General features: G+C 42.7%; 1 protein-coding gene across 1 annotated transcript; it reads left to right on the top strand.

Moving 5' to 3' along the window:
* Positions 1 to 30990: 30990 nt before the first annotated feature.
* On the top strand, positions 30991 to 40780 carry LOC147615527 (uncharacterized). The gene is made up of 7 exons (XM_086779627.1): positions 30991 to 31297; positions 31787 to 31879; positions 31986 to 32090; positions 32401 to 32442; positions 32557 to 32686; positions 32778 to 32879; positions 40486 to 40780. Exons 1-7 carry the CDS (start codon positions 31088 to 31090, stop codon positions 40599 to 40601), a joined length of 798 nt encoding a protein of 265 aa, XP_086635753.1. The 5' UTR covers positions 30991 to 31087; the 3' UTR covers positions 40602 to 40780.
* The last annotated feature ends 31309 nt before the right edge of the window (positions 40781 to 72089 follow it).

The following is a 72089-nucleotide window of genomic DNA, read 5'->3' as shown; positions in this document are numbered from 1 at the left end:
TGGTGGTAATGGTCGTGGATGGCAGGATAGACCTCTACAACAAAATTTTCAGCCTTCTTATGGTGCTCGAGGTGGTCGTGGTTATGCACCTCAGCGAGGCAGAGGTACCCCCCGTGGTCGAGGACGTTGGCAAGGCCAACAAAATTCTATGCAAGATGTGGAATGCCATTATTGTGGCAAATATGGTCATATGGCGAGAGATTGCTTTCGCAAACAGAATGATTTGAGAGGGGGAAGAGCACAGCGTGGTGGTCATTATGGTGGAAACTATGCACAACATGGTGGCAACTATGCATCAAGTAGCAATGATGGAGCTGCAAATCATTTGTTTGCCATGAAGCATGTTGTGGGTTCTATGACAACAAATGCTGAGAATGATGATACATGGTATATGGACTCAGGAGCATCAAATCATATGACATGCCATGGTGAATGGTTTGAGCACATGAAGCCAATGGATGTCAAAGGTTATGTGGAAACAGGTGATGATACCCAGCATGTCATTACACATGTTGGAAGTGTACCATTGGTCATGCATAATGGTCAGACAAAGTCTATGTCAGATGTGCTGTATGTGCCTTCAATCACTAAAAGCTTGGCCTCAGTTGGTCAAATGGTGGAACAGGGATTACAGGTTAGATTCAACGAGCATGGATGCTTTGTTGAAGACTTTAAACATGGATGTAGAGTGATTGCTAAAGGCAAGAAAGAAGGAAGACTGTTTAAGCTGGATGCTGGAATTCCTGAGCTAAAATCAGCCATGTTCTCAAAGAGCAGGAATGTGGTACAGGATATTGATATGTGGCACAAGAGGATTGGCCATGTAAATATACAGAGATTAAAGAACATGCAAACAAGAGGCATTGTGAATGGATTGCCTAGGTTCAAATATGATGGACATATGCATGTTTGTGAAGCCTGTCAGTTTGGGAAGCAGGCAAGATTGAGATTTCCTAGAGAAGGAAATATAAGTAACAGGCCACTTGAGATCGTGCACAGTGATGTATGGGGTCCTGCACAAAACCCGTCTATCAAAGGCAGCTTATACTATGTTACATTCATTGATGACTTTAGCAGGATGACATGGATATATTTTCTCAGGGAGAAGAGTGAAGTATTGGAAAAATTCATGGATTTCAAAGCTTTTGCAGAAAAGCAGTATGGCTGTTGGATTAAATGTCTAAGGACAGATGGAGGTGGTGAATACACCTCAAAGGCTTTTGAGCATTTTCTGAGGAAGCATGGTATAAGAAGACAGTTGACATGCAGGTATACACCTCAGCAAAATGGTGTGGCTGAGAGAAAGAACAGAGTTATATGTGAAGTGGCAAGGGCAATGCTTAATGAAAAGAGCATGCCAGATTATTATTGGGCAGAAGCTTGTGCTACTGCAGTATACATATTGAACAAAACACCTACAGCAGCCATTCATGGAAGCACGCCTGAGATGCGGCTCACAGGTTACAGGCCAGATATTGGACATTTGAAAGTTTTTGGATGTGTAGCATATGTTCATGTGCCTGATGAAAGAAGAAGGAAGTTGGATCCTAAAGCTGAGAAATGTGTATTTGTGGGATATGCACAGGATCGAAAGGCCTACAAGTGTTATAATCCACAAACTAGACAAGTGGTCATCTCACGTGATGTGGTGTTTGATGAGCTTGCTAGTTGGTATAAGGCAAAAGATGAGGGTGTTATTGAGACACTTGAGGCTGATGTACATGTGAACTTGCCATCACAAGCAAGTTCAAGTTCTACTACTATGTCTGGGCCAGCAGCAGAAGCTGAGAGTAGCAGTGTTCGTCCATGGTCAGGACGTCTGAGGCATGAGAGTGTAAGCACTGGGAGTAGTGCTTTGGACAAAGGCAAAAAGAAAGTTGAAGGGATTGGAATCACAGGATATGAGTCATCCAGTTCTGAAAGTTTGGATGAGGAGCTTGGCATACCTGTTTTACGCACACCTGGTGCGAGGCAGGACAGATATGTGCCACCACATGCTAGAGTCACAGGTGTACAGAGTGACCCGCATGCATTGCGAAGATCCCAGAGGGTCAGATATCCTGTTGACAGGTTGACATACAGAGATTTTGCTATGCACTATGCATACATGACATCTATGGTAAAGCATGTGGAACCTACATGCTACACAGAGGCTATTGGAGAGCATGTATGGGAGAAAGCAATGGACATAGAGATGGATGCATTGGTCCATAATGATACATGGGATTTGGTTGCCCTACCAAAGGACAAGAATGTTATTGGATGTAAATGGGTCTACAAAGTGAAGTGCAAATCTGATGGTTCTATTGAAAGACATAAGGCAAGATTGGTAGCAAAGGGATATGCACAGACTCATGGATTGGATTATGATGAGACGTTTAGCCCAGTGGCTAAGATGGGCACAGTGAGAGCAGTCATTGCTATGGCTGCAGCTAATGGCTGGGAAATGCATCAGATGGATGTAAAGAATGCATTTCTTAATGGAGATCTACAAGAGGAAGTATACATGGCACAGCCAGAAGGGTATGTACACCCTAGATATCCTACTCACGTATGCAGGTTGAAAAAGGCATTGTATGGTCTAAAGCAAGCACCACGTGCCTGGAGTGATAAGATGAGCAGATATCTTATCTCACTTGGTTTCCAGATTTCTACAGCAGATTCTTCACTGTATGTGAAGAAGACACAGCATGGGATTGTGTTACTAGTCATCTATGTGGATGACTTGATTATTACAGGTGATCATGGTGCAGATGTGATGCATGTCAAGCAAGCTTTAAGTGGGAAATTTGATATGAAAGATCTTGGTGAGTTGAGATATTTCCTTGGCATTGAAGTGGTGAAAGATCATGCAGGTACTTGGTTAGTACAGCGTCAATATGCCTTGGATATGTTGGCAAAGTATGGCATAACAGGATGTAAACCTATGAGTACGCCATTGGAGCAAAATATGAAGTTGCGGGCTGATTATGGCGAGGAATTGGATGATCCTTCCATGTACAGGAAGATGGTTGGTAGTCTCATATACATGACTATCACACGCCCAGATTTGAGTTATGCAGTGGGGCTAGTCAGTCAATTTATGCAGAGCCCCAGGAAGCCACATTTGGATGCAGTGAGACGCATCATGAGATATGTGAAGACCACAGCACATTATGGTCTATTTTATGAGAGTGGTAAAAGCTTGGACATACATGGCTACACAGATGCTGATTGGGCAGGTAGCGCATATGACAGGAGGTCTACTAGTGGATATGCTTTTACACTTGGAAGTGCTGTGGTGAGTTGGAGTAGCAAAAAGCAACCTACAGTTGCTTTATCCAGTACAGAGGCTGAGTACAGGGGTGCAGCCATCGCTACTTGTGAGGCTGTTTGGTTAAAGAGTCTCTTGGCAGATTTATGTGAGCCTCTTGATGGGAAAGTTGTCATACATTGTGACAACATGAGCAGTATACAGCTGGCAAAGAATCCAGTGTTTCATGCGAGGACCAAACACATAGAGGTCCATTATCACTTTGTCAGAGAAAAGGTGCTGGATGGTACAGTTGATCTTCACTATGTGAAGACTGATGAGCAGGTGGCTGATATCTTCACGAAGCCACTTAGCAGGGAGAAGTTCGAGTACTTCCGGACTATGTTGGGAGTACATGGGATGAGCTTGAGGGGGAGTGTTGAGAGTCTTGATATCCCAAGCTCATCTACATCTTCATCGGCAGTACATCATGAGCTTGAGAGGGGCTGTTGAGATATTCAAGCTCGATGTTAGTGTGAGCCAGCTATGCTATGTGCTGGCAGATTAGGTAGGAACATGTGTGAGACATAAATGACCGCGTGTCCAGCTGGTCATAGTGTGTGGACATTAGCTAGGGTTAGTAGAGTGTGGATACAACTCATTGTGAGTGTGTGGATTATGGAGTAGTGCATTATGCTGTGTGTGAGAGTGGACATGGCTTCCCTCTATGGTTAGGGTTTGAAATATACATTAGGGTTTGCTCCTGTGTGTGTCTCTCCTCCTCCTCTACCGTTCTTTCAACAGTAACTACATTCGCGGGTACAACGGGTGTGGTTCCTCGTGCTTGGTTGGTGACCTCAACCAAATTCAATGGTGTAATCTTGGGTGCATTAGGATTATGTGGACATTGAGCGATCAAATGATCTATGCCACAGCGATTACATGTAAGTACCGGCATTCTTGATGTGCTCCCTTGATTTGGTTGCATATGAGTAGCGATCTTCTGTAGCCTATTAGGGCACTCTGCTACACGATGCGGTCCACCACACTCATAGCATTGAAGAGGTGGTCTCCTTGCCATGGTATTAAGGTTTTGCCCTCTTGTGGCAAGAGCAGCCGCTTGATATACAGGCTTGACTTGCCCGAAATGATCCTCCATGTAGTACTGGGGAATCATTTCAAACGTATCAATCCCGTATGGAGCAGTGAGGTCTATCTCCTCTTCATAATCCCCACATGCACTATGTCACTCACAACCCATCTCGTTTATTGGGGTAATCCTTGGATGTGGAGGTTGTGGTCCTAGCACTGGCGGTGGTAACGGCACAGACTGGACTACATTTGGATTTCTTGGAACTATGTGCTGTGACGGTTGCTCGATAGGTTGTGCAGGCATTAGCGTGGGTACTTGAGGTGTATTTGACCAAGCTAGTGGTGCCTGGTTTGCCAACATTCGCTTAAGTACTAGGCAATCCTTAGATTGATGGCCGTACTTACCACATGCATTGCAATTCCCATTGAATTTAACTCTGAATGTGGGACATTCACTCGTGCTATGTGGTCCTAAGCACACCGAACACCATTGTTGCTCTCTCCTTGGGTACATATGGCTATTCTGAGGAGCTCGATTACCCCTAAAGTATTCTTGGAGAGCCTTAGTAAGGTCGGTCACAGACATTTCAGATATCTTGGGCTCCTTGGCAATAGGTTTCACCGTCATTGGCTCGTGCCCAGATACTTGCGAACTAACGGATTTTGTTTCTGAAGACACCTTTTTACCTGCAATCATCAAGTTGTCTTCTAACTGGATTGCATTGGCAGTGACTGCTTCCCACGTTGTAAGACCTCTAATGACTAGGCCATTGTAAATGTCCTCGTGGCGCAATCCTCGGATGAATCTATCGAGCAGTTGGTTATTATTGAAGCGCTCATCGGGAGTGCAGCGAGAATTTAGATGCTTCAATCGACTTATAAAGTCTCTCACTGACTCCCCTTCCTCACGTTCAGCTTTTTGGAGTTGAGATGCTACTCCCCAAAGCACACCCTCACGTATGTATTCTTTCAAGAACAATCTCTTGAGAGTGGGGTAGTGAGTGCGCTCTTCAACCCTTAAGGTTCGATACCAATCTCCGGCCTTCCCACTCAAGGTTAAGCCTAAGGCTTTACACTTATGCAACTCATTGTGCTCTTCCAAGGAATCACACACCTGTTCAAAGACTTCAATGTGCTTCCTAACATCCTCGTTACCACCACTGAAGTTTTGAGTGAGCTTAGCCACTTGTACTGCCTTGCTTCTAGGTTCTCTCTCAGGCATACCCCGCATGTTTTCCGCAATAGATCGTCCGATCGTCTGAGCAAACACTGCGAGTTCACCTAGGTGAGTAGGCATAGCTGGCGAAGGCACTTCTGGGATAGCCTAGCTGATAGGAGTTGGCGTTGGTCTGAGTATGTTGGCAAATGACGTAGGATATGATATGTGACTAGGCCTAGCTCCCCTTGGATAATGGTTATGATAAGGTGGTCGTGGAGCATACGCCATTGGCATACTAAGAGGCGTAGGAGCTACATGAGCATGAGTAGCGATAGGTACATATGGTTGATAGGCACTGGCACGCACTGTTGTAGGTACTGTTCCACTAGGTAGCGGTGTCGTACTAACTACAGCGGTAACAGGTGCATTTCCTGCTATGCTCATCATTGGGGTAGGCATTGCGGATTCCCTAATGGAAAGTTGAGCCAAGGTTGGAAAGCTAAAGTTACTACTCGTGGGCTCAACCTGCATTGAGACTCCAGGCGAAACAACATATGAAGGGTCTATGGGACTCACCGAGGGAGTCTCCAATTGTGATAGGGTTGGTTGTTTGGCCTTGCCTGTATCCAAAAATCTCATAGGGCCAGTGGAACCTAAGTTCACTCCCCTATTTTGCCTCTCAATTTGGATAATTCTATGAATCACCTCACATATCATGTGTTGTTGCTCCTCTAGATTAGTGGCGCTAGATGTAGATCGTAGGACTTCTAACCAACCTACATGGTATGTGTAACCTGTGTATAGGTCAGTTAGAGTCTCTGTGTGTAGATCATATTCCCAATTTTCATTGAGAAATATCCCATCTAGACTTGGTGTGCCAAACGGTTCTCTTGAAGTGGACGCAATGTCACTTCTTATGGATTGGCTTCTAGGGACCTCTACTTTAGGAAGAGCATCGGAATGTGGTAGCTCAGTAGGGCCCTCATTAAACGAAGTGGGTAGAATATCCACATGGACACTCTTTTGGAGGGTAGGGTCTACATAAGATGTGAATGGCGAATCTACTACCCCTCCTTCCTCATCATTTACTTCGCTTGTCGCATGTTCAGAGCGTGTAGCTCTACTAAAGGTCTCTATTAGACGACTAAACATGCTAGATCCAGGTTGTGGGGCCCAACCTGGCATGTTTTGGCTTGTCTCCTCAGGGTTCTTGGTAGGGTGTCCTTCCATGGCTTCTGAGTCAGAGGATGAGTCACTATCCATTATTCGTGGATCTTGGGTTGCACTCCCTTGGGTTCCAGCCGAAGGCCAAGATGCCAACATGGAGGGATGGTGTGAGCCTGCGTAGACTGAAACGCTTTCTAGTGGTTCAGGCTCTAGCACCCGACCAGAACGTAGATGCATGTGACGTGGGTACCCTATGTGCGTTGGTAACTACCCTTGAAACTCACACAAGTGGTTTCTTAGGTGTTTCGCACCCCGTTTTTACTTGTCTTTAGATTGTTTTTAACCCGTTTTTGACCCCCTTACTTATGGTCGAACCTGGACTAGGGCGTGTGATAGCTCGAAACGAGCGTATCGTTTAAAGGGTCCTAGTGTGCTTTACAGCACCGTGTTCGCCTATCTAGAGCTCCTGTGGTCCTCAAAACAGTCAAAAGCCTATTTGCTTGTGGAGGAAAGGGTGAGGGCTTTATCCCACATGCTCACTTTACTCCTTGGGGAGTGGGCTACATATAGGGCACAACTTCCCATAAGCTCTCACTTGAAAGAAAGCTATGGAGGCTCACTCTCCTATATATATATATCAAAAGGCCGAGACCGAGGCCGGGGCCGGGGTCGTGGGTCAATTGGGGTTCTTTCTTTTCAAAATTTTTTTCTCCAATTAGAAAATCTTTCCTCTCCACACGTTTGGTTCTTTCTTTAAAATTTAATTTTTTGTTTTTTATATTTTTTTTAAATTTTTATTTTCTGTTTTTTTTAAAAGATAAGTTTTCTAGGGTTCCTTTAGGGTTCAGCCTTGGCCGCGGCGCAGTTCGCACACAGCACAGCTCGGGGATTCAGAAATCCCCCTCACGTGCAGAAAACCAGATAACAGAATGTACGCCCACACGCGGAGCGGAAAAATAATAAAAGAAACAGGAATACAGAAGACAAATTGCAGAAACAGAGATTGAAAACCACAGAAACACCTCAACAGCAACACAGATGCCTTTCCTACAGTGTATATTAAACTTCACGCAGCAGCCGAGCTGCAAACTGGAGCTTGGTGCAGGGCAACTCCCCGGCAGCGGCGCCAAAAATGTGCGCTTTTGCCGCACAGGTCGTAGCTGGACACCGTATGCAAGCCACGGATGGCTACAAGCATACAACCAGGGAAGGAAGCTCAAACAGAATGCCAAAGGGTGTGTCACTCACCGCTCAACTGCCGCCTTGAAGGATTCCCGCGTCGTAGCCGTGAAGGAGGAGCCGCTGTCGCCGCTCTACCGCCTCGCCACCGTCGCCGCCGTGCCGCTACACAGTGCGCTCGATCGCTCTCTCACTCTCTCTCTCTCTCACACACACGCAGGAGAAGGAAACCAAGGAGATAAGGCAAGAACACTCTTGTATTCACAACACATGAGAATGAGGATTTTAGGGTTACATTTGACTCTTATAGGTGACTTGGCCGTTCACACTCGGGCGCCCATACATGGCCGGCCGATCCTAACCCTTATCCTACTGACATTCAAGGTGCGCCTCTCATCGGCGATCACCCAATCCCTTCATCCTTAACATATGGTGCCGACAAGCCCGGCCCATGACTCAGAATATTTAAATTAATGACGTAAAATATAGTACGTCGCAATGTCCGCCACCATGGGTTAACAGCTAGACATTCAACATTATTCCCAACAACAACACTAATGGGTTTTTATAGAGGCTTCCAAGAACTATACGAGCGAGTTACCACTGGGTCATGTGTTGGGATAATCCATGAACCAAAATCCATGAATAATTAATAATTGGAGCATGAGAATGTGAGTATACCTCTTCAATGGCAACCCAAAGTTCAAGCTTGGTCTTGGTATTGTTAACTAACTCCTTTTCCTTCCATGAAAACTTCAAGGTGCCATTCTTCTTGTTAGCGTGCTTCTTTCTACAGTCTTTTGATAGTGTGACCCTTTTTGACAATAATAGTATCTCCCTTGAAACTTCTTCTTTTCATTAGAAGATTCCACGCCTTTGCCTTTAGCATTGGTCGAAAATGCAGCATCACTCTCATCGTGGGTCTTCAGTCGTATCTCCTCCTTACGTAGTAATCATTAGCACTAAATTCTTCAAATGATATAGGTGAAACTCTAACCTGAGTGTTTAACGAAGCCGTCATACTTTTGTGGAAGTTTTCAGATGCACCTTCAAGCTAGTTTCTCACTGGTCTTTGTAATCCCCATAGCAGCCATTTGATCCCGTAGATTTTTGATCTGCATAATAAATGCTTCAATAGCTTCTCCTTCAGCAAACTTCTCAATGGTGACAAGCTGATTCTCTAGGTTCTTAATCTTGGTCTGATTCTAGGACTCATATCGACTCCTCGATATTATGGTCTAGGCCTCCAATGTCTTAGTTGTGTGTTGAATTAGAGTAAGAACATAATCACTTATTACGCTAGTGACGATGGCACAAAGTGCATCAGCATTACATCTCTTCCATGCCCGAAGAAGTGTAGCATCTAGTAAAAGTGTGTTCGTGTTGTTATTGGGGTAGGAGTTCCCATTAGTTCTGCATCCATTCCCATAACAGTTTCTAGAAGCTCATGAGTCTGGAATGGCGTTGATTTTGAATTTCCAGAGAGTAGTTTTTCCCATCAAGCTTGCCTTCTATGAAGGTTGTTAGACGAATGTACAGGACTAGTGCACAACAACAACAGAGGTGGAAGCCATCACTCAGGTAGTATTCTATGCAAAGAAACACTAGACTTTATGTACTATTTTTACTAAAAGCACTTAAACTCTGATACCATATAAGAATATAGCATAGTAGAAAGATAGATAGCAAAAAAAGTGCAATAGACAATGCAATAATAGAGGATTTAAAAATTCAGAGATAGGTACAATGTGATGGTGCTGTCCACCCGTGCGCTCTCACGTAGAGCTTAGATGGTGATCTAGATAGACTCTAAATGGAGGAAGTACTAAGTGTAAAGGGTGTGGATACTCACAAGCACTGGATACCTTAGCTTGTGATCACTATGTCCATATATAGTGATGTAGGTGGTGTAGCAGGCACGTATATAATGTAGTTGGTTACACTGTATTATGGACACAGTCACACCCCACCATGAATCGTCCACCTCCACTAATAATGAACTTAAGTATCACAGGGAATATTCTAGCCGAGGCCTTTTCCTGGGCTCAGCTAATGGTTTCACCCCTAACCATCTCGTAACCATCAATGGTCGCAACAATAACGACCCCATCAGTGTTTAAGCCAAGGTTCCCAGCAAAGACATGTGCACCAATGGCTTCTCCTCATAATGGGGGCCTTTACAAATGTGCACTAAACATAGATCCGAGATACACGTTGAGAGAGTCTTCCTTTCTTTGTATTGAACTTGATGTATGAGATTTGTTGCTTTAATTATTGTGAGTTTCCTTGGTTCTTTCTCAAGCTCTTCTGTAGTTACCATGCTTGTAATTATATGACACCTTTGATGCATGTGCGCATGTTAACCCACTTGAGATGTTGTTCTTTGTGGTACATTAGGGCCAAAAATGAAAAAAAGGGCTGCATAAGGTGGATTAAGTTTCTTAATCAAAGTGATTTAACTAAAATAGTAGAGACAAAAGCTAAGTGTCTTTAATATGCTTGCCACCACCTATCTATTCTTGACAGCCGTCTCACCTAAGCCCACACTATGTAATCAAGAAAAAATTTATAAATACAAGTAGTACAAGTTTTGCTAATATAAGTTCTCATGTTCCTTTAAAAAAATCTTCTTCTTTTCCTCTTCTTCTCCTATTTTCCCTTCTCCTCCTATTTTTGTGAGTTTCCTTGGTTCTTTCTCAAGCTCTTCTGTAGTTACCATGCTTGTAATTATATGACACCTTTGATGCATGTGCGCATGTTAACCCACTTGAGATGTTGTTCTTTGTGGTACATTAGGGCCAAAAATGAAAAAAAGGGCTGCATAAGGTGGATTAAGTTTCTTAATCAAAGTGATTTAACTAAAATAGTAGAGACAAAAGCTAAGTGTCTTTAATATGCTTGCCACCACCTATCTATTCTTGACAGCCGTCTCACCTAAGCCCACACTATGTAATCAAGAAAAAATTTATAAATACAAGTAGTACAAGTTTTGCTAATATAAGTTCTCATGTTCCTTTAAAAAAATCTTCTTCTTTTCCTCTTCTTCTCCTATTTTCCCTTCTCCTCCTATTTTTGTTTCTGGTGTAGTTGTTTTTCCTCATCTTCGAGATTGTCTTCCTTGGGCGGAACCTCTCCTCTTCGGGGTTGTCTTCCTCTGGTAGCTTGCCTCTATATCAAAGAAACTTTTAGCATTGGTATTCTCCAAGAGCATAGGTATTTAAATCAGGAATTGCCTTAGCATAAGCCACATTACATAAAAAATACCTTGCCCTTGATCCCCAAAACCTTAGAACATATCCAAATAAATACTTTTAGGGACATTAGTGGAATGTGTGGATCATCTAAGTTCTTTGCCAAATGATAAATTATTACCACATTCGAAGGGATCTTTGATATGTAGTGTCCAAGGGCAAAATCTTTCCCAACAAACTGCCTCCGCCTCAGCTAAGGAATCCATCCTCATCTGCTATCTCTAGTTTAATAAAAGGAAACATAGACAAATTACTTAATTAAAATTTTAACTCAAAGGAAATAACATTTTTTATGTGTACGTCTATAAAATACCTTTTTTTTCTCATTTACAACAAGTCGTTTATCCTCCTATAAGTTTATTGATCCTCGTAAATGAATTTCTTCTTTTGCCTCCATAACCTTTGGTATTGGATCTCTTCCCATGTTAGTAATTCCCATTTTCTCTTGAACAACTTTTAATTCTTCTTCTATGGGAAGAGTGTTTTCTTGATTTTCTGCTTTTTTAAGACACATTTCTAAAGCCCTTGGTGCTTCAATGAAATTGTTACCTACTTCTGTATCAAGGATTAAAAATTCATCAAATTATCTCATATCAATCAATGAAGTCTAAAGAAGCTTTCCAAGCATATGCTATGAACCCAAGGCTATAGACTTCTCTTAAGTTCATAAGTCTATGGATATCTATGATGAGTACAAATTGCTGATTCTCCTTGAGTGGAAAGGATGGTAGGCATGGGAGAGTTATCTCCTTCTCAAATACCTCTATGGTAATATCTTTCTCCACTAGTACAATTGATCTTGCATTTGAAATCGGTAACATCAGAATCCCTGCTCAAGGTTTCTTCCTCCTCTTTTTCTAGAAACTCCTCCACATCATTAAGTTATTCTTGACTTTCAATATCCTTTAAGAAAACAAGTGACTGTGCATCAGAAATGTGAGGTTCAGATGTCCGATCATCCTCATCAATAGCATGTGCATGGAGGTAGAAAAGCAATGCTACATGGTGTTGAAGAAGCCTACATTTTGTACTATGGAACCTGTAATGTTCAACAGTTACTTTCACCTTCTCAAGCAAGGTATCATATTTCTTTTGTAACCTGGCTTCTCCAATGGTTTCTTTGCCAAACTTATTAAATGATAAAACCTTGAAACCTCAATATTAATTCCATCATCATTTGTAACAGCAAAGAAATCTCTCATATCTCTTATCTCTTCCTCAAGCACTCCTTACAATGCATTAAAGCTGAGCCCAAGTCAAAAGGCACATTGAATGAAGCCTTGTATGAAACAAATCTACTTTCTGCACACCTGCTGCTTGTAAAAGTCAAATAGTGTTTTTGCATTTGTTTGTTATAAGACTATAATATCTTCATCTAAGTCCATCGTGTATACACCTATACGAACAAATAGACATGAAAAAGGTAAGACATGCAAAGAGTTTATGCAAATATACCACATGGAAAGACAATGAGATATGTGCAATCTGTTATTGATGGATTCTTCATATTGCGTCGTCTTTCCATGGAAAACTAATTTTGTTGAAAGTTTGCAATTAAATTTGTAAAAAGGTTTACCTTGTTCTTGGTTAGGTGTAAAAAACTTAGTCTTAGATTGGTTAAGTGTCAAAAATACAACTGATAGGGTGAATTGTGAGGTTGAACTTGTTGTGTAATTGAGCTTAGTCTCACATGGTAAAGAACTTTGAAAAACGTTGGATCGCCCCTTTTTATACTAATCTTGGCAATCGTACGAGTGAAATGTTTGGTAATATGACCACACGTGTCAGTATGACTAGCCGTTCACATGGTAGTATGACTAGATGTTGCTAGTGGACACGTGGCAGTACGTCCACATGTGTAAGTTAGTACGTCGAACGTGGCAATAGGTCGACACATGTACGTAAGTATGTAGACACGTGGTAATATAATTAACCGTTACTGTGACACGTGTGGAAGTACGACATCATGTGAAACGTATACATGTGGCAGTATGTCTACAGGCCACACGTGTGAAAATCCCAAGTATATATAAGTTGAATTGGGCTCATATATTAATTAATTCCCATGCCCTAGGTTAGGCCTAAGGAATTATAAAAGTACACTCTATCGAATGAAGACCTTCACAACAACAATGAGAGCAAAATAGTATTTCAGCCTCCTACTGTGCAACTTGCTTTTGTTCAACAACTCGTGAGTCCCAGGCCTAGAGATAGGCAAGACAAGCCATTGTGCAACAGCAATAGTTGCCAGCCCTAACTCTCCTCCTCACTCAAAAGGTAGCTGTAGCACAAGAGGCTAAGGTAGTTGTAGATCAGTAGCTTTAAGTAATCCAAAATGAGGTGTAGGAATTACAAGCTTAAACACAATTTAAAAGAAGATGCTCAAATACAAAACCAATGAGATAGCAAATTAAGGGTTAAGATGTCCATGTGAGTTACAGTGTATGAGTGTATCCCTCGTACCTCTGAGCTTAGAAACCTATGACACACATAGAGAGCCAATAGGGAAAGAAAACAAAGCAAAGAAAAGTATGCTTAGAATTGATTATCACAAGCAGCTTGTGCCAATCTTATTTACATTGATGGAGGGTAACCCTATTCCATACATGTGCAAGCAAAGGTCCATGTGATGAATTGAATTGAGGGGAGATTACAAGTGAAAAAACAGCAACCTGTCATGATGGTGGCTGCTGTTACTGCTGTTGCTTCTTCTTCTTCTCCTTCTTGAACTTGGGCTCCCAAGATAGCTGTTACTGCTACTTCTTCTCCTTGTTGAACCTGGGCTCCCAAGATAGTTGTTACTGCTACTGCTTCTTCTTCTTCTTCTTCAAGAAGCGTTTGAGCTCCTCTTGAACCTGGGATCCTCTTGGAAGCCCTTGCGCACATCAAACCATCCTTGGATGAGGGGTGCAAGGTCGTGGGATGACTCTATTGCTGGTTTCTTCTTCATCTTTGATTGCTCCATCATAACCGTTATCGACTACAACTTCTGATCCTTCTACAGAACCAAGCCGATGATATACGCATGAGCACAGTCATGATTGACATAAGCACAGATGTGCCATTTAGAATACGTACCCGACGATGCCCGTGTCTGATCTATCTCCATGGCTTGCAGGTTAGCACCGAATAGCACAAGTGAAGCTGCTAGCTAGCCAAGGACTTATATTAAGAACCCCATCTCAAGTAGAAGGGGTTTTTTTAATCATTTCAAAAAAAAGCTGTAAAAGTACATTAAAAAAAAGGGGTCATTTTATTCATGAAAAATTCACAAGTAAGGGGTTTTTAAATACTTCTTGAATACACGTGATACATAGGGTATCTTAGTAGTGCACCCCTCCTAAGGCATGAGTGTAATGTTGAGAAAATTATTTTTATCGAGCAATACATCGATGGTTTTTACCATTATCCCATGGCGATGGTGCATTGGGGCATGATGGCAGGTAGGCCAGAAGATAGTAGTGGTGGTGGTGCATGGAGATGCAAGGGTTTGTGGTGCATTGGGGCTATGCATGGCAATGGTGCACTGTAGGTGTGATGATGGGTAGGCTAGAAGACGGTGCATTAGGTTGTTTTCTCTTCTAACAACATTTCTGCATCGATCGATACTTGTTGTATCATTGTCCATACATGACCGTACGACATTTGTATAGCACCTCCCATGGATATATGCTAGATCAGCTTCCCACATCGGCCTCTTGCATGTGCCAAACTCAACTCAAAAGTGCTAAAAGCAGCTACAACGTGAGGAGAGCCATCTGGTGTTACCCAATGTGTCTCCTTGCATTGTAGTGAACCTTGTATATCCCATGTATGGACAACGAGACGTCGAACAAAACAAAATCTCCAAGTAATAACCATGGGATATACAACCAAAAATAAAACAGCCTGGTGCTTGTACACCTTCACACAGGTTGCGGCTCCTCATTGTTTGAACTTCTCCACAAAACTTGCAACCCACACATTTTGTGCTTGTACGTTACCTTCACATGGGTTGCGGCTCCTCATTGAACTTCTCCACAAAACTTGAAAACCACACATTTTGTGCCGGATGTCCCATAATTGTGAATGAGCATTGAATCTCCCCAAATGTCATGTGTATAGGGGATTTATAGGGAGCCATAATGGGAAAGTGTTGGGACTTGCAATTGAAGGTATCAGAATTCCAAAAAATCATGTGTTATGGATGTACATCTAAATTATGGGATGACCTTGGAATGTTAAAAGCTCACTTCTACATGGCTGTGATACCTCAACCATTATGAAGATTGTCTGCAAGGAAATTCAATAAGCCACATGATGGACATAAAATTTTTACATAACAGGCTTTTCTGTTTTACATAACAAGCTTTTATATGAAGCTTTTTGAGGGCCAGATCGACATGTTTTCCTCCATAGGTCAAGGGCATGAGGAAGTCAAAATTTTGAACAAGCATTTTCTTTAGACTTTAATCTACTTATACCTAAATCTTAAATTTTTATAAGAAGAAACGTTTCCTTCAAACATTTGAAGAAGAGCCTCTTGCTTGCCTACAAGGCCTGTTCTACAAGTTGCCTTCCTAGGTTCATAGGTGGCGTGAGTAATGTGGTTGCCGATCAATAGATTGGGCATGGGATGTAATGGGAGTATTCTCTCTAAACATACGACACACATGCAAAACACATGTTACATCATGTAATTATATTATAGCATATGAAAGACAAACAATTCTCACTTACCTCATCTCTGTAATCTCAGGCTATGCTCGTAGAAGTAATACAGACTTATGTTGTTTATATAGATCCATCTCTTCATCTGGTGTTACATTTTTTTCAATGTCCAACCACCATAGACAATGATCTCTCTTAATACTAGAAATAGCATGTATATAGGTGTAACAAGAATAAGAGAAAGTTACAGTTGACTATGGTATTACAGGAACTCAAAGGATACACACTTACTTTTCCCAATTGCAAGTCTTCATACATATATGTTGGTGTATCATTGCAAGCCCATATGTTGGTGTATCATTGCAAGCCCATATGGTTGCTAGCAGAGGTATGCTGTCAAGTCTTCATACATATATGTTGGTGTATCATTGCAAGCCCATATGGTTGCTAGCAGAGGTATGCTGTCAAGTGAACCCACACTCACAAGCTTAAGAAGCCACCTACTTATTACATAAGATGATTTCAATAGGTGTCATTAATGATTAATTTAAGAGGTCAAGAAGTATATAGGAAAAGCAGTTAACCTATAGCCTTGTGAAGACTGGGCCGATGCTGTCATTGTTGAATCTAATCCTTCCGTGATGAGTCTTAAAAGCCTTTTTAAAGTAGTTTCTTTGATTGGTCATGACATACTATGTGTACACGTTGTCATTAGGAAGCCTCACTCTATTTGAATTATGTATGTCATGCAACAAAGATACCCCCACAATTTGGAAATTTGAAGCCAATAAATAAACATGTGCAACCAATAAATAAACATGTGCAACCAATCTCGTATCTTCCTCGTCACTAAGTAAGTGCCCCAATGTGCATATAAGAGATTGGGAATTGTCAAGCATCCTCACAAGAAAGGATTTATCTTCATCTTTAATGTAGGTGCAGCAGCAATCATGTTCAATTTCTCCTCTGTGGCAATGTGTTTGCTTGGCTCATGCGCCAAGGCAAAGAAAGGATAACATGCCAGTAACACTCACCATTGCAAGGATCTGCAAGCCTCACATACTTCCATGCTTTTCCTCTATATAACACCTCCACATCTCTTATGATCTTTTGTCTGGCCTCATCATCCATGCCCTTTGTCTTTTCATCAACTTTTTGTTCCATTTCATCCTTTAATAGAAAACATAATACAATAACACAAGAACAATTAGCGTAAGTTCATGTTTTCACTTTGCAAATGAAAGACATATATTTAATCTCGCATTTTTATATAAATGTAAGTAATGAGTAGGAATTACCTTGAAAACAACTTGTGTGAGTATTTGAATTGGAATCTTGTACCCTTTTTTCCTCTTGCATCAACTATCTTGCTCAGCTTACGAGAGTAGGAAATTACCTTGAAAACAAGTTGTGTGAGTATTTGAATTGAAATCTGTACCAACCCTTTTTTCCTCTTTCATCAACTATCTTGCTCAACTCTACTTCAATCCATTTCTTATCTTCTTCATCATCAAATTCAGCAATAAGAGTAGTAAGGTTGGATTCCCCAGGTTTCCTAATCTGAAAACGCTTATCTCCAGATGTTTTGGGAACATACCCAAACTCATTGATCCTACCACACGACAAAATTTCAATAAACGACCCAAAATGCATATTGGTCAATCAGATGAGAGAATAAATAAGTTCAACCAGGAGAGAGAAATTTCTTACTTGTTCATTCAATTGGGTGTGAGAAAACAAGAGCTCCCCAACATCATTGTTCTCAAATGAAACAAAATCACAAACAACACTAAGGTGTATTGATAAATCATTTTGGTATTTCAACAACATCAAGGACATAATTATAAATAAGTCAAAGACAAGAATTGACCATCGACATAAAAAATTATAATATAATACTCACCTCTTTTGTTGCAATCCATGAATGCTTTGTGGCGATTGTTACCATCAAGGATGTGGATCATTTTTCCCCTAAGGTATGGACCCCACTCTGCATTTGTGTTCAAGAGGAGTTGCTCAAACCTATCATTCATAGTCTTCCATGCATCACTCCAAGACTCCCTTCTCTGTCAGGGGTGTCTCCTCCCCCTCTAAATCAAGGATGGAAACAATGAAGGATCCGTTACTTTCAAGTAACAGATCTGTTACTTTCCAAGTAACCACTGTCTGTTGATGTAATTAATTTTCTAATTTCTTCTATTAGAATGAGCCTACATAGAGGGATTTTTGGAGGTGGTGTCATAAAATTCACCCTAATTCTCTCTAGGAAACCTTTAGGTGTACTAGTTTTCAAGAGCTTACCAAATATTTCTATCTTCCTCTTACCCAAACTTTTTGGCACATTTGTCTCCTGTACACTTTCTTGTTGAGCACTTGATTCTTCAACAGATTCTCCTCCTTCCTCATTTCCCCCTTCAACACCTTCTGCAGTCTCTTCTTCATCCCCCCTCATCATTACCTTCTTCACTCCCTCCTTCATGAGCTTCATCATCCCCTTCAATATTAACTCCTTCCATCTCTCTTTCCCCATCTCCTTCCCCTTCTTTCTCTTCTTCCCTATCCCCTTCCCCTTCTCTCTTTCCTTTGTTCCCTTCCTCACCTTCTCTGTTACCTCCTTCTCTCACTTCCCGTTCTTTAACAAGAGGCTTCTCTTCAATGTCGGTTTCTCCAAGCTCGAATGATGAACCTTCTACTACTTCACTTTAACGTACCTTCACAATATTTTTTTGCTTATGGTTAGGTCTTAGACTTTCAACCTCCATGTTTTCACACACGATCTTTTAGGTTCAAAGTAACATGACCTTGTAAAACATCTACTACCTTTCGACAAGCTAGGTAAACCCATTCTATTAGTGACATGAGAAAAACATAAGCAGTGACATGTTTTAAATTTTATTGGAAATGAAAATTTTATTTTGTTTTTCTAAAACTTTCGAGATGGAGAATTCATTTCGTCATTATGAGTACCAAGGTTGTGGCTGCGATTTTGAGATATGTGTATGATAACAAATATCTATACATGTATCTCAAAATTGCACCCACGACCTTGGTACTCATAACAAATACATATTTTGAATACCATGCATTCAAGAAGACATTCAAAATGTATAAACAAAGACATGTAGAAAATGAGAAAAAATTTACTCAATTCGCATTGCTACCATGTAAGTTCCTCTCCCACTATCTATGTGAAGCCCCTATCTCCAGCTACAATGTAAGTTACTTAGTAATATGTTTTTAAATTAATTCTTCCTCTCCCACTATCTATCTGAAGCCCCTATCTCCAACTATAATGTAAGTTACTTAGTAATATGTTACTTCCTCTCCCACTATCTATGTGAAGCCCCTTACAATGTAAGTTACTTAGTAATATGTTTTTGAATGAATTCTTCCTCTATCTACGTATTTGTCTCTAATTGATTTCAAGAAACCTATGTAAATCGAACAATCTTTGTGTTTTTGAAGTCCTTGTGCCTTATTTAAATTTCATGTGATTAGGCCTCTAGTTTGATTGTGATTTGGCCTCTAGTTTGATTGTGATTTAGCAGTGATCTATTGAAGCTGATCAATCTCTCTAGATTGAATCACATCAAAAAAGATAGGCTCATAAGCTTACAAAATATTTATAATGGAAAATAAGTCACAGAGTAAGCAGCTTTAAGAAGCCTCCTTGAATGGTCTCTACATCTCCCCTAGAGCTTATCTTTGGAAACCTTGGATCAAAAACAAGATATGCTTCCGTTTCAGGTCCAGGTCTAGCTTCCATTAGTGCCTTCACTGGTCTTGTAAACAGCCAACTACCTCTTGATAGCAAGTTTGTGGCCATTGAATGCTATGGCCAGATAAGCCATGGAACCAAGCTTGTGGAGATTGGTTTGACCTACACGACAGTTCTATTCTTTACTGTAGGGCATTATAATTGTCATAATCTTGCTATCTGTAATGTAAAAGCCCCATAGAAATAGCTCTTAGTGTATCTCATTATCGAATCTACTTAATCCTTGTGCACCAGGTTGTCCTAATTCTCTCACAAAAGTGCTTAATAGGAGCCACAATTCTTGTGTGTTATGCATGCCTTCCATCACCTCTGCTACTTTATCATGGTGATGACCAAAAAGCATAGTGTAACTGGCGGGCGAATGTGTGTTAGCTACTTGAAATAGCAATAATCTTAGTGTAGCAGAGTTTTAATCATTTGCAACAAAGCAAGAGAAGCTTGGTTGCAAGGCTTATCTGGCCATGGCATTCAATTGCGCGCTTAGCAAGATTGAACACCATGGCCAGATAAGCCATATAACCCAGCTTGTGGAGATTAGTTTGACCTACACGACGACGACAGACCAGTTCTATATTGCAGGGCATTATAATCGTCATAATATTGCTATTTGCCCATAATTTTTGTGTGTTATGCATGTTTTCCATCACCTCGGCTACTTCATCACATGATGACCAAAAAGCACAGTTGCGTGTTATGCTTGGTTCCAAGGCTTATCTGGCCATGGAGTTCACCATGGCTAGATAAGCCTTAGAACCAACCATTCTCATCACCATAGCCACTGCTCGGCCCTTGGTCACTGTTCAGTTCCAAGGCTTATCTGGCCATGGAGTTCACCATGGCCAAATAAGCCTTAGAACCAACCATTCTCATCACCATAGCCACTGCTCATCCCTTGGTCACTGCTCGACCAGATAAGCCATAGCCACTGCTTGGCTAGGTAAGCCATGGAACCTCCCATTCTCATCGTTGCCATTGCCATAGTAGCCACTACTTAGAGTTTTATTTTAGAGCCACATGTCCATGGCTTATCTAGCCATAGCATTCAATTCGTTTGAACGTCATAGCTAGATAAGCCATGGACATGTGGCTCTAAAATAAGCCATGGACATGTGGCTCTAAAATAAAACTCTAAGTAGTGGCTATGGCAATGGCGACGATGAGAATGGGAGGTTCCATGGCTTACCTAGCCGAGCAATGGCTATGGCTTATCTGGCTATGATGTTCAGTTTGGAGGTAATGTTGATGGTGGAGAGCAAGTAGAACCAACACAACTCTTTTAAGAAGTATCGACATTCAAAAGCTCGTAACTTTTTCTTGGGATTGATGCCGATCTTGAGAAAAGGGGAGTATTTCCCGAGGCGTAGAGCTCTCTTCATTTCGAAAGAGAGCACAATACTATGAGAGAGGGAGAGAGAGAGAGAGAGAGAGAGGGAGAGATACGTCCGCTACCCTCTCTTGTGATGCCGCCTCACAACCGTGCGTGAGAGCACCCTCTCCCTTGCGTCTGCCACCCTCTCCTACACTGTCGCCTCACAACTGTGCATGGAGAGCAAAAATGTAGAGGTTTGATAAAACCTAAAACGTAGAGGTTTATACATAGAAATATATACATCCCCATACATAAATATATATAGATGTATACCTAATACACACACACACACACACCAAATATACATACATATATATATATATATACACACACACACACACACACACACACACACACACACGCACGCACATATATATACAAATATACACACACACACACACACACACACACGCACGCACGCACATACATATATATCACTTGATTCAAATGGCATAGCTGATCCAGTTGACTCTAACTTTGTCACTTTTGTGTTCCCCTGCACTGTTGGCTCAGACAAGCTAATCCAAGCCTTTTAAACCTTCAGCAGGCCTTTTAAACCTTCAAACAACTGATTTCATCTGATGCTCACCTGGCCTAAAATGACTTTATACTCTCTCATTTGATGCTGATTGTCTCAGTTTTGACTCAACAGACACTCCTAGACCCTCAAGATATATAAACCTCACAAGAATCCATCACTATGAACACTCAACTGACATAGTTGACACAATGCTGACACTAGATCACTCATTAGACCACTATGGACACTCAAATGACATTGCTGACACTGGATCACTCATTAGACCACTAACTTATCTGATTGATGACTGTTGATTTCTGATTTTGCTGATAGACCTGATACAAAAACACTTCCCTAAAACCAAGATAAGACAATCCAAGCCTTTTAAACCTTTACAGCTTCATTTGATGTTGCTCAACTGGCCTAAAATGTGGCAGCGACAACACAGGCAATGCCAGCTCGCGGCTGGACAGAGGGGGTAGGCTGGAGATTAGGAAGGGACGAATCTCCGTCTGTGGAAAGGAGAGGCAGGTGGAGTGAAGGAGGATCTCTCTCTCTCTCTCTCTCTCTCTCTCTCTCTCACCTTGTTGTGCACAGCTCTTGTACAGGCTAACATGTCCCTCTCTCTATCGGTTGTTGCAGAGTGATGGGACAAGGAGGATTTCGTTTTTCTCGAGTGAGACCCCTCTCTCTCTCTCTCTCTCTCTCTCTCTCTCTCTCTCTCTCTCTCTCTCTCTCTCTCTCTCTCTCTCTCTCTCTCTCTCTCTCTCTCTCTCTCTTGGCTAGACTTGTCTTTGAGATGCATAGTTGGAGGCTGTTGGGAGATGATTAGTGGGGGGGGCATGTTTTGATGCAGCTGGTAGAGCAAAGGCAAATCTGTAGTGGGGGGCTGCGATTGAAGTTGTCAGGGCGAGGGGGCTATGAACCTCTTCTTGCCGGCGAGACCACTAACTCATCTGACTATTGATTGCTGATAGACCTGATAACAAAAACACTTTCCTCAAACCTAGACAAGCCAATCTAAGCCTTTTTAATCTTTAGCTAACTTCATTTGATGCTCAACTGGCCTGAACTGACTCTCTGTACTCTCCCATTTGATGCTGTGACTGATTGAGAAGTATCGACATTCAAAAGCTCGTAACTTTTTCTTGGGATTGATGCCGATCTTGAGAAAAGGGGAGTATTTCCCGAGGCGTAGAGCTCTCTTCATTTCGAAAGAGAGCACAATACTATGAGAGAGGGAGAGAGAGAGAGAGAGAGAGAGAGAGAGATACGTCCGCTGCCCTCTCTTGTGATGCCGCCTCACAACCGTGCGTGAGAGCACCCTCTCCCTTGCGTCTGCCACCCTCTCCTGCACTGTCGCCTCGCAACAACTGTGCATGGAGAGCAAAAATGTAGAGGTTTGATAAAACCTAAAACGTAGAGGTTTATACATAGAAATATATACATCCCCATACATAAATATATATAGATGTATACCTAATACACACACACACACACACACACACACACACACACCAAATATACATACATACATACATACATACATATATATATATATATATATATATATATATATATATATATATATACACACACACACACACACACACACACACACACACACACACACACACACACACACACACACACACACACACACACACACACATATATACATATATATCACTTGATTCAAATGGCATAGCTGATCCAGTTGACTCTAACTTTGTCACTTTTGTGTTCCCCTGCACTGTTGGCTCAGACAAGCTAATCCAAGCCTTTTAAACCTTCAGCAGGCCTTTTAAACCTTCAAACAACTGATTTCATCTGATGCTCACCTGGCCTAAAATGACTTTGTACTCTCTCATTTGATGCTGAGTGACTCAGTTTTGACTCAACAGACACTCCTAGACCCTCAAGATATATAAACCTCACAAGAATCCATCACTATGAACACTCAACTGACATAGTTGACACAATGCTGACACTAGATCACTCATTAGACCACTATGGACACTCAAATGACATTGCTGACACTGGTGGATCACTCATTAGACCACTAACTTATCTGATTGATGACTGTTGATTTCTGATTTTGCTGATAGACCTGATACAAAAACACTTCCCTAAAACCAAGATAAGACAATCCAAGCCTTTTAAACCTTTACAGCTTCATTTGATGTTGCTCAACTGGCCTAAAATGTGGCAACGACAACACAGGCAATGCCAGCTCGCGGCTGGACAGAGGGGGTAGGCTAGAGATTAGGAAGGGACGAATTAGAGAAAGTTCCAAGAAGAAGACACGTGGGTCCCAAACCTACCAAAGATAACTGCACAAATATGCAAGCGCTGAAAAAGAGCTAGAATTATGTGATCCTGTCACCTAACATGAAGGTTTCAGACTGCAAGGGAGTAAAACATCGTTTCTAGAGGGATAAATGGCGAATGCAGCTGGCAACATCTAGAACATTAATTTTGAAGTGAAAGTATTTTTAAAGATAAGTTAAACTCTTAGTCATTTAAAGGGTCCATCTGCATAGCAAGCTTGGTGTTGAATTCAAGTTGTAATTCTCCTAAAAAAGATGTGTTCACACATATACCCTCCTCTAGCCCAAGCAAATATCGGCTTTACAAAAGCCCTGGGATTTCTGACCACTTGGATTTTGTGGATACCTTGCCCTTGCTTTGGATTTTGTGGGTACCCTGCCCTTGCTTACACACATAAAATGGTTGTATTTTCTCTCCCCCAGATTTTATGAGGGTCCCCTGCCCGAGCCCATGGGTGCTTGAAACGGTTTGTAATGTGGTGTGCATTGAGTTGTGCACTCATAGGTGATGCACTTCATGGGTTGGTTCCCACCCGAACTTCTATGTTCAAATTGGACTGAGTGGTTCTATTATGAGCGAGTCAGTTCAAAATGGACTTCGTGTCTAGGTTGGCTAGGCACATGCACACACACTTGTTGAACACTCCAATTTGCATTGAGGGGGAATGTTGAAATTGGCAATGCCAAATTGGTTGGGGGTGAGAGGTGAGTGATCAAATTGATTGGAGAGATTTTATGCACACACCCAAGTTTACATTGAGGAGGGGTGTTGAAATGTGTAATGTAAAATGAATGGGTTATTTGGTTGAGTGTGTGAACGCACCCTAGAGGTGCAAGATATTGTGGCAAGATAAGAATGCCACATGTAATATTGAATGGTGTGTGAGTGTTGACCAAAAGAGTGGAAAAGAGAGTGCCACATGGATGATGATGTGTAAAGTGGGATAAGGCTAGAAAGCTTATATCATTGTATGGTTCATTTGTGATATGCAATAGAATTGAGTTTTGAGTGTGCATCCTCTCTCACTCTCTTATGGATTTCTTAGTGATGATCCACCTTACAAAAAGAGCTCACAACACTTCATGCGTACCAAGTACAAGAGCTCAAGCATAATGCCAAGGCCAAAGAAGAAGAGCTGCAATGCCAGATCCAACAGCTAACTTCAAATCTGAAAGCAGCAGAGGAGAGGGCAACTCACTTACGCAAGAGAGAGAACAATTGAACAAGGCCCATGCAGAAAAAATAAGAACACTTAACGACACTATAAGAGCAAGCCAAGTCGAAATGCAAAGGAAAGAATTGGCCCACTAAGAAGCAATGGCACAACTTACACAGCAGCTACAGGACAGTCAGAGGCTGCTGGTTATCGAAAGGCTCCACAGCGAATCACCGAAGCTCAAGAAATAAAAGCAACAGCCAAGCGTGCCCAAGAGGACGCAACCGAGAGATTCGAGGAGTTGGATGCTGCAAGGATGGTTTGGGAAACTGCAATATCAAACCTCCTCAGAAGCAATAACTCTCGCTTACAAGAGTTAGAATGTCGGTTGGCGATCCAAGACAGAAGTCAGCAAGCGACTGGAGCCTACCGCCGATGACCTACACCTACTCCTTGAGCATGCCTCGGAGTTGGGTTAGTTGTTGCCAGTAACTCCTCGGGCCCCTCCTCAAACTCTCACTCTGTTTTTGTCTACACTAACCCTCTCTTTACTTCAGGACTATATAAATCTATCTGAAGCCATAGGCCTAGGTGAACTAACCCTAATTAAGCAAAATATTGAACGAGATGCTGACCCTACAATAATAATGGGAATTTTGTGGGGGGATATAGTATCAACTAATCCACAAGACATCTTCTTTTACCCATTACATCCTATAGTGTTAAACCTTTGTAGTTGGTGTTGGGTACTCCAAAATTCTAAAATTCTAGACAATAGTGTCAAAAAATTAGACCTGTTTGTCCCAGATGACATTCCCGAGACACCGGCGAACTATGAGGTGGTAGCACATAGTTATCAGTGGATTATAAGTCATGGGTGGCTCGAAGTATATAATACTCACCATCTTTAACTTATGTGAGTCTACTTTGTATCATCCTTTTGGAATTCTAAAGTTGTACTCTAATATCCTACAAACACTTAGAAGCCATGTTAACAAATGTACAATACAATTTTGATACTACCCACATTGAATATCCGACTATCAATCCCGAGGAAATCCCTAACTTTCAAGAATTTATAAAATCTCACAAGCCGGGTCAAGAAGAATCTTCACCCTCATCTTCAAAGTCAACTTACCCCGTCTATTCTAATGTCGCTAGTAAGCTACTTAACCCCTATCCTAATACACCACCTACTAACACATCTTCAAGCTAACACATCTTCAAGCTAACTACATTTTCTCAACCTTCATTCCTCAGTAGTAGGCATATAGATTTTCCCACTAACCCTTTCGCCCCCGAGGGATACTGGCACCTCACCCGTCTCCCCAAACGGCACCCTCAAGAGGTACACTATCCTATTCCCCAGGATAATATTGAAGACTTCACCGACGACACAATTTTGGAATCATTATCTGGTGCAGAATACGAGGGTTTCATTCGCTGGCAATCCTCTCTTAAAGCCAAAATTGATGTTCAAGGCCTGCATGCAAGTGATTCCATTTGAGCCAACTCAATGGATCATGCCATAAGCCTACTCCAAGGTCACACAAACAAAACAGCACAATATGCCATACCCTCTATGAGCTCCTCGCTCTGATTTAGAAGAATTAATTCCCTTGGCTAGAGAGGGAACATTATGGGTAAATGTGGCCAAGCACACAAAGTTGGCCAACCCCCAATTAGCTGACTTGTTGGAAATAAGGATCGTCACCTTCATGATCAGCTTTCTACTGCTTCTACACACAGGTGGAGGAAGGCTCACCCTATACACACAAGAGGCGGCTATGCCACCATTATCATAGATGAGGTGCAACCCAAATTGAAAGATTTTGGAATACAACCAGACTGGCGCGGAAAGAGTACTTAACAATTCCAGAGTACAGCCAGGTCTATATGTGCGCGCCACCAACATAGCGGGTTGACCCATTATACATGCCAGTTATTAAGAGAAGATAGATGCCGCTGGAGTTTTAGAAAGCCAAACGGCGCGACTCCCATGTCTACTACAACTTTTCGATCTTCATGCTGCCAGTGACATTTGCAGACATACGGGAGCAAAGGAAACAAATGTTTACATGGATACAAGCATGGCGAAGAATTCCGGGCCCAACAGTTGTGGCAAGCGTTAGATTTTTGAAATTACTAGTGGTGATGATTGATTAACCTAAGGAGCCCTATGATGGCTATAAAGCTGAGCAATTGAAGTTCGACATGAATCAAGGGCCATCTGATAGGGGGCATGATGCTCTACTACTATCGTCTAAGATGTCTTCTGGGTTACATGCATGTCACGTTTGAAGACATGGTGGACACAAGATTTTCTCCAAAGCCATGCAGTTGAATTGATCCAGCCACCATCGGGATCAAAAACCTGTAGGCACCCTTTCAACAGTGTTGTGCTTCTATCAAAAGGCACAACCAACCAGACTTCCTGTTTGCCCTCCTCTTGGTTCTTTCACTCATAGACATCCTAGTAACACCATATGACTTAGAACCTCTTCCCAGTTTGTGCACCTTCATCTGGCTTTCATCCCGCTTCCCAAAACTATCTGTATCTACAAGAACAACATTTTTCTCTCCTCCAACACATCCTTGCCATCACAAGGTTGCCCATCCAATCATCACCAAAATCATTCTCATGAACAAAATGACCTAATCCTGGCATGGAGTCACAGGCTCTCTTACAGAATTGCTTTCCTTGTGAAACAGTAGCTGCATTAACACCATCATCCTGCTTACTCTCCACTACACCCAAGCCTAGGCTCTTCTTCAAACACTTTGCCTTATGCAAGCAGCAGCTCCCCTTAGACATAACATCACAGTCACCTAACTGCAAACCCATATATACCATATTCATAGGCTTAGCAACATTTGCAACAATTCCCCCATCATCTGCTTCAAAATAGGTAATATCAATAGCTTCAAGGAAACTACTAATAAAACACAAAGGAGCATCTTCCAGCTCAGCTTGAACACACGCATCATCTACAACATCCTCTGGATCCCCTATTACCTGGACCTCGGTAATAGGTTCTGTGTGACAGAACTTACATTAGGAAGGGGAGGGATGTTAATCCCATTTTGGATTAACAAACATGATTCTGCGAGATTGAGGACATCAATAAGTGTCATGAAACAGCACTATAAAAGTTGTACATTATGAGATATTGTCCACCCAAGGCCTAGTTAAGTAATTTTTGGGTGCCCAAGTGTGAATAAGGGCTAAATGTATATAAGGCATTTTCTCATAATGAAAAGACACAATCCCCTTTTGTGCTATAGAGAGCTCTTCTTTGTGTCTTGAGAGAGATTGAGAGAGAGAGAGCATTCTAGCATTGTTCCTCTTCTATGCTTGCATCACACTTCAAGGTTTGGGTGTCTCGAGTCTTGATAGCAAATGATGTGACTTCAAGGTTTGAGTGTCTCAAGTCTTGATAGCAAATGATGTGACTTCAAGGTTTGGATATCTCGGGTTTTGACAGCAAATGATGTTCCAATATGTATCTTCTTCTGTGTCTAGAAGCATCTAGAAGATACACACTAACCATTAGGCTACTAGACTGTTTTATGTTTTCCTCAAGTCTCCAAGTTAGGCTTTTCAACACTTGGGAAATAATGATATTTGAACATGTAATTTATCTAGGCTAAAAGTCATTTATTATGGTCATTCTAAGTTTATACTTGACATATATATATATTCATGTGTAGTAGTAACTCATGAAGTTTCTAAAGTGTTTCTAGCTATTGTTTATGATCTCTATGGTCTCTGGTCTCTTCCTCTTCCTTAATAATGTTTTATCATATAGCTAGGGTTGATACTGTAGTCTATTTCATGTTCACATTAGTGTGATGGTTCCTCTATGGTCTCTTCCTCCTCCTTAATAATGTTTTATCATGTCTATTTCATGTTCACATTAGTGTGATGGTTCCCCTCTTGCTTAGCAAAAGTGGCACTTATGTTACTAAGGTCAATGTTAAGGATATTTCGTTCTAGGTTTCATGTCTCATTAATAGTTTACCTCTTGCTTGGAATGCCCTTTGTTGTTTTTTGAATTGTTTGTGTGAATTTGCACACTTCCTTTTGTGGGTTGGTTGTTTGTGCCCAAAATATTAGTTACCTTTGCTGGTAAAAAGTGTTGATATGCCAGGTTGTAGTTAAACTTGGACCAAGTTTTGTAAAGATGTAGTTTGTGGTTACACATATGAGTACAGCCATGGAGAGGCCCCCACCTTGAGCACCATTTTTATAGAGGGAGGCCCACCTCAAGTACCCATTTTTTTGGATTATGGACATTGCTTGACAAAACCCTCACCCTTTGTTGGAAAATAATTTATCTCCAAAAATCAAAATAAGGAAAGGTCTTTACCTTGTTAGTTTTTCCTTCAAAAATCTACCAATTGACTTTGTTATTAAATGTTTTAGCTTTATAACAAAATTTTTAAAAATCTTAACCAATTGATTTGAGAATTGATTTCATAAATCCACCAATTGGTTTCATAATTAAAAGTTTTGGTTTTATAACTAAAAGTTTTAAAATCTTAAATGGTACTTTAAGGCAAGCAAAAATATCAACAATTCCTTTTTAGTTAGAGCCTTGAATAATACACCAAAGTACAAAAATTTTAAAAATACACCAAATACAAAAATTTTAAAAATACACCAAATACACTTTTGTCAAAAAGTGCACCAATTCCTTTTTGGTTAGAGCCTTGAATAATACACCAAAGTACAAAAGTTGGAAAATACACCAAAATACACTTTGTGTCAAACAGTACACTTTTTGTCAAACACTACCTTCATCCACCCAAAATTTTAAGATTTGTGTAAGGGCCTTTAGAAAAATGTAGGGATATAAGAGCACAAGTATGGATTCAATAGTTTGATTAGACCTAGACTTAATGGAAGTTTGCAATTAGAATAATATGGAGCTTTGAATGTTGAATGTTTCCTTCACAGAAAACCACTTTTTCAAATTCTTTTCTTAGTATGCATTTCTCATGCTTTTCAAAACAATGTAGCCACCATGACAACTAGGGACCTCTTAATTGATGTAGCTAAAAAAAGCTTCACAAAAAAAACATGTTTTTCTCATTTTTGAGTCTAATGTTTTTTTACTTTTAAGAGTGCGAGTCACAAGCTTGTTAACATAATCAAAGCATGAGACTCATTAAATTGTACTCAACAATTATTCATATCAAGATGAAATAATATGAAATAGAGGCAGCCTACTAACACTGATCATGATTCTTATTTGCAAACAATAGAAAATAGTTAACAGTTAAAGTGAAATAGGTGCCTTAATATGTACGCATTGTACTCAACAATGATTGAGTGAAAGAGAGGAAACTTTTCTACCTAATATAATGTACGCATTGTACTCAACAATGATAGAGTGAAAGAGAGGAAACTTTTCTACCTAATATAATGTAAGGATTTGATGTTTTGCCCTCTCAAAGCTTCTTTTCATAATGTGTGTTACATTTTATAACGAGGAGGTATTTTACCTTCTCGTATCAATTTGGGAAGGATTATTATTTTATAATTAGGCAAGGCTAAAGCTGAACCTATCTTTTGTTAAATGCAACTTGTTGCTTAAGGCCAATTGTGTAGTTTGTGAACTGTAGCCAGTGCTAGAGAAAAACTTTATCTAGTCATTTTTAATCGGTTTTTGTGAAGACAAGAGTAAATTCAATTGGTTTTTTTAAATTTTAAACGATGCAAAATACACTAAACTTTAAAAGGACGGTTTTTTTCTAGCACTAACTGTAACAATTAGGGTGTTTACACACTTGGGCGGAAGCCCACGAAAAAGTTTTGCCCAACCAATTAGATCACCACAATCACCCGCTCATCTAACATTTCTTTACAGACTGTGACCACGCCCATGCACCCTCAGCGCTGATGTGTTTGCTGACTGTAGCCCAACAACCACCGTTCCAGTTCTGGGCGGAATAGCCTGCCCACAACTCTCAATTACAGGACACCTTTTCCGTGAGTGGTCTGTAAAAAGTATTGACGCCCAACAATTGTTTATCAAAAAAAGTGCCTACCCCATAGTCTGTAACTACCCTTATATATGCAGGACGTCATGAATGATGATGTGTTTCTCTCCAATTAGTCAAAGAAGAAGAAGAAAAGGTCGGCCCACTTATTATGCCCACTACACAAGCTTGTGGTGTTGGCGCCGGTGCTCTCTCTCATGCTTAGCTTCCCTCATCAGCGCCCTGGTCTTCACTTCCATAGCCAGAGCTTCAACAAGTTCTGCGCTATGGGTCTACCACACACTTCCTCGCCTGGTCAGAAGAAGAAGCTGCGTGTGCTGTGCCTGCACGGTTTCCGCACCAGTGGCAGCATCATGGAAAGACAATTAGCTAAGTGGGATCGCACAGTCCTTGACCTCCTAGACACGGTATGCTTTCCTCCCTAATCTTGCCTTAGTTATGTAATATGAGTTGACATTTACTGATCCATGAGGGAAATGCCATTTTTCGTTTTGGTGCAACTCCTCTACGAGATCCTCTTTCCGCTATTTCACCGGCGATTAGTAGCATTTTTAGCATTCTGCTCTTGATCTGAATTTGTTTTTCCACTGGCATAATGCAGACATTAGAGGGGTGTGTGCGCGTGTATTTTTTGCTGTTTTACCGGGCTCTGTCCTAGTATTGGATTTCTGTTTTTTTGGTGGCATTTTTTCAATCGATTCTGTACGCCTTTCTGAACTGCAAAATGATGACAATAATTGTTTCCTAGGTCATTTTGCATTGGATGGCTTCTTTGATGTGGCAAAGTGTTGGCTGATTATCTCTTTGTGTGTGTATCTGTGTGTGTTTGTGGGGGGTCTAGGGATCTGATTAAACCTTTGCTAAATTATTTTTTGGCCTTGTCTGTTGTTTTTCAGGTCTTTCTGGATGCCCCATTTCCGGCTGCTGGAAAATCTGACGTTGAGGGTTTCTTTTTGCCGCCCTACTATGAGTGGTTTCAGTTTGATAGGGTCAGCATGATCAATCACTTCCCTCTGTTACTGTCAACTTTTAGAAAAGTCCCTTGACAAACTGATTAATTGTTCACAATAACCACAATTTCTGATACCTTTACAGACCGGGACAGATATTAAATACAGGAATTTGGAAGAATGCATACAGTATATAACGAATTTCATGGACAAGCATGGCCCGTTTGATGGTTTGGTAGGATTTTCACAGGTGATTTTCGTATCCCAATCTCATGTGCACACGCACATGCACACACACATGCACCCAACTCCGGTCGCACTACAGTGTGTTGTATTTCATGAAAGCAAGTCTGTCTCTGTCTCTCTCTCTCTCTCTCTCTCACACACACACACACACACACACACACACACACACACACACACATACACACAGAGAGTTGTGTGTACACACGTCAGACACAGAGGCAGCTGACTTTCATGACAGTGGATTCCATGAACGTAAGTGGATTATCCGGCAGCAATGATGATGTCTATTCCTTTTTTTTTTGTTGGTTGTGTAGGGTGCTTTTCTGTCAGCAGCTCTTGCAGGCATGCAACAGCAGGTCAAGCATCTGAGTAATTTAGCAATCGTACTTTTGTCAAAGTGAGTGTTGTGTAATTCTATCCGGCACCCACTAGCTTACCTTTTTTCTGTGGTGTATGTGGTTTTGTTTTAGGGGCTTGCTCTCACATCCATTCCAGCTCTGCGTTTTGTTATAATCATCTCTGGTGGAGTGCTTCGTGGCGAGCATAAATGGAAGGATTGCTATTCAGAATCTATCAAGTGTCCCTCTGTGCATCTCATAGGTCATATGGTCTAATCCGACTATATTTTGAGCTGTAAGGTCATTTAATGAAACTTTTCACATTGTCTGACAGGACTTCCCTGCCATTACAGGGGCGAATGACTTTTTGAAACCTACAAATGAAGATCTCTTGCTTGCCTTTGAGAAGCCTGTTGTCATTCGGCATGCGGCAAAGCATACTGTACCAAGGCTAGGTACAGAGAGAGAGAGAGAGAGAGAGAGAGAGAGAGAGAGAGAGAGTTTTGTGTTCTTGCTTGCTAGGGGCAAAAATTGGGATCATGAGACCAAAAATAACACATAATGAGTTAGTAAAACTGTGGTGGAAGATGCATAATGCATCTGCAAACACATAAAAGGTAACAAAAATTATAATCATACTGGTTTCTTGTGGCGTTAACAGATGTTCACATGCGGAATCCTTAATCATACATTCCTGAGTTAAATATTACAATTACTGTGGTGCATGAAGTTGAGAGAGGAGAGGAGAGAGATTATCGGGACACATGATTGGGTCTTAAAACCCACTATAAAGGGTCCTCACCTTTCGATGTATTTGCTTATGTTATGGAATTGAGATATGTACAATATATCTTTGATCTTGACCTTTTGAAGACTCCTTTCTTGCCTCATGACCCTGGTCATTGGTATCATAGTCATATGGGTCGGGGGACGGGAATGGGGAATGGTTTGGGGATGGGGAACGCTTGGAGGCAGGGAACGGGGATGGGGGGTGGGACGGGGATGGGATGTGTCTCTGGGCATTTACCTCTTCCCACCAAGACCAACCTGAACCCTTGCCCCCAACACGGGTTGCTGGTGCTTGCTAGGAAGAGGCCATTGAAGGCTGATGGCAGCTTAGATGGAGCTTTGGCACGCTCAAGCCTCAAGAACTTGTGCAGTGTGCACACTGCAGAGCAGAGATGGAGGAGAGCAAGTGTGCACAGCAGAGATGGGAGGAGAGCAGAGCTCACTCAAAAACTTCGCACTTCAGCCTTTAGACAGGCTTTTTTTAAAACATTAAAACTTAAAAACCTAAGAGGCAAAGCCTTCCAAAAAGAAAAGATCACGCTTTTTTCTTTTCACATCCCCAAACACCCCCATCCCACAAATTTAAGATGTCCCGTGATAGGGGACGGCTGTCCCCTGGTGAGGGACGGCACATGGGACGTCCCCGCTGCAGAGGGATGCATCCCGCGCGTGAAAGGAAGGCCGGGATGATGTTCCCCTGTCTCAAAGGCCCGGGACGGGCATCCCCTGTTACTATGAGTGGTATCCAAAATGTCCACTAGCCAGTGTTGTTGCCTTGATCTGCATCCACGTTAGAACTGTCAGAATATGCAGCGGAGATGATGACCAGATCTGGGAACACGAGCAAAAAACGCAGTGCAGAAAATCACAGCACAAGAGAGGGAGAGATAGAGGCGTGTAACTCTGCTCTATATACACAAGAAGATCCCGAGGAATGATACAAAAGTGGTGGGGAGCATGGGGCCTATTTATATGCCCCATGCATGCAGTCGGCCTGCTCTAGAGGCTCTCCACGACTGCATAAAGCAGTCGGCCAGCAGTAAATGCCTCCACGACTGCATGAAGCAGTCGGCCAGCAGAGAAAACTCCACGACTATTGATTAGGCAGTCGGCCAGCCACACGACTGCTGAATGGGCAGTCGGCCAGCCACTAGAGACTCCTGCCAACATCTGGCATCCATCCACACCACGGAAAAATGGGAAAAAATAGGGGAAAAATGCGGGGAGTGAGGAAAAAATGATAAAACACCTCATAAGGGCGGGCACACCCACAACAAAGGCCTTGGTGTATAAAAATAGACAAGAGATGACTTCTAACACCCCCTCTCAGCTCCTGGCTGTGAAACCAACCACAGGGAGCTGGGGTGCCGCCTGAGCAAAACCTGAGAGAGCGACTTCGTGAAGAGGTCCACCGTACTGTCCTCCGTCGAACAGAACTCTAGCAAGATGTCATCAGCAACGATCTGTTCACGAACAAAGTGCCTTTGGATGACCATGGGTTCCTCCAGTGGAAGCCCAAACCTGCAATGCAACCTCTGCATCCTCACCACCTCACAAGCAGCATCACAAGTAGCCCGGTACTCTGCCTCTGTCCGCGACAAGGCAAAAGATGACTGTCTCTTACTGCTTCGTAAAACTGCTTCTGGGCCTGAAGTAGATCTCCTCGTGTCCGGATCTCCTCCCCAAACTGAGTCACTCCAACCGTGGAGTTGGACTCCATCCAACAATCCCCCTCCTGTGTACAAGAGTCCATGATCCTTCGCATGCCGCAGAAACCACAGGAAACGCAATCCTGCCTCCCAAAGAGTCATCCGCAACCATGAGCTCAACTGCCTCATGAGGAAGCTCCCATCCAAACTGGTGTCCATCAACCAGATCAATGAACCATTCTGCTTCTGAGTAAAAGAGGAATCACACTGCTGACAAGGATCTACACCTGTTACGGTGCAAAAACAAGTCCTGGAAACCTGATGAAGACCATGCAAGGTCTTCTGAAACCTGTCAACCACCCCCCTCTGAATCCGGAACCACAAAGCCTGGAGTATGCACCTCCTTCTGCAAGTAATCAACTGCCACCTGCCTGGCTTTCCGAAAGGTCCCCGTGGAAAGAACATCCTCAGCTACAGGAGGTTCTTTGTCCCGAATACTACGAGACATCAGAGCATAAGTTACCTGTTCAGTTTCCTCTGACTGACGAACACAAGAACTACCAACATTAGTACTGGAGAGTTCCTGCCAACTGTTGCCATCTACGGGCAAGCTATCCACCATCTGGTCCCGGAAAGCCTGCGCTTGCAGCGTATCCACACTTAAGTGGCCATTACCAGACTGCCACTCATCACAAACCTGAGGACCTGGGAGAGAGAGTGCTGAAAGCTTGTAAACTCCATTCTCCACTCCGCCTTCCCAAACCACCTGGCCTGATGCTTTGTCCCGGAGAGCAACAAAATGCTCATCAAACTCCACCCGTACGCCAGTCTTGCAAACCTGATGCACTGACAACAGATGAAAACCAAGTGACGGAACATACAACACCTGGGAGGAATGCATCCCCCCTCTGCCATTGGGAACTATCTCCATCGTGCCCTCACTGTGAACTGGGATAGTGGATGTATCCCCAGTAAGAATGTGACCTGAAAGCTTGCAGAGATCCTGTAAACCAGAGCGGGAAGGAGTCATGTGCCTGGAAGCACCACTGTCTAGAATCCACTCCCGAGTATCCGCTGCAGAGAATCCTCCAATCTCCTCCCTGCCTGAAGAAAATGAAACATCGGTGTCCACCACCTCCAGGTGCACAAAAGCCGGAGTCTTCATGATTGCTGCTGAGGAATCTTCACCCTTCTCGGTCTTCCACTTGGGACATTGCCTCCAATAGTGACCTTTCTCGCCTCAATCATTATAGGTCCTCTCTGCCTTTAGTTTCTCGCGGTCAGTAATGGACTGCTTCTCAGAAGACTTCTCCGACGAAGCCTTCCCTTTGCCCGTGTTACGGCCTTTCGACCGTTGACCAGTTAAGGCCTCCAAACCTCCACCCTGAGGAGGGCTTGTGAATCGTTCCTCCTGGTCCAGGACCATGGGCACAAGCTCCTCCCATGTGATGGTGCTGAGCCTGCCACCACTAGTAATCAAAGACGAGTAAAATGCTGAGTACTGAGAGGGCAAGTGTGACAGCAACGTTATGGCCATGTCCTCTGACGATTTCTCCTTCCTAGCCTGAAGAACTTCTTGTTGAAGAGCCTGCAGCTTGTTAATATGCTCTCGCACCGTCGACAACTTTGTAGGGCTCATAACCCGCATCTGTACTTCCAAGGAAATCCTCTTCATGGGCGATACCTTGTTGTAAAGAGAGGCCGAATGCTGCCATATACCTCTGGCCAGCGTCATATGCTTCACATGATTGATTACCTGCGGTGTGCAGTTGAGAAAGATAAACGAACGGACTCTGGCGTTGACACGATCCCACATCTGTGTCTGTGCCTCCCGGTCCTTTCGGATCGACGGTAACTCCTCTTCCTCTACTTCCGGCCGTGAAACACCAACAACGACGAAATCAGCGAGGTCGTAGGACTCCAGAACAGATTCCATCATAACCTTCCATATGCTGTAGTTGCTCCCCATAGTCACAAGGGACGGGGGACGGTGACGGGGACGGGACGGGGACGGCCATAAGTAGGGAACGGGGATGGGGGAGGGAACGACACTCAAAAAATACTTTTTTTTTTCTACTCTACACTTATTCTACTTTGGAAGTACATCAAAATGAGCACAAATTTACACTAAAATGGTAAGCTTTTGAGTCATATTAATAATTAAGTAGATACAAAATGAGTCATGACTCAAGAGTCGGGACTCAGGAGTCAGGACTAAGCCTTAAGGAGGCAAAATACATGGACGGACTCAAATGAGTCAATGACAAAAAAGTGCTGAAGACTAGAGGCTAGAGAGACAGTCTATATGTGTTTGAGACAGGACCATATAGATAGCATGTTCTTACACTACTCTCTAAATTTCTGCCGCCGGGGGGGCCATTTAGGCCCCCCTTGCGGGGGAGTTCGGGGGCAGCGTCCCCGAAGCTTGAAACGAACTCAAAATCGTGATGATTTTTTCAATGGTCGGCAGCAAAACATCCTATTATTTTGTGCGCTGAGCACACAAATTCATTCAAGAAAAATAGCAACAAGAAGTAACAGCCATAAACGGCTAGAAACGGGCAGGCACAAATTCATTCAAGAAAAAATAGCAAGAGGCTTGTTCTTATATAGATAGGCAAGAGAGAGAGAGGAAAAGCCTCAAGGACAAGAGAGAGAGAGAGGGCCAAGCCTCAAAGAGCCAAGGCCCAACAGCCATAAACGGCTAGAAGAGCCAAGGCCCAACGGCCATAAATGGCTCGAAAGGAGCAGGCAGGCGGCAGGCAGGCACAATGGCCAAAAACGCAGCAATGGCAGGCGCAACGGCTCTCTGCCGTCCCCGCACAGTGCCGTACCCGACAGGCGTCCCCGTCCCTGCGCCGTCCTTGTCGTCGTCCCCTGGTGAGAAACGTCCGTCGGGGGACGTCCGTCCGTCCCCGTCCCTGCGCCATCCTGTTTCGCGATCCCGGCGTTCCAAGGCTCCGTCCCCTCCGTCCTCCGTCCCCTGTGACTATGTTGCTCCCGTCTAACTGACGGTCCACCGGGAACGTGGGGAGTGTCGGGATCTTCACATGCCTCTCGGCCATCTCAAACAGATCTGCCATTGCGGGGATGTACTCTGAAAAGGGTGGGTGGGTGGGTGGGAACAAAGAAGAACTAATACCTGCAAGTGGCTGTCCAGCAAATCAGCCGGCCGTCCTCTTGCTTCTCCTCTTCCCGAACAGTCCGTACGGTCCACCAATCAGCAACACAACAGTCCCCCTTTTGCTCACACAAATCCCAAGAACTATCTAGAGCCCAGGCTCTGATACCATGTCAGAATATGCAACGGAGATGATGACCGGATCTGGGAACACGAGCAAAAAACGCAGTGAAGAAAATCACAGCACAAGAGAGGGAGAGATAGAGGCGTGTAACTCTGCTCTATATACACAAGAAGATCCCGAGGAATGATACAAAAGTGGTGGGGAGCATGGGGCCTATTTATATGCCCCATGCATGCAGTCGGCCTGCTCTAGAGGCTCTCCACGACTGCATAAAGCAGTCGGCCAGCAGTAAATGCCTCCACGACTGCATGAAGCAGTCGGCCAGCAGAGAAAACTCCACGACTATTGATTAGGCAGTCGGCCAGCCACACGACTGCTGAATGGCAGTCGGCCAGCCACCAGAGACTCCTGCCAACATCTGGCATCCATCCACACCACAGAAAAATGGGGAAAAATCTGGGAAGTGAGGAAAAAACAATAAAAACACCTCATAAGGGCGGGCACACCCACAACAAAGGCCCTGGTGTATAAAAATAGACAGGAGATGACTTCTAACAAACAACCTGATTTTGTCTTTTGTGAAGTGGAGTGTTGCCGTTGTCACCATAAGACCACCGAAATGGTCCTCTCCCATCTTGTGCCATTTTACGGGGGCCAAGTAACCCTGCTACCCGTATTGAGGCAATTGTGTTGATCCGAGTGTCCAGAATCGCAGTTTTCATACTTGTTTTGTGGCCAGCCAAGTAACCGTGCTACCCGTATTGAGGCAGTTGTGTTGATCTGAGTGTCCAGAATCGCAATTTTTATACTTGTTTTGTGGCCAGTGCAAGATCCAAGTGCCTGGGATTCCAGTTCTGTGTTTTCCAATGAGCTAGACCTGAGCTCGGAAATGCCAATGTGTTACATGTTCCATGATTGGGAGATTTGTTCATAACAAGGCCGCATATGCACACATGTTTGCATGTTTCAAATTGTTTTCACGTGAATTGTTTTTGTGTGATTGCCCATTATGGATGTCTAGTTCACGGGCCTTGGACGCCTACCCGTTGACCGTGTGAATGCCTTATATTCTAACATGTTTTGTGGCATGTGAAGAGGTGGTAAGTGCACCCCAAATCTTTGTTTTTAATTTATTGAAATGCTTTGTAATGTTTATAACCTTTGTAGGTTCACATGACTTTTGCCTCCCTCTTTGCAAGCTTAATTGCCATCTTCTCTGCACATAAACTTTCCATTGTTTTTTCCCATATAGGAGACTACACTCATCCATTTGCAAAATAGAGCACATATCTATGATCCTCATCAGAAGGGTGATCTGCTACACCGCTCCATGCCTATTTTCCAGCTGCTCCATCAGGGCGACCTGGGACGAGTCCATTGATGTTTATGTGACAGGAATTCATCTACGACTTTGCTACTGCTTGGTTTGTGCTTGGGAGTGACCTCCGATGCTTGTTTTTCATTTTCAGCATTCCCATCATCGCGAGGTTGTAATCCAGGTGCTAGTACGAGCACACCAATCACGTGTGGACTCGGAACACCAGTTTCGAGATTGTTTCACTCCAGTGCTAGGTGGGGAGTTGCTGGAAAAGCTCTACATCGATGGCATCATCACCGAATATATTGTTTGGTACATGTTCTGCGGCATGGACAACTTGCACAGGCTGGACAGCAGGCATAAACAGCATATGGAAGGCAGCCAGCGAATAGAAGGACCAGGCGCATACATATATACCATGAAAACAGGTCATGGAGGCGTTTTTCTGCTGATTGCTTATGGAACATGAGAGGAGCATCAAGCCCCCCAATAGAAAGAAAGAAAGAAGAATATATTAAGCGTCTACTAAAGACCCAATGGGCCTAAGAGACCAAAGTGATACAATAATGTCCATGGCATATCTCATCATGAGAGGAGCATCAGCCCCCAATAGAAAGAAAGAAAGAAGAATATATTAAGCGTCTACTAAAGACCCAATGGGCCTATGAGACCAAAGTGATACAATAATGTCCATGGCATATCTCATCATGGAATGGAAAACAAAATAGAAACAAAACGTAGCTATCTCACTAGGGTGATACAAAACTGTCCATGGAATGTCATCATGGAATACCGGGAATGTATAATGCATGTAACATTTAATCCTTTAGACCTTGAAATCGTGACTTAGGTGCTAATGTGAATCATTTATTTCTGACTTGATGTGCATGATGATGCTGTCTGGCCATGTCATTATGTATTTTTTAAGACCAAAGAAGGCCTTTTGAGACTGGGGGGTGCCAACGGTACAAATTCTATTCTTTCAATATTAAATGGTTGTTTCAAGGTTTTTATAATGAGGTCATTCACACATGTTTTGTGGTGATGTTACATTTTTTAGATGAGGAAGCAGCATTGCCAATCAAGGCCTTTCTTCAAGACGTCTCTAGCACTATCAGAGATCAGAAAGGTCAATCATCTGACCAGATGACTGTATGTCATCCAACTCTTACATAAATACTTGTACGCTTATACAAAGGAGACAATTTAATTATTTCATTGACGGTATCAGGTATATAAGATAAAATATACGTACCGGATATTCTTGCAAAGCATTATGAAAATGATGTGTAGTTGTTGCTGCTGTCTATGTATTCCCAACATTGAAGGTAAACATTGTATAAAAGGTGGCCATCTCATTTCCTGCCTGCTGGACTGTGTCTTCAGCATCTCATGACAATCCCAATGGAGATCGCCTTTTTTTTTTTTTTGGGGGGGGGGGGGGGGCTTTTTGGCATCTTCAATACTGAAAACACGCCCCTGTGATGATACCGTATAATACCTGCGATATGCAGTCGTGTTATTGAGGATCTATTTTTAGCTCTAGACTCTTGCCCTCTTCATATGCATAATAGCTTCAATAACGTGAGAAATGAGCAACCTGGTCATTTTTGAACTGCCTGCTTCTCCCATCATATTACAGTCACCACAATCATGAACTGTCATCTTATTGTGGTGAGGAGTCCTGATGCTATTCAAAGGTCCCGAAGAATCCCATGATCATCAGAGGTAATGATCCTCTTCTTTCTCATATAGAATTGTCCATTTATAATATAAAAACCATGCACAACTTCCTCTTCCCTAAGCTCGAGAGGAGCTGATGAAATAGGTGTCATTCCTTTACTACCATGTTGGCATAGGAGATATCTTTACTAGGGCACTTCCAGGCTGATGTTTGAACAATTCAAAGTAGGTTCCAACCGCCACAACTTAGCACTACTACTGCATAGTACAAGTCTAAATTAAAGAAAGTAATGGTTATAACATTGCTTGTTAGTTGTGAAAAGATGGATTTGAGCTTAAGGGGGAGTGTTGGAAATGTTAGTCAGAATTCATTAGCTTTTTACAAAGCTCTTGGATGTAACATGATGATCAAACACACAAAGTGAAGACATGGTTGAATTCAACTCAGTGTCTAATTTAGTTCTCTCAAGTTAAGTGTCTCACATCGTTCGACTCATTTATAACTTAGTTAGGTGAAAATTTTTAGCATCGTAACTATAGAGCATTTATACATGCATACTTTCTCATGCAATTTAATTATGTCATGACATGTGCACACATGAGATGGTTTAGCAAGTCAAAGAGTTTATCTTGAATGCATTAAATTATGTAAATATACATGACTCATCATCATTATAGAGCATGCTAGATAGTAGAATCACTTGGTAAAAGGTAATTTTGACGCCTTAATCTAGATGGCTATTTTACATGGATAGATAATATGATTGACATCATGTTGCATCATATCATGATAGAGGACATCATGGAGCACATCCCCTATTTTACATGAACAAATGATGTGACTGACGTCAGGTTGCATCATATTATGATAGCGGACATCGTGGTCGTTACATACCTTTGTGTATAGGCATGGTAGGTTATCTAGTCAGGCATTAGGAAGTGACCCATATTTGGACAAGATTTTACATGATCCTTAACGAATCCGTAGCATGGCTATAGATGGTCTTGAAAGAATCCATAGCATGGCCATACATGGTTAGATGCCACATCTTAACACATGATAACACAACACAAAAGTCATTCTAGAGTATTGCATGGTTAGATGTCACACGGAAATGAGTTGCATATCAAATATTGAAGTTGTGCCCAACGTACTCTAAACCAGTAATACCCATTCATTAAATGTTCTACAAGCCTAAGACTTCCCTTGAAGCCTAGTCTTGTAAGCTATTTTATGGCTTTTAATTGCTTTTTTTGTATAGTAATTTTGATTTAACCATAATCTTTCAAAAAATTGCTTACTCTGAACACAAGATATTAGTTAAAAAATGTCAACTACCAAAAAGGTTCACAGAACATAGTTTCACATATTTGTCATCTAGGTACTTTTGTTTTGATTTTTGAATTTCACTTTGAAAAACAATGTTTATGATAAACTTTTAGTGAGGTTATAGATACAATAAAAATAAGAGATGAATGTCAATGTCAGAATGGTCGACGATGACCTACGTCCATGCAAACCTTGGATAGTATAATCTTTTCAATTTTCCATAGAGATTGAGAAGAATGAATAGAATAAGAACACTTGCTCTGAAATTGACATCATGTGAGAATGCTTATTGATATTTCTTTCCATTCATGCAAGCGTCACATGAGCCCAACAAACCTTGTACTAGTGATGAGTCCAAACTCCTCCTATTATGCCTTTGCATGAATCACAAGAACTAAATGACCAAATCCTTGTGCCACAATTTTCTGCCCATTGCATTGGCATGTGCATTGAAGGCATAGAATTTGTAGAGGTTAATGTCATGAACTCCCATTCTAATCATCTTGCCATTCTTGTTGAAGGCATATGATTTGTAGAGGTTATTGTGATGGGCTACCTTTCCAATCATCTTGCCATTCTTATTGAAAATTATTTCCCTTGTTCAAGCAAAATAAATATACATATCAAGGATTAGTAATGGCCTTTATTCATCAAATGATCAATTAAAATAAATATGCATGTCGAGGTTAGTAATCTTGTTAGCACCACTGCAGCCCGTAGATCTTTGATATTGTTGAGAAATTTGTCCGCTATTTACTTCTCATTCATCTTGTCGGTTTGAAATTAAATGTATGTATTCCGCACCTTGCTTGCATTACGTATCTTGTTACTAGTTGCTAAGCTATGACATGTTTAGAATGTTGGTAGAGATTGGTGATGATGATATTTTACGAGACCATTCGATTAAGCAGTTACTTAAGGAATCATTCATTTCTTTAAGTTTATCCTAGGGTAACTAGTAAAGCATTTTCTTTTATTGTCTAAGCTTTGATATCATGTAGGAAAACATAATGTGTGGTGTAATGTAATTGTAGCACAAGATTGATGTATAACAACCACAAGAGAGAATATTATTACTAAACATATGATGATAGATAATGCTATTCACATTTAGTAAATTCACTGGCCTTATGCTAGCCCTCAGGGTTTCATTGAAAGAAATGTATAATATCACGTGTGTGCGAAAGAGATCACAAGGTCCATTTACAACCACATGAGGTATCCTATTTTTTAGCTACTAGTGTTCAACTATAGATTTAAAAAATGAAAAAACATAAACAGACAAGAAATGATATGTATTTTCCTAAAAACCTCATATACATAACACCCCTTTTTTATTGCCCTCCTCTAAATGTAGGTGATATGGAGGTTTTCTTAAGACTGAGGCCCTCATCTTGCTATATCTAAACAACGAGACACAACACACAAGAACGCACGCACATACACACGTACATACACACACATACACGTCATGGACATGCACATGCATAGACACACGTGCACATGCATGTGCATGCATGCACACACACATGCACATATGCACACACGTACGTACACACATATGCACACACGTACGTACATACAAATCTTCATAACCTTGAAGTTTATCTCCCTCCCTCACTATTGTAGGAGAGAGAGAGAGAGAGAGAGAGAGAGAGAGAGAGAGAGAGAGAGAGAGAGAGAGAGAGAGAGATGGGGCTGAGAGGTCCCCTTTTGTCATAATACATGGGAAGGTGGTGTGATGGCAGTGGATTATGTCCTAGATTTGGGGCTGATTGTGGTTGATGTCCCATGGGCTAGGCATGCCAAGGAAGTGCACAAACATGTTCCGAAGTGACTCCTTGGGGATGGGGAAGAGTTGAGGTATCTTGTGGTGGACCCCTGAGGTCCATTATGTCGATATCCTCTCCCTAGGCTGGTAAGAAATTGATGATGGTTAGCTACAAGGAAGGAGGGGTGGTGGCTATGGGGGCTGACACTCTCAGGAGTGTATCTCTGTGTCTACGAAGCTCCAGTTGTAGGAAGATTCCCAAGTAGCGCTATCCGAGAAGTTCATGATAAGCAGTGTTGTGAGGAAGGAGGGGTGGCCAGACATTGTCTTAGGAGTGTATCTTTGTGTCTACGAAGCTCCAGTAGGAAGAATCCTAGGCAGTGCTGGCTCGAGAAGTTCATGACCTTGGATAATGGTCACGAAAGAGAGAGTGGTACCTCCCATAGATCTCAAAGTACACTAGGCAGTGACATGTATATGGTGCTCCTCTATCTCAACCCTCGTGTGACATAATCTACAGATCCTCTCCTCTTGGGGTCTCTGTATGAGTTCTCCATCTCTAAATATGAACTTTTGTCTGCCCTATCTCCACCCGTAGCAGGGGGAGGATACTCGTAGCTGGGTAATCACGATCTACATGCCATGTGACATGTGAATACTAAGGTAGCTTGGCTACTAGATGAAGCCATCCTCTATGAGCGTGAGGAAATTATCTTTGTAGAAGTACATCTTCAGTGGAAGCTCCAAAGGTGCATCCATGTGAACTTGAGGAATTAATCCGTGTAAAAGTGCATCATTACTGGGAGCTAAGGTGCAATCCATTTGTTGCGTATGTGGAGGCTAAGGAGGTCAAACTGGATAGTCTGATTGACGTCCTCATTGGAGAGCTAGAGAAAAGGGGAGTCCAGGCTGCACAAACAAGGTGGAAGGTGGTCCGTCTGGAGACTATGTTCTGATAACCAAGTGGAAACTTAGGTGTACCATGCTCCAGTGTCACCCTCAAGTGTGAGGTGTCGTGAGATGACTCCAACGCAAGCCTCAAATATATGTGGGGACTCATCATGTTGATGTGGTGGAGGCAGGTTAGTGTCTTAAAAAATGTACACCACCATTGGGGTTAAAAACGAACTATGCCATGCGGGATCGATGGTTTGCTACGAATCATGTGAGAGAGCATCATGACCTAGGGGCCTTTCCACATGTTGCCAATCCTACTTTGATAGATCTGGTCCCTAGAATAAGGTTCTCCATACATCAAGGCTGATGGGTCAACCCTTTGTCCTAGGCTCCTGAAAATGGGCTTGGAAGCATTGTCACTCAAGTAGGGCTAAAGCTGCATATCCCCATGTTACTCTTTGTGCTATTATGGTCATGGTAAATTGGGGACCACTAAAAGTAGCTCGTAGCTCTGAGGTATGATGGGACAGTCTCCATTAGGTCTCCCCCATGAAGCTCAATTTGAATGTATAGGGGCAGGAGGTGTTTAAAATCATGAACTTGGTTTTACCAAGGTTAGAGCATCCAAGTGTCTCTCAAGCCCCTTGGTTGAACATGTGATATGAGCATATTAATGTCATCTACATAGAGTAGGAGGGGAATGAGTATGCCTACAAGTGGAGGACTAGCATACCTGATATGAAGCTTGAGATCTCATCAATGTAAAGGCAAAAAAGAGTGGGTTACAAAGGGTAGCCTTGTTTCACCCCAATAGTACTAGGGATCTCCTCTGACATCCCTCTTGGGGCTCTCACCAGTCTTGTGACTGACTCATAAAGAGTGAATGATGCTCTGAATCATCTCAGATGGAGCCTCGATGTCCTATAGGCACATGCCTAGGGAACATTATCAAAAGCTTTATGGAAGTCCACAAAGAAGTAATAGATCCTCTAATTGTGTGTTCTGCCCTCCTTGATGATGGCTCAAAGTGTGAAGACGTGGTCAAGGGTAGAGTCGCGCTCTCTTATGCAAAATCCTGCATGTCCTAGGTCCCTATCATAATTATATTGCTGCCTCGAGGGTGTGAGCAAGGGTGGGTGGGCCCCTACATATAGACATTACGACACTAGTGTGGGGGTAGCAACAAAGGGCCCTAGTGTAGGGGCATAGGGGGTGGCAAAATAAGAAGGGGTCTCTAGCACGTAGCATGAGAGGGAAAGTGAGAGTGATAGTGTAATGCTTGGACCTCACAACAACCAAAAATGTAAGATTTTGGATGCGACCAAACAGTTGCTCAAAATTAAATTTCTCAAAAACTAGCACGGGGGAAACATATTGACCCTGTTTTGTCTCTTTGTAGTGCATCATTTTGTTTAAAATTTTAAGTTTCCTTTACCTTAGCTTTCTATACTTAGGTATAAAGACACTCTTATTAACCCCATTGTCAATATGATCCTTAATTGGTTAAAAGAAGACATATTGTAATTAATTTACTTGCTTCTCTAAATGAGACTTTAAAAAATCAAGATTTGCAAAATTATAAGGTATGAATCTTTAGCATTGAAATTATTATAAGGTATAAATCTTTAGCATTGAAATTGGTGCTCTAAAAAGTATTTTTAAAACATTACGCAAGAAATATTTTGTGTTTGATTTTTGCTTTGTTCAATGTTGTACAATTGGCCCTCGCGTAACAATGCTTCTCTCTCTCTCTCTCTCTCTCTCTCTCTCTCTCTCTCTCTCTCGTTAAAAGAGCTTCTTCAAACGGGTGTGTGGGTAAATAAACAAAATGGGCTAACCTTTCTATCACCCTGTGTGGTAGATTGGTTAGCTCATGGAGTTGTTATTCAACACATCTTGTGTTCAAATCTCACTCCCGTCGGATAGATCATATTTGGTCTCTTGGGATTGTTCCTACGACGTTAAAAGAGCTTCTTCAAATGGGTGTGTGGGTAAATAAACAAAATGGGCTAAACTTTCTATCACCCAGATTGGTTAGCTCATGGAGTTGTTATTCAACACATCTTGTGTTCGAATCTCACTCCCGTCGGATAGATCATATTTGGTCTCTCGGGATTGTTCCTACGACGTTAAAAGAGCTTCTTCTTCTTCTTCTCTCTTTGAATGAGACACATCATGCAAACAAAGGGGTGTCGTTCCTCTCTAAATGAGACAACCATGCATACAAAGGGTTATCTTTCTTCTCTCTCTTTATTAAATTTGTACATCATCCTAGCACATATAGTACTCTCTATCATACATTTTCTATAGGCAAAGTATTTCTCTCTCTCTCTCTCTCTCTCTCTCTCTCAATGGTTTGCTATAATGTAGTGTAGATCGTGATCTCTTTATTTCTCCATGTCTCTCTTTCTAAAGAAATTCTTATAGGCAATGGATTCTCTCTCTCTCTCTCTCTCTCTCTCTCTCTCTCTCTCTCTCTCTCTCTCTCTCTCTAATACATCCTTTATTTTATTAATTTGCATACAAGTAATTGGGTGTAAATATATGGAACCCCATCCTTGGAGATCCTTTTTATGCGCCTTAGTAAAGTAATAATCAAAGTGGCCTCACTTAATTAATGCATAGTATCACTTGTAAGTGAATATATATTGCTATTTTGCATAATAATCTCATACTTAAGTAAACGGATTATATCACTTACATAGTATTCACTTGTAAGTGAATATATATGGCTATTTTGCATAATAATCTCATATTTAAGAAAACACATTATATCACTATAAGTGAATATATATGGCTATTTTGCATAATAGTCTCGTATTTAGGCAAACTCATTACATCCTACCAAATATTAATATAAGGTTATAAGCTTATATTTCCTTGCATTGATAGAGAAATTGATTTGGTCTCATCTCTACATTGTTTCTTTAATTGCCCGACTAGCCCCTTTAAACAATTGGTCCTCCCTTACTATACCAACTAACCTCATAAATGAGAGACACAAGAAAGAAAGTTATATCAAAGTTTACCAAAGTTCAAAATACCCATGATACTAAATAAATAAATGAAAACAATATAGGTCTTTGGAGATCTTATCTGTGGTGCAAAAAAGGGAGCATCATACTTCCTAAATGCTCTAGATCATGTAATTTGCTACTTTAAATTAGACTTCAAACACCATTCAGGAAAAAGTCAAAGCAAGGATACTAACAACATGACATGGATATGAAAAACAAGTAAGCAACATACAAATTTAAACATCTTTCATGATGTGCCACTATTGAATGTGGGGAAATGGTAGAGCCCATTGGAAACAAAATAAGAACCTTGATAAACCAAGAGCGACAAGGACGCCTTGATAGTGGTGCCATGTATGTTAATCCTTATTAGTGAAAGGGTCATGTGGGGAACTTACAAAAATGCCAAGATCCAGCCAAGCGCAAGAGCTTATCAAACTCACGTGTGAGCTGCTCAATGTCACACTACTCTCCTGCACTTATTATTACATTGATAAATGCATATATTCATCCAATGGGTGCACTATTCCACCCAATGTTTAGAGTGGCACATGAAGTGCCTAATCACTCTTAAGAAAGAGGGAAGAGAAGAGAAGAGAAGAAATAAGAAGTAAGAGAGGACAAGATGATTAAAGTAAAAGATTCCCTAAGCCCTAATCCCAAACACATCCACTCATGCTAGACCACACCATCTAGAATCCCCTTGCGCGAGCACCATAACAAGGAACAATATTCTATCAAAGAGAAGCCTTCACACAAGTTCCTTTGGATAGGTAGATCAATTACTTGCCCTCGTGGATCTAACATCAATCCCCTCATACCAAGCAATTTGAACTTGAGGTATACTTCCTTGGGCCTAATTAGACTTGTAAGAGAGACTAAAGAGAACAACCCCCATGCACAAGGAATGTGGTACATCAAAGATGTTAGAAGCTAGTTAGAAGCTAATTAACTAAATAATGTGCATAAAGATGTGACTCATGGTTCTTCTTGAACACTATTTGCTTGTTACATGCCAAAGTATGACAAAGTGTGCATGCACCATAGAGTTTGTCACATTGATAACCATCTAGGTACATCTTTGGGTAGAACTTCTAACATGTTTGTTAACCCTTACACTGGAGACCTCTATGATGTCGATGCCGGCCACCATTGTATCATTTTCACCTCCTTTGGGGGCCACAGGCATTGGAATGGCTAGAATTCACTTGAAATCCATGTATTGTATATTTTACGTGTGTGCTTGTCGCTTGTCTATTAAAGGCGCACCACGAGATCTTAGGTGGAGAGTAATATTTGTGGAATAGGTGTTTTGACAGGCTAGAGTGGTTGAATGAGTCGTAGGACCTAATTTTTAATTTTGGCCGCCCAAGAGTGTGAACCCTAGAGGTCACCTACAAAACCTAAAATGTAACTCTCATCACTCCTTTGATGCATAAGCTAATAGAGTGCTCTTCTTCTCTACTCTCATCACTCCTTTGATGCATAAGCTAATAGAGTGCTCTTCTTCTCTACTCTCCTTTACTATTACTTGCTTGCCTTGTGCTTGTTTGAGCTCTTATGTATGCTTACTTGCATGTAAGCGTGTAAGATTGAGTGGTGAGGAGAGTTGAGCTTCCATTGGAGTGTCGTGGTGGTAGAGTAGCAGGCGCGATAGAGTGGAGCGTTCGAATACAGTTGCACGACAACATCGTCTCCTATGAGAATCCCAAGCAACCAGCTTTCATGAGGTGAGTGACACACCTTGATTATGCATTTGTGTGCTAGGCCACGGTCAACTAGTTTCTCGGTTGTGTTGTTTATGCTCTTACGTGTGGCTGGGAAAAGCCCCATGACATTGTATTTGCCTTGCGTTCGTTCTATGGTGATAGGGCTTCCAATAAGTGGTGCCACTGCTGGGGAATAGCCCCACCACATAGCCACAATACATTTTGAGAGCTCGTGAATGGTTAAATTCATCACATTTTTGGTTTTTGCAAGAAAAGAGTAGATAGGAAATCTCAAAAGAACTTTGATTTTGCTGCATATTCTTGCTTTCACTGTGTTCAATTTTTCATGTGTCTCTAAAACTGTGCCCTTTGATTGCTGCAATTCAAGTTTTTTTTGTTGATTTTTTATACTTTTTGTTTTATGTTATTTTTTAATTTTACAAAAAAATAAAGGGGCTTTAAATTTAAGGAATTAGGTGAAATAGACCTTAAAATTAGTTTCGGGACATATGGTTTAGCCCAATTTGGACTCATGAATGGTTAAATTCATCACATTTTTGGTTTTTGCAAGAAAATAGTAGATAGGAAATCTCAAAAGACCTTTGATTTTGCTGCATATTCTTGCTTTCATTGTGTTCAATTTTTCATGTTTCTCTAAAACTGTGTCCTTTGATTGTTGCAATTCAAGTTTTTTGTTGATTTTTTTATACTTTTTGTTTTCTGTTATTTTTTGATTCTACAAAAAAAAAACAATGAAGGGGGCTTTAAATTTAAGGAATTAGGTGAAATAGACCTTAAAATTGGTTTCGGGACATATGGTTTAGCCCAATTTGGACTCCTTACATGGAGAAATTGGGTTAGAAACAACAACGATTTGGGGTAGGATTTGCAAACCATATTAATTTCTGTGTTTGTAGGTTTTCTACGTTTTTGTATTAGTGCTAAATACATAGATTAGCCTAACTTAATCCACCTATAATTTGGGACACAAGTTGTAAGTCTTTTGGTTGGCCACATTTAATGCATGTAGGCTTTAGGCCCCAAGTTAAAAAGGGAATCTTAGAAAACTCCAAAAACCCTGACCACCCCTTTTAGGTAATTGTGGTGAAACCGAAAACCATAAACTACATGCCGAAAACCATAAACCATAGAAGTAAAAAGAAAAAAGTAAAAAGGGAAAAAAAGGGAAAAAAAGAAAAGGAAAAATGGAAAAGGGTAAGGGTAAAAGGCCCACGAGCAAAAAGGGGGATTTTTTTGAAAAGTGAATGCACAAGTTTGCTTATTAGGTTTTAGGTTGTTGTTGTGGTCATTTTGGCGTACTTGATACAAGACCCAAAAAGATTGTAATTTCCCACAAGGGACCCACTATAGGACCCCTCTGGTGGGCCCAAAAAAAGTGTATGCACAACCCTTTCCAAAGTGTTCAGAACTATCTGAAACCCATTTTAGACAAGTTTCTCTAACACCCAAAAAAAATTAATTTAAAAAAAGATCCTAGCCCTAAATCAGCTTGCGATATGTAGTGATCTACACGCGTTTTAGAGAGATTTTGAGGAAAATACGTCGACCCAAGTAGGCTCTTATCAACCCACCTTTATCTCTGGACCCTCTTTTTAGGAACGAGATTCAATGTGGTACAAGGCACATGAGACTCTCAACAACAAAGCAACGATACTTCTTCTGATCTGGAAACGATGGAAGGGATACCAAACGATGGAAGGGATACCAAACCATAGGGAAAAAAATCCCAACTCAACCATTAAGTGCTAGACCCACCATTAGCTTGATAGGCCGCATGACTAATTACTGCAGGGGTTCAGCCTCGACAGTAACCTTTGCACCTAACCAAGTGACATGAGGGAGTAGAGGTTAGCTTTAAGGCCACACCTAGTGTCGCCTTACACATGAGTCCCATGCATGTGGAATTCCCTATCCACATGAGACTAATCTTGACTGACAACCCCCAATACCTATAGACCCAAACCTTGCCCAAAAATTACTGCCAGATGGGAAGACCGAAGAGGAGGTGCAAGAAGTAGAAGCCCTGATCCAAGTTGCTAGGGGAAAAGAGGAAGAGACCTTACACCAAGCCCAATAGCAACTAGCAACCCAAACTGCACCAATTGGGCAAGCCACCCACCAAGATTCACCAATTGCCTAGCTGACTGGTAGCCTAGAGAGCACAAGACCACATGAATTTATATCCAAGGTGGATCTAGGTGTAAGATTATTAGAAAATTATTGCAAACCGAGAGTTGGGAATTAGATGCAACCAAGGAAACCTTAACAGACTTGGCTATGAGTTGGGAATTAGATGCAACCGAGGAAACCTTAACAGACTTGGCTATGAGTCTTATTTATGCTATTATAGCTAGGAGGAAATTAAACAAGCCGTCTCTACTTCCACAGATAAGGAAGAACGACTTTAGATAGTCGTGGAATGTATTCAAGCTATTCTAGAGCAAGTGAGGCTTAGATAGGGAATCACCATGCCCACGCAACTTCCTGTGACATAGGTTGGGACAAGAAATGCGTGAGGCCCTACCTTGAGTGAGATGGAGACACCACTAATAAGCCCATGCAACTTCCTGTGACATAGGTTGGGACAAGCAATGCGTGAGGCCCTTCCTTGAGTGAGATGAAGACACCACCAACAATAAAGAATCTACTAGCATGAGCTTCACATTCTGAGACTGTAGAGAGGTCAAGATGTTGTTAGCACAATTCTAGACTATATGGTATTGGGTACTACACCACTCATAATGGCACCACCTTTGACCAACCACACAAAATTTCCCATTAGTTTCATGTCCTCGATCACAACTATGGCAACCACAGTTGCAATAGTCCCTACAAAAATGGCTCTAGGCCCAGTTAATACATCCATATCATTTGCTAGGGATGCAAAAGGAGGAACCTTCACCCAACATCCTTGATTCCTTGCGTCTTCCTCTACTTTGCCAATGTACCTAGAGCAAGGGGGACATCCTCACAAATGACTAGACCACTAGTACCCTTGGCTCATGTGTCATCGCTACCTATGGGAATGTTTGTACGACCCCCCACCTATCGTACTCATGTTACTCCTTTGGGATTCACACCATTACGCCCTGCAGGCAACACCCTTTGTACCACATGTTTCCCTTGCTATACCACTACTTCTAGCAGTAGCCCTCCCAACTTATCCAGTAGCCCTTACGTAAGCATTGGGGAGAGGAGTGGCCGAAAGTATAGGACCATTCATGAGAGATAACACGTGGAGTAGCTCTAGAAAGGATGCAAGAAATTACCGAGCTCATGTATAAGTCCAATGGAGACAGCGATCTTGGAAGACATCTCGAGGTCTTTGATTAGGTTTGTGAGGCCTTAGGTGGTACATTAGTTTTCCTTCTTGGATTTTAGAGCCTACATACTATCACTCCTCGTGTAAATGGAAAGGTGTCCTTGACCCATATTTTTGTGCAGTGTGGTTATTGCTGAACCTCATCATCATTTTCATTGATAGTAAATAACCAACATCATGGGGTACATCACACTTTATCTTTGATCTCAATGAAGGCCTACATATGGATCACATAGCTTTCTACTGCTACCAATTGTAGTACTTTCTTGATAGCTACCATAAGACATGATCCAAACTCATTTTTGGAAAACACATGCAGTGGATTACCATTGACACATGCATGTCCTCTATCATCGACAGCTGTACTTTAAAAGGGATCCAAATCATTCACTGTGCAACCCCAATAGTTTAGAGTTTGCTAAAAGCCCAAAACACGGTGGAGGTCTATCCCAAAACACGGTGGAGGGCTATGAGTCCTGCTTAGTCTTTGTAGTATTTTTGTGTAATGGCTTTCTTTCTTTTCCCATCACTCATCATTGTCCAAGTGTGTGTGCTGGTGGAGAGACACGCATAAAAGTCTAAGTCAAGTTGCTTGCGCCGAATAGACAAGCATAAAATGTCAAACAATACTTATATAGTTGAGGGAGGAGTATAGACTAAAAAAAATCTCTCATGGTTCTACATCACTAATGCTGCACAATCCACTAACAACCACACACTATGGTTAGAACCTCAACAACAACAAATGCAAATACTCTTACTTGCATCGCATACTATTTTTTCTTTTGCAATTCATATATGTAGTGTAATTAGGTACTTGCTTCATTCAAGCACATACATTATGTACCCTTACGTGTATCCACCCAAGCACATGCATTTGCACCATCTGTAACCTCACCATCGATAACCGCCACCACTGAGATTCCTTTACCTTGACACATCGATAACATGCATTTGCACCATCTGTAACCTCACCATCGATAACCGCCACTGAGATTCCTTTACCTTGACACATCTATACCTCCATTACCTAGGCCTGAGGACAAACCTAGAATGAGAAGAGGTTAATGTTAACCTAAGGTCCTAATAACAACTACTTGTTGGCACTCAATATCACTTCCACACTTTGTGTTAACGACTCTGGTTAACATTACTTTTCAAGCGTGGCTATGCTCATTAAAACATTTCTTTTGTAACCGTGCATAGTGCTTAATGATAAAAGAGACATGGGATGACCGAGCTTACGGCTTGTGTAATTTCGGTCGTAGGAAAGAGTTGTACATAGAGCTAGGAAGACTAGTTTTGGGCCCCTAATTGTAAATGGGCGGCCGACCATTGTAAACTAAGAGCTCTTGTATATAAGACATTTTATGAAATATGAAAGGGGACAATACCATTAGTCTCATTTGAGTTTTGCCTCTCTCTCTCTCTCTCTCTCTCTCTCTCTCTCTCTCTCTCATGAGCTTGTGGATGTATGCTCGCTTGTGGTTTGCTTGCATGCTTGATTGTTGTTGTGTATGCTTGTAGGGATGGTGATGATCTAGCTTCTCCTCTCCTCTCCCCTGTCTTTGCTCTCTACCAAATCCCCTCTTGCAGGGAGTGAGGGTTGAGCTTTCCATAGCTCCCTCCTTCTTGCTCTCTACCTAGCTCTTGAATCTCTACTTGGGTGACACAAGTAGAGGTGGAGTGAGCCCTTAGCAGCTTCACATTGAGGAGTTAACCCTCATTAGGTTTGGCTAAGTGCACATCTCCAAACTCGACACTTGCATGTTGTTTCTCTTCTCCTTTTTCACTCTCTCTTGTGTGTAAGGTAGTATGTTAGGATTAACATCTTTGGTGCTACTGCCGAGGATTGCATTTAACTTAGGGTCCTCCTCCACTTAGTTCATTTGCTAGAGTCCTCATTTGGCGCGATTGGAGTGTAAATCCACTGGTTGTTTTCTTGTGTTTGAGCTTGTTTTTTCTTGTTTGATGGTGATTCCATGGAGCTATGGAGGTCAACTAGAACATTGGAACATTAAGGTTGAGTGCGGGAGACGCAAGTAAGTGTTCAATCTTTACCCTTGACATTCATGCAAAATTTTGATTTTTTGTTCTTCTTTCATTAAGTTTGATTAGCAAATTAATCTTGATTAGTTAGGTTTCTTTAAGCATTCTAGGCATCAATAGATAGCTTGAGACTAGCTCTAGCTCTCTATCAAATAAAAAAGCCAAAAATATGGGGAAGATACCTGAAATTGCAAGAATATAAGGGAAAACAATGTAAAAAATCCCATTATGTAGGCTTTTCTAAGAAGCGAATGGATGTTCCTTTCACAGGCCACGGCCCCGTGGGCAAATGTGCCACACCCGTACCATTCTCTATGGTGGCCAAATCTGGGAAAATCTCTAGCCTTGAATATGTCAGTTAGCATTAAAAATAGAATATTTGCATTAAGTGAGAATAAATTGCATTTAACCAAGTGGTACAGTTGTACTGTCAAGGAATATTATAGATGGCAGTGAGACTTGCAGCCTTAAATTCTCTGAAAAATCTCTAAAATTTGGTAATGCCACCGTCTTTCCATTTCTGCCACCATCGCCATTTCAAAGTATTCATCTCATTTGCCACGTCCAAGTCATTCTCTTGTTTTCCAAAGTATTCATCTCGTTTTCCACGCCCGAGTCATTCTCTCTTGCCCCAGCTCCAAAAAGCATACGATCATTCCACTTGTGCCACGCCCGTACTAGTTATCATGTCTAAAGTGTGCGCCCATGGTACACTTGCCATGCTTGTATCATTCACGTGTCATGCTCATGCCTTCTCTATCCAAAAGCGCACACCTGTTCAATCTTGAAGCTATAACCATGTCCTTCAGGAAGTGTACACCTGTGCCATCTGCTCTAAGAAACGTACACCTATTCCCTTTTGAAGCGTATGCCCATACCATCTCCAAGCATATGGCCATACCATTAAAAAAAAGATTGTTCACAGGGGGTTCTCCACAATAGTTCCAGACTTCCATGCACCTACGTTCGAGTAAATTTGTGCAAAACAACCGTCTTTTTGATGACGTAAACTCTCCTGAAGCTCCCTCACTCATAAGGTCACACCCATTGGTCAATACCACGTGGAACCAAATGGTGCTCGTCTTTGATAGCACTAGGGAGAGCGAAGACCATCCCAGCATGGGATGAGAAACTCCTGACCTCGAGACAGGAGAACTCGAAGCTCAGTGTATGGACATACCACTTGTCCGAGAGCAAGATCTTACCTCTCCCACACATTAAGAGAGAAGCCTTGCTTCGAGGCTCTGCAACTTTATCCTGGGAAACACACAGTCGGAAGCGCCGTAGCCTACGGCGAGAGGTATGGAACATCCACAAGAAAGTGAGCCCACACCGTTTCTAGATCCTAGAGCAAAAATTGGGTAGAGCGAAAGCCATTAGCCCAGACCCAACCACCAGTCTCTGGAGAGCCATGCCTATCTCAGGAGTGGTGGCTGATTCATATAGGTGGCCAGGTCCATCTTCTCTCAAGGATTGAAAACATCATACCAGAGAGAAAGGGTCTACCCGAACCCATCACATCAGCCCACTCCTCCACACAAACACCTCAAAGCTAATCACTAAATTTGATTGGATTGGAGACCCCATCCCACATTTGGATATGTTCAACCAAATCTGTGAAGCCTTTGGCCACGTGAAAGATCAAGTTAAGGTGAGTGCCTTTGGTAACCCTCGATGGTAAAGCAGGCCAATGGTTTAGGTCCTTGAAAAAGCTGAGGACAGGGCCACCTTTGAAGCCTTGAAAGAGGCCTTCAAGGTAGGATTCTTGCAAAGGTACCATATGGAGTCTGCTAGAGCAGCCGCACAATGTCGGACAAAGGGATGGTGAAACCATATGATCAACAGAGTCAGATATCTCCACTCCCGCTGCAGTGCTAGAGACAAGTTCTCTAATGAGAGATCAATAGGGAGATTTCTGGAAGGTATGGATGACATACCCTTACACAATTCATTGTATGCCTTTCCCATACCTCCTTCGAGAAATGTTGTAGGAGTGCTATGGACTTTGAGGACAACTTCAAGGGAACACGTTCCCGAGAATCCCATAAGGGTCATTCAGAAGCCTCATTCAAGACCACCAGCACAAAATCTGATGGAAAGAGCAAAGATTCCACATCAGGGATAGCAAGTCGAGTAGTTGGCCACTGCATTAATGCAGCAGATGGACCAACATAGAGTGTCAACATTTGCGACTCCATCCCACCCTCTATTGCACATATTCCAAAGATGGGGCAATCACAAAGTCACAAATTGCTATTAAGCAAAGGGCTACTCAAGCCTGCACTCTACCTTAAGCCTTATCTGCAAACCCAAGGCACCGCTGGCTTTGCCAGCACCTGCTCTCCACAATGAACCTCAACCAAGCCAAGAAGTGACCCAAAGAGGAATTCTTAGGGTACTTGAAATTCCCTTACCACCCCCAGTTCTCCCACCTCAATCCCCATTGTTGCGAATCACACCAGTTCGTCAGCTAACCGTGACAGAAATCTTCAAAGAAGGAGATGAGAGGGAAATCCCACAAGTTCCTAACTATGAAACTCTTGAGCCAACCAATCCATCCTCTCAAATTCTAAGACACTATGTGATGGAGGGTGACCAAATGTACCAGTGTCCTTAGCTACGGCCCTGATGCCACGAGACCGAGACCGAGACATGAATACAACGGCAAAATGACCACCTATGCAATGCTATCATTGTACAAGACCTCACCGAGTGGTTGAGTGTCTTATCAAGAAAGGGATGGCAAGTACTTCTATATGTGCTCCCGCATTAACCCCTTTATGCGTTGGGTGTGGAATTGACCATATGTATAAAGATTATCTGCTGAGACCTGGAACAATGGGGAAGGCTTGTGAAGCTAATCACAGCACTAGCATTAACTTGCTGAGTGTAAGGGATGGCTTCATCCACACGGTCCCTCTCAATGCTATAACCAGATTACAAAACAGACAGAGGGCCATAGCTCATGTTGTAGAAGAGGCATCAACCTCGCAAGACCAAGGACAAAGCAAAGGTCTCATCCTCAAAGAATGTCTTTGAACAAGCATGAGCAACTAGACACTCAAGAAAGAAATCCACGAAGATCGGCAAGGGAGATATCCAGGTAGTTATCAAAAGAATTTCAGAAGATGGCATAACAACACATGCATCAACCTCTTTGTCAGAAGAGGAAGATCTTCTACACTCAGCCGCCCGAGCCCGAGAACCATTAACGCTAACCAGGTCCCAAAAAAACTTGCTGAATATCCTAACCCCATAGAGGAGAAAGACTCTTGGCAGCCCAATAATTAGTTAGGGATTGCCAAGCACAAATAGAAGACAAGCCTCCTACTGCTTACCTTGAGCCATGTATGTTGGTCTCCAACATGAGACCTGCTGAAGAAGCTAAGGTATATTCTAGAGAGCTCCTAGACCAGTCACCCCCAGAGAGGCCAACACAAGCGGCAACACCCACTTCAACAACAGTTACCCCCCCCCACTGGAGAAATCGGGTAGCCGAATATCTCAAAGATATGGGGGATGACCATCTTAAAAGAACGGACACAGAAATCCCCATTCACATCCTATATACACAAGATATTAAGATTAAGCCAAAGTGATCTTCCTCTCACAGAACAGCCTCCTCTCCTAGAGACATTGATAGTCTCTCTTTCTTCCTTTCTTCTCAGATCCAGATCCCTATCGGCACCTTGCTTCAAGGTATCCCAAGCTTATGGAAAGATCTGAAGGATTGGATGGAGAGACGCCTTGGGGCAGGCATGCAAAAATCCACGGAGCTAGATAGCTCTAATGAGTCAGAGGAAGATGAGCTGATAATACCCCATAAAATCACTAGCACACCCATAGTTCGAGTAAATAAGCTTGGACAATACTTTGAAAGTGAGGAACTCAATGCTGCTTTGCCGGCGCGATAACCTTCGATGGCCTCTTGGTCACAGCAATCCTGGACGGGGGAGCAAGAGTGAGCATTGTTACAAAACAATGCTGAGAAAAATGGGGAGCCTCGCCCCATGGATGATACAACATTACTAGTCAAACTTGCTGGGACGGAGCCACAACTAGACCCATTGGTTCATTGAAGGATTTGAAAATAAAGATCCTTGGAACTACCTATACCGCCACACCTTTGTGGTGATGAACTTTGGACGTCAACCTGTTTCTTATGACTGCATCCTTTCCATGAGGGAATCTAAAATGATCCATGATTGGGATACCAACCACATCTACATTCGAAGGAAAGACCAAACAGTAAAGATCAACCTCTCCACGTGGAAGGTACATCCAATGAGTGGCAGACCCTTCACAGAGGACTCAATAACAACAACTAGATCCATTGTAGTCCATCTGTGTCAAACATGCCACAAGACACTAGATGATGAAAAGGATAGTGAGGAATGTGCACCTCTTCCGAAGCTAGAAGACTCTGAGAATTGGATGCATATCCTTGCCACCCTGGACATCCTTCCTAGACACATGGGAATGAGGTTTGCTATGGCAGATGGGTAGGAGATCACATCTCTATACATGCTTAGCACTGCATACCTGCCTAATGTCGCCACCCAGGAACTTGAACATGCTATTAAAGCGGAACCATCAAGGGAAACACGCTCCCATAGGACTTGCAAGCTTGATGGATTCCCTGGGCAAGAATGATATATCTTCGTTTGATGATTCAAACACCCACTAGCTAAAGTATGTTGGGGCATGACCACTTCAACCAAATATGGCAAAATGAGTTCACCAATCTCTAAAGCCAATGGAACCCATTGATCCCAAACCTGAATCGGAAAAGCTTGGTCGCTGTGTGCGTAGAGCATGCAATAAGAAGTTATCAATGGCAGAAAAAGAAGCCAAAAAGCTAGTGGAAGAAGAAAGTGCTAGGACAAAAGAGACCAAAAAGGTGCCCAAACACTTCAAGACCTTTTAGATGGCTGACAGATTTGTGCAATATGACTCGGCCCAAAGGTCCCACAGTGCACAACCAAGGACCTCATATGATGGTTCAACCAAGGTAAAAGAAATCAACTTGGCAAGCCTAGGTGAAGACCTAAGGCTAGTATATATTGGAGAAGACCTCTCCATAGAGGAAGAGACCGAGCTCATCGCTCTGTTTACAAATTTCTAGGATTGCTTTGCTTGGAAGTACACGAATATGAAACGTGTACGTCCCAAAGCATTCAAGCACACCATCCCAATGGTCGATGGAGCAAGGCCGGTCAAACAGAGGGCTTATTCTATGAACTCGAACTATTCTAAGATGGTCTTAGAAGATATTGACAGACTCATTGACGTTGGATTCATCTATGAAATAGGGTATATGGAATGGGCATCACCCATTGTGATAATGCCCAAAAAGAATGGGAAGGTAAGAGTGTGCGTAGACCTCAAAAAGGTCACAAAAGATGATTATCCCTTACCCTTCATTGAACATATGCTAGAACGAGTAGTAGGAAAGGAATCCTACAACTTCCTTGATGGATTCTCTGGCTACAACTGAGTGTTGATCGACCCAAAATAGAATAGGGCACTTATGTATACTATGTCATGCCCTTTGGGTTGACCCATGTCCCGACACCTTCCATCATCCGCCGATGTGCACGGCCTATAAGAAGTATCTTCAAAAATTCCTTGAGGTCTTTATGGATGACCTTTGTGTCAACTCCTCATGGAAGGCACACCTTGACTGTTTACGTAAGATGTTAGAAAGATGTAGGATGTATCGCATATCATTGAACCCACTCAAATGTCAATTTTGGTCTAGGCATGGAGTAATCCTGGGACACATGGTCTCCAGACAGGGAATCTCCATGGATGATAGCAAAGTGCGGCTCATCCTTGAGCTGCCCCCACCCACCAACTTTAAGGTAGTCCAGCATTTCATGGGATATGTGGGATACTATTGGCGATTCATTTTTATGTATGCTAATATAGCTCGACATCTTTATGGGCTCTTGATCATTTTTGAGTGGACGGAGGAATTCCAACAGGATTATACGACCCTCAAGAAAGCTTTGGCTAGTGCTCGTATTCTCAGGTCCCCCAATTGGGACATTATCTTTCATGTCCACATCGATGCCTCCGCTTTTGCTATTGGATGTGTGTTGGCCCAACTGGGTGAACATAAGATGGATTTCCCCATTAGATTTGCCAGCCCTACCAACTCAACAAGGCTTAGAGAAATTATACCACAACCAAAAGAGAAGGATTGGCCATGGTCTACAATGTTAAGAAGTCTCGCCATTATCTTCTGGCGACCAAATTCATTTTCTTCATGGACCATCAAGCTCTTCTATACCTGGTAAACAAACCCTATACAACGGGAAGAATCACTAGGTGGTTGTTGATCCTGCTTGAGTTCGACTTCACTGTGACAGTGAGGAAAGGCTCACAGCATGTCTTGGCAGACCGCATGTCAAGAATCCCTAATGGCGAACCGCCAGTGGGAGTGGATGATGATTTACCAAATGCCGCCCTATTCCAACTATGCTTAACTCCTAAGTGGGGCGAGGAGGTAGCACACTTTCTAGCCAATGGTTTACCAGTGGACCCCCTCCTAAACAAAGGACCATGCACATTGCCTAATTAAACAGGCAGCCCCCTACCAACTCACTGTAGGTCAAATCTAAGACAAGATTCTTAGACGCTATGTCCGAGAAGACGAATATGTCTTCTTTCTAGAACAGGCTCACTTTGCCTATGTTGGTGGACACTTTGCATTAGATATCACTACACGCAAGGTCCTCACAACCGAGTTATGGTGGCCCACCTTAATGGCGAATGATACAAAATATGTAAAGCAGTGTAATGAATGCTAACGTGCATCAATTCCCCGCTTTAAGGATAGCATACCCTTGAACCCTATAGTGTCCTTGCAACCATTTGAAAAGTGGGGCATTGATTTAATTGGGCCCATTAGTCCCGCATCTAGATACACTCAAGCTAGATATATAATCGTTGCTGTTGCACTAAGTGGGTTGAAGGTCGGGCTACTCATAAAGCTGATGCACGATTGACTGTAAACCTTCTTTATGAATTAGTCATCACATGTTTCAGTTTCCCCCTAGAGCTTGTGAGCACAATGGAACATATTTCATTAACGAGGTAATCCAATTCCTCTTACACAAGTTCCTTGTCACTCATAGAGAGTCCTCCCCCTATTACCCCCAAGCGAATGGCCAAGCAGAAAGCACAAACAAGGTTTTATGTGCCATTCTAACTAAAACTATGGAGGCCAGCCGCAATGATTGGGAACAAAAGTTGCTGGGACCTATAGAACTTCCTACAAGGCAGCTACCAATGCCACCTCCCTTTAGTTTGACTTATGGTACTGAAGTGGTCATGCTAATGGAGTTCTTGGTCCCCAGCTTACGTATCATTGTACAAGAGAAACTCACAGGACACGTCTTAGGTTGTCACCTTTTTGAGCTTGAAAAGCTCAATGAAACATGCCTTCTAGCTGTATATAGCATGATTGTTGAAAAGCTAAGGGATAAACAATGGTTTGATGGCCAGCTAAAAGACAAACAAATTAATGAGGGCAACATGGTCCTCCTATTCAGCATGAAAACACACAAAAAGAAACTTAAGCTCAGAGGCTTAGGAGCCTTCCTAGTCACACTGAGATAACCCCTTAAGGCATTGTATACATAGAGGCTTAGGGCCTTTCCTAGTCTCACTACTAAGATAACCCCGCAAGGCACTGTACGCATAGAGACACTTGACGGTGTTGAAATGGCAAGATATTTCAACGGTAACAAATTGAAACGCTACTATGGCCCACTCACCAAATGAAGTGCCATTCACGACAAGAAAGAATGAAAAAAGGACCATGAAGATATGAAACAAGCTGCCCAACAAGAGGCTAAAGCGAGGCAAGCCAAGATTTGGCAAAAACAAATCATGGTCAACATGGCCCAAGTGGTCAACCTCGAAGAGGAAGAATGGGAGGTGAAGCCTGCTCGGTTGTGTGGTTCGGACCGCGAGACGAGCTTTGCCCAAAAATTAGCTCTTGTTGACATAGGGGCTAATTATAATTTGATGTCTCACAAAACATGGCGTTCCCTCGGGGAACCTTCACTGCAAGATACCCCTGCCCCACAGTTTGACAGTGGCATCTCAGGAAGTTCACTGCTTAGGCATAGTCACATTTTTGTTCCACATTGGAAATAATCCCTTGGAAGGGAAGTTCTATGTGATGCTTGCAACAAGAACAATGCACGAAGAAATAATCCTTGGAAGGGGTTGGATGGGACACAATAGGTGCAACATCGATTGGGATGCATGGACGGCTACCTTACAGCCGGCCTCCGGCCAAGTTATTGTCCTCATGATGACAGATGAAGAGCCCGTACCCCCATTGCTCCCACATGCCAGGAAGTCACCCCTCCACTCCTCATCATCATTCCATCCTCAAATTCCCACAAATCCATCCCACTCAAAAAGAGGCCACTTACCCTTCCACACACACCACTTCCCCTTCCACACACACCACTTCCTCTCACACCAGCCCACCATCACATCTCAAAACCAAACAAGCTGCTAACCCACCACAGAAAACTAACCACACTAATACTTCTAACCAGACTAACACATGCCTTCTCCCCATTGGGTCCCCACCTCACCCTCACCTAATTGGAACCGACTCCTCACTTTGGCGAATTAGGCATGTAATTAGTACAAAACCTGCAATGGGGTGTTGGTAACATAGCCCAAGGGTAAAAAAGTTGACTCAGGGTACCCAAAAAAAAAGAGAAAAAGAAATTCCACAACCATACCAAATTTGCCACGGCCATACCATTCACATCCCCCTTTGCCATGGTTGCACCATTTAGAACTTCGAATTTGCCACGGCCGTACCATTCACATCCCCCTTTGCCATGGTTGCACCATTTAGAACTTCGAATTTGCCACGGCCAAACCAAATATGCCATGGCCATACCAACATCCAATTGAATTGCCATGGCCGTCCCATTTAGCATTCAAGATGCCATGTCCATTTTGAATGTGCCACGGGTGTACCAACCCCCAAATAAATTGCCACGATTGCTCCAAAAGTGCCATGGCCGTTCCAACTTTTGCTTTAGATGCCATGATTGTACCATTCCCCTTCTGAGTTGCCACGGCCGTACCAAACACAAACCCAATCTGCCACGCTTGTTCCATCCACAACCCCAATTGGTAAAACCGTTTCAACAAATGCCATGCCCATACCAAAACCACACCCAATCTGCCACACACCCATTTGTTGGGGATGCCATGCCCGTACCATTCAAGTTGCCACGGCCATGTCCTTCTGGAAAACTATATATATGGGCCCCACCCCCTCATTTCCTCACTTTAAACTTTCAACGTAACCAAACTCTTGCCAAATTTTCTCTCAAGCCTTCCTTTACTCCCATCCTCTATATATATGGGCCCACCCCCTCATTCCCTCACTTTCAACTTTTAGTGTAACCAAACTCTTGCCAATTTTTCTCTCAAGCCTTCCTTTACTCACATCCTCTATCACCCATAGCCGACACCTCGGACTCCTCCATGGAGATCCTCTACCACCCTACCCTTAGGAAGAAGCACCTAGTGGGGGGACGCTTCGAGGAATACGCCTCCCACCCCACACAACTTCCACACTTGGGGGAGCCACTCATGGAGCAAGTTAGCGGCCATACCATGCACTCTCTGAGATGAAGAACAACCATAAAGTAGAGCAAAACCTCCTTTATTTATAGGGCCATGCTGCAAGGCTATTGTTGTTGCTGACCTTGTGTGTAACACATTTGGAGTAACTGACGCTAGAAGCCATGGGGGCCGGATCTATATAATTGCCTCTATTTTATAAAAACCTATGATGCAAACCTGCAAATAGGTGAAGTGCTCGACAATGAGGGGAAACCTCAGAGAGTGCACTTAAGCGTGGATCTGATTAGAGATGCTCCAGCTCCCCTGACTTGACCAGCATTACGTGCGGCTAACCAACGCCCACGAATTGACCAAAGGCATTTACAGAGGCACAACAGACAAAGATGGAGTTGAATGGGCTAACATCACACAAGAGGAGCTGGTAATGCCAGGGAGGGCACTGTAGTTTCTTTTGACAACTAGATGGATAGATAGGTTCAGCCAATGTGCAGGATGTCCACATTAGCCAGGGTACACTAAGGGTAGCTCGTGAATTGGGCAAAATATCTACAAAAGGAGCTCCATAGAGTTTTCTTAAACCCATAGGGAAAGCTCGCAGCAGCCATGCTCCTAACTAAAGTTCTTTACCATGCTGCTGTGGGTGGGAGGAGCTTTCTAGGGCCATCCAGCTTAGTGGGCTAGATGCCATACCAATTTCCATGCCTCCACTGCCATCCTCTCCCCAACCACCACCAACAAAGTGCCGTCAACTACCCAAGGGCTTGGAGCGAGTTCCCCGAGAGTGCCCAGTCAAGGCCCTACACACAAGAGGAGCATGAAACTAAAGATGCAAGACACAAGGCTACTGAAGAGGAGAGATAGAAACATCCCTTTTTTTCTCATAATCTTTTTGAAACCCCACCCTCGGACAGCTTAGCTGATTTCCCCCCTCACCACACAAAAGCAGGCCCCTCCTGTCCTCACTCTACTCATTTTAACACATGGAGACTCTGGGATAGAACAGGTAGCTTCCGATCAAGCCAAGCATATGCTGAGAGTGTACATGGGGCACATGGAGCAGTACCGAACTTTATACTGGGGTTCTCTCATATGGCTCGGGAGCTCATTAAACAAATGACAGATTGTATACATCACTAGCAAGAGGTGGCAGCCATGGCCCAATGGGAGATGTTGCTGTTAAAGGCTCAAGAGAGGTAGACTGCAGAAGATTTATACACTACTAACCTCAACAACCTCCAACTCCAGAACATGATCGATGAGAAGGAGCAGTAGCTAGTGTAGGCTATCTCTACCATCTCAGAGCTCCAGCTCTAGCAAGCATAGGATGCCGCACACAAAGGGCCCACCATGATCTCTCCTTAGCCCAATCTGTTGCCAAAAAAGATTACCAAGATAGAGCTAATACCATGGAGGAGGCCCTTAGAAAGACACAACTAGACTTCCAACGATACTGGGAAGTCTCGGAGGAGACACTCCTTGAAAAAGAGGCCGAGCTAGATGCAACCGAGGCACGAGCAACACAGCCCCCTCCAACATCATCTATCCCCTTCTCTAGTGTCATAGAAAGAAAGGTGGATGTGCTCATGGATACGGCAACAGAGCCGCCCTCCTTGCCCCCCCCCAAGAGAATTCCTTCCAGCTCCTCGACCTCCACTATTGGAGTATCCACCTCAACCTGCTCTAGCAGAACATTTTTTTGGATGAGCCCCTCTCTCGCATGACCTATAATTATATCCTCACCAATCTCCCCCTCTCCAGCATCACCCTCCTACCTCTCTTCTTCCTCCAAGGGCTTATCTCTTTCACCCACCCCCAAATCTTCTACGAGCTCCCTACCCACCCTCTCTAAGCCACCCTCATCAGTTGGTGTCACCTACTCTGCTTCGGCCAGCCAACATAACCAATTGATCTCATCGACCTCTTAGTCCCCAATGGCTTGTGTCCATACCCCTAATCCTCACAAAGGATAATGGATGCTCGTCAACATCTCCACCGTAGGGGTTGGCACATAGTTCATGTTGCCTACCACTCCCTCCGATGAACCTCCCTCTGTACTCCGTAGAGCTGGCCTACTCATCCTCTACCAAAGGTGCCATGTACAGATGGAGGTAATGGAAGCCACGAGCATCATCTAGTTTGAATGACTCAGATGTGGCCTTCCTGATGGACTTTACACTTAAGGAAGCTATGGAGGCAAAAGCCTTTTTCAGATTGTGTGGCCCTGAAGACTCTGAAGACAAAGCTCATGGAAGTGACCAACGACGACCATGATGGAGGGGACGACAACCAAGGAGCAACTCCCACTTCCACCCCCACCACCCTCATCTCCCCCACATCAACCTCCACCCCCCAGCCCTTCTCACCCAAGCACAGCCACCCCCACCCCCATGTGGCACATCAACCCTCCCCCTCTTTCCCTCCCAATCATCTCCACCACTCCATTTTCCCACCCCATCTCCCTCACCAACCTCTCCCTCACCTCCATCCATATTTTTTCATTTAGGCATGCACTCAGCCCTAGCTGATATACCTTTTCAACATCTACAAATCCTCCCCCCATCCTTCATGTCAACCTCGCCACCCACAGGTGCCTCTTCCTCGCCTACCCCTCCACCCTCGTCATCGACTAATCACCCCTGAAAGAGGCAAAATTCCGCCGCCACCACCACTTGAGTGTGAGGAAGTCAACCCTCCACTCAATCCACTCAATTGGCGGGACCCTCGACAGAATGGAGTATGCGCAGGCCATCCAAATCCTACTTAGTCGATAGCTCCAAGCGGCATCGATCAACCGCATCACGGATCACATGGACATCCATGTCTAGTGCAGGACATCCATGTCCTGCACTAGACATCAACAGAATGGAGTTTGAGCAAGCCATCCAAATCCTGCTTAGTCGACAGCTCCAAGTGGCGTCACGGATCATATGGACATCCATGTCCTGCACTAGACATCGAGGCCAAGCATCGCACTTGGTGGCGAGAGAATCCACCTTGACAATGAGGAGGCTACCATCGGCCACCTGCTGCTCGCCCCATAACTTTTGATCTCATGGGTGAGCAGCCAACTTGGGGCGCTCCTTTCTATTGAAGTCCTTCATTTGGGAGACCTACTGGAAGGCGCCGCGCCCCCTTCACATCAACCCAAAGTACCTACCAATCCAAAGAAGGTGGTCTTATGAGGAGCAACAAAAGAACCCAAAGCTATAGTTTAACTTTCCATGGTTCACTCCTCTGACACCCCAACAACCCTGGATAGAAGAGACCATGATCAAGCGCTTCCACGACTTCATATGAAGATATAATCAAGTCCCAAACCTAGTTGTGATAGCAACAATTAGATTCTTCAACTTGATCATCACACTGCAAAGAGGCATTCCCTGATTGGGACCACTACCATATGAAGGCATGCAAGGCTTGGCCTCCTTCGACATCAACAAAGGACCGACACTCAAGTAAATCCTTGGCTACTACGAGTGCATCATGTGGATGCCCTGGCACCTTCAACGTTCGAGGACATGATGGAGACCACATTATGGATGAGCTATCGAGTCTTCCATCGAGCACCCCTTACTCCTACCTTGCATCATGACTTTATCTGCACCTATTCGATCTACTATCGGTAGATTTGGCTAGCTCCAAGGATGGACCTAAATTAGGGAGGGGTTTATGTTATCCACTCTAGTTAACATTAATTTTCAAGCGTGGTTATGCTCATTATAACTTATCTTTTATAACCGCACAAAGTGCTTAATGATAAAAGATACATGGGATGACCAAGCTTACGGCTTGTGTAATTCCGGTCATATGAAAGAGTTGTACATAGAGCTAGGAAGACTAGTTTTGGGCCCCCAATTATAAATGGGTAGCCGACCATTCTAAACTAAGAGCTCTTTTAAATGAGACATTTTATGAAATATTAAAAGGGGATAATCCCATTAGTGTCATTTGAGTTTTGCCTCTCTCTCTCTCTCTCTCTCTCTCTCTCTCTCTCTCTCTCTCTCTCCTCCCTCTCTCTCTCTCTCTCTCATGAGCTTATGGATGTATGCTCGCTTGTGGTTTGCTTGCATGCTTGATTGTTGTTGTGTATGCTTGTATGGATGGTGATGATCTAGCTTCTTCTCTCCTCTCCCCTCTCTTTGCTCTCTATCGAAGTCCCTCTTGCATGCATGTGGCATGGAGTGAAGGTTGAGCTTTCCATAGTTCCCTCCTTGCTGCTCTCTACCTAGCTCTTGAATCTCTACTTGGGTGACACAAGTAGAGGTGGAGGGAGCCCCTAGCGGCTTTACATCAAAGAGTTAACCCTCATTAGGGTTGGCTAAGTGCACATCTCTGAACTCAACCCTGCATGTTGTTTCTCTTTGTCTTCTCTCTCTCTCTCTCTCTCTCTCTCTCTCTCTCTCTCTCTCTCTCTCTCTCTCTCTCTTGTGTGCAAGGTAGTTTGTTAGGATTAACACTTCATGAGCCACATCAACACTAAGCAAAGGGAGCAAAAGAAGCCATATCAAGCAATAAACAAGCCAAACAAACCTAAGAAATCGAAGTCATATAAGCTATGAAGTCCATAAAGAATGAATCAAGCCAAACAAACCTAAGAAATCAAGGTCATGTAGGCTCTGAAGTGGCGGCATACCCTAGATGTACATGCTTACCTAAGAAAGATAAGATTAATGCTATTGAGATTGTTGTTGTGTATGCTTGTATGGATGGTGATGATCTAGCTTCTTCTCTCCTCTCCCCTCTCTTTGCTCTCTATCGAAGTCCCTCTTGCATGCATGTGGCATGGAGTGAAGGTTGAGCTTTCCATAGCTCCCTCCTTGCTGCTCTCTACCTAGCTCTTGAATCTCTACTTGGGTGACACAAGTAGAGGTGGAGGGAGCCCCTAGCGGCTTTACATCAAAGAGTTAACCCTCATTAGGGTTGGCTAAGTGCACATCTCTGAACTCAACCCTGCATGTTGTTTCTCTTTGTCTTCTCTCTCTCTCTCTCTCTCTCTCTCTCTCTCTCTCTCTTGTGTGCAAGGTAGTTTGTTAGGATTAACACTTCATGAGCCACATCAACACTAAGCAAAGGGAGCAAAAGAAGCCATATCAAGAAATAAACAAGCCAAACAAACCTAAGAAATCGAAGTCATATAAGCTATGAAGTCCATAAAGAATGAATCAAGCCAAACAAACCTAAGAAATCAAGGTCATGTAGGCTCTGAAGTGGCGGCATACCCTAGATGTACATGCTTACCTAAGAAAGATAAGATTAATGCTATTGAGTTGTAATCTTACATAAATTGTACTTTAAGTTGTAACCCGAGGGCTAGCTAGGCCTTTTGTGAAGCTGTATCCCATGCACCCACACTCTTGTGTCTACATTACTAGACATAAATTAAATTAAGGTCCAAAACTTAGTGAAGTTTGGATGCCCAAAACTAATAAGTGACTTGTATATAAGTGAATTTGTCTAATGAGAAAGGGAAATTCCCTTGGGTTGGATTGTGCACTTGCTCTATCTCTATGTTATTTGGCCTCTTGGTGGTTTTATGCTTGTGCGTGTGCATGTGAGAGTGTGTGTGTCATGCTTGTGAGTGTCTCTTCCATATGCCTTGCCATTGTTGCTAGTGAGAGTGTGGGTGTGAGAGTGTGTTCCATTTCTTCTCTCCCATATTCCTTGCCATTGTTGCTAGTGAGAGTGTGTGCTCCATTTCTTCTTTCCCTTGTCATTGTTGCTAGTGAGAGTGTGAGGGAGTGTTTGAGAGGATTATTGTCTTGAATCTACCTTAGACTCTACCTTAGAGATCTTCAAGCCATGGAAGTCCCAATCTCAACATAGAGAACTCATATGGTGACAATGGGAAGCTCTTCTCCAAGATGGGTGCTAAGCATCCAAGTTTCCCCCAACATAAGGAAGGTAAGTGCACTTCACTTTGGTTAGCCTTGTTCTACTGAGTATGGTGTATCTGGGCTTTCCAAGATAGCTTCACATCAACCTCCATGGGGGTGTAACCACTCACTTGCACTCAGCCATGCCAAAATTTCCCCTTAAGCCCAAGGTATGTTATATCAAACTCTTAATATTTCCTGTATTGTTGGATCTTCTCTTCATGATTCTCCATCATGATGAGGTCATCCACATAAAGTACAATGATCATGTATTGGCTGTGCTTAGAGAAAATATACGAATTTGCAACAATATTTTAGAAAGGACCAATACTTATACAAAGAAAGTATCTATTCGTTTGGTACCATACCTGAGGGGCCTATTTCAGCCCGTACAATGCCTTTCAAATTCTACACACTTTGTTTTCTAAACTGCATATCTCAAACTTGGGTGGTTTGTGCCACGTAAACCTCTTCCTTAAGATGGCCATTCAAAAATGATGACTTCACATCCATTTGCAATATTGACCACTTCCCATAGGCAACCAAGCTAGTAAATCTAGTTGTGGGGGTGAATGTCTCTTGAAAGTCAAATCCTTTGACCGATGTGAAACCCTTTACCACATGAGCCTTGCATTGTACTTATCCACTAATATACCATTAAACTTATACTTGTGGCCTTCCAAACCCACTTGGTGGTGCCAATAACCTTCCGTTTTGCAGGACAATCCACTAGATCTCAAGTGTGGTTTCTCATAATTGAGTCAAACTTTGACTCCATGGACCCCCTCTAGTTTGGATCTACTAATGCTTTCTCCAAGAATGTTTACTTTCATTATCTTAGCCATCAAGGCCATATTGACAATGTGAGCAGAGGCCCTCTTTTTCTCCTCTATTCTCTTAGATCTACTGAACATCACGTTAGCTCTTCTATGATTACTAGGCGGACCTTCCCATCTAATACCTACTTCACCCATTTAGGATATAGCTCTTATGAGGTGTTGAAAACTTATTTTCTTGATCATCTGATGAATCCAACTCTTATGGAGTTGGTACTGTCTCACTGGTAGTTGTGTTTGCTGGGCTACTTCTTTGTTGAAGAATAGTGTGGATGGAGCCCTCTCCTCCACTTGATGAGGTTGATCCTCGAATACCACATCACGGCGGGTGATAATTATCTTCTTTGCCTTCGGGTTGTATGGTCAGTAACCCTTTGACTCCATATGGTATCCCAAGAAGATACACTTTCTCCTCTTGGAATCCCACTTGCTCTTAGATGAGTCTAGAACATGCACAAAAGTCATATCCAAATGTCCTAAAATATGCAACTGAGGGTTTCTTACATAAATAATAGGTGGC

The sequence above is a fragment of the Cibotium barometz genome, chromosome 40, assembly GCF_041138505.1.
Source record: "Cibotium barometz isolate CiBa-2024 chromosome 40, ASM4113850v1, whole genome shotgun sequence".
In the NCBI taxonomy this organism is placed as follows: Eukaryota; Viridiplantae; Streptophyta; class Polypodiopsida; order Cyatheales; family Cibotiaceae; genus Cibotium; species Cibotium barometz.
The sequence above is the reverse complement of the archived record's forward strand: the minus strand, read 5'-3'. Positions and strand labels throughout refer to the sequence as shown.

What these genes read in the sequence shown, in the direction of transcription:
- LOC147615527 (XM_086779627.1), top strand. Translation starts at nt 31,088, where the DNA reads ATGCTTAGCTTCCCTCATCAGCGCCCTGGTCTTCACTTCCATAGCCAG. An exon ending in TCCTTGACCTCCTAGACACG is followed by an intron (nt 31,298 to 31,786) that starts GTATGCTTTCCT and finishes GTTGTTTTTCAG; the next exon opens with GTCTTTCTGGATGCCCCATT. An exon ending in TTGCAGGCATGCAACAGCAG is followed by an intron (nt 32,443 to 32,556) that starts GTCAAGCATCTG and finishes GTTTTGTTTTAG; the next exon opens with GGGCTTGCTCTCACATCCAT.